Here is a 72,089-nt window from a genome sequence, read left to right on the forward strand (position 1 = left end):
TAGATTAAATCAATGATAGATCGAAAAAGTCGCGTCATTACCAAAGTGCATGTCGATCAAATCACCATGAGGGATTACATAACATAACATTACAAGGTTAAATCGGCTACCATTCGAGGAGTAACCGCAAGTAAACGCATTATCCTCTCCTCATCTCCCTAATCCATAATCTACTTGTACACGGTCATACCGATCTTCCAAAAATAATACTCTTTTGAATGATTTTCTTTATGCTTAACGACGAAAACTTATTGCCAGAACGAAGCGGCCGATACCCTCGGGAACGTTGGCCACTAAGATGGCTCGCACTACTTCCCGACTCACCCATCTCATCATAATAACGAACATGATCGAACAAACTCAAAGTCCAATGAATATTCTTCTATGATATAATGTGGAAAGTAATGAAAACTAAAATGGAATTACGAATTCATAGAGTTATCAAGGCTCATTGAACATTATGAATAATGAATGCTCGTAGTTTACTTAGCATGAATTTTATAAGACAGATACAAGAAAATGAAAGGAATCAACGCGAGAAAAGATAAGCTTTCTCAAATGATTGTTTGGATGTTAGGTGTTGTTGGTGAAAATTGGAGGTTGGCAAACAAATCAAAGAAAGTGAACGAAAGGCAGTTTGTATCTGACCATTTATGCAACATACGGATTGCACAAATGGAATGTTGAACTTTATAGAATTACTTGAGCACTAACATGGTAATGGAAGCGAACTTATCGAGCATTATAACAAGTTAACGCGAAGAATAAATAGAGAATTAGAAATAATGAGCCTCAAGTCCAATAAAATGTATGGACCACATTCATTTAAGCATCCACGACGATACGAGTTTCGCCTTCCAAGAGATTATCTACAATTCCGCCATACAAAGCAATTGCCAGACCACCGTTTTTCCTGCACGTATTTCTGTTTCTCATTGTGTATCTCTCCTTTTCCCTTCTCTGTAGAAAGAGATAAAGAGAGAGAGAGATAAAATACATGTATAAGAGAGCTGTCAGCGTGGTTATATGTCTAAATATGTAGTCGACTCTATGAAATTCGTCGACTTCGAAAGCTATAACATGTGAAAAATAAGTGAATTACTCTTCTTAGGTATTTCCCTATAATAAATAACATTATTTTATAAATTTACAATTTATAACATCATTATTTTTCTTATAAAATAAAGTTCTTATAATGTTTAAATACAAAATATTAACTCAGAATATATGTATTATTAAAAATAAATGCAACTGTCTATCCGTCCAGAAAGTATAACTAAAAATTTTTTAGATTTGTCAGATGTATTAACAGATTCCATAAAATCAAAATGAAACGTATTATAATATTAATAATACATAAATTAATGGAGTAATGATGATATATCGTACAAAGTTTATCACAAATCCTACTAAATAATAATACCAATAATAAATTAAATTTTTATAAATTGATAAAATTTAACTAATAATAAGTTAATATTTTTAAATTATAATTATCCTTAATAGCGGAATAAATATATATATAAAAGACTTTTGAAATTCATTCTGTTTATTTCATTTTTTTTTACATTTTTTAATTAATATCGCGTTGTTATGCACGATTTACTTATATTATATTGGCAACGTATTTTGAAAAGTATGCATAATTGTGTTATACAATTTTCATGGAGATTCGTAGAAATAAATATTGTTTTATAATTAATCGATTTCCTAAAATTCAGAAATTTTGAAGAAAGTTTCCAGAATCTTTTTGAGCATATTTAATACGTTTTTGTTTTTTAATTCTGTGTTATCTCGCGTATCGCATAACTGATGCTGTCATGAATTTGAAATGTAATTTTAGCTTATGCGTATAGTTAGGAAGGATTAGCTTATATGATAAATTACTCCAGAAAATAAAAAAAAAAAAAAAAAATTAAAGAATGTAACGGAATAAGATTGTTGGACTTTATCCAATATAAGTATTCCACTGATAAAGCCAATGGATTTATTGAATTAGATAATTGGGGAAAAAGTATCTATTAGTGTATTATGCGTATATCCATTATTATTAATTATTTATTATAAACTATAAATTATATAATTATGAATTATAAAATATAAATTATAAATTAATTATAATTATGAACCCTACATTAATTAATTATAAATAAGTGATAATTAAATATTTCGATATATTTAAATGTAACTATAATATAATTACATTCTAATTAGATGAATATTTATGAAGGTTTAATAGAAGGAAATGTAATTAAAAAGATTTCAACTATTCTTCAATGCTCAACAATAATTACTTATGACTAATAAAAACTTGATCAAAGATATTTTAAAGTCTTTGAAAATTTAAAACCACTTTTTATTTATAAGGTTGGTCGAGTGAAGGAACAAAATTGAAACGATTCTTAATACAAAGCGAAACGAGATGCGCATTATAATTATCATAATTGCTGAAAGGTATCAACAAAATCAAAGTCCGCATTTCAATATAAATACGAAGCTTTAACTATTTTAATTTCTTTTGTGCCAAAGCAGTTACTGAATTAACATAACCGACCGTTGAGCGATTTTTATTATTTCTCCTCCTCTAGCCTTCTACTTACTTTCTTTACATTATTCCTTCTCATTCCATTACCACTTTCTCTTAAATATATTCTGCATCATCTGTAATTTACTGTTAATTTTCTTCATTTTCTTTTCATATCATTTTATACTTCCGTAAATATTTATGACGTTTCATAATGTTGAGAAAGTTCGACGATAATCTTATATTATTCCAATATATGTTTTTTTGTTTATTTATCTTTATTTTTATTTTAAACGTTTAACGTTACTTGGTAATAATTATTACATTATAACATAAATTTTACGCTTATTCGAGTCCTAGGGATTTTAGATTATATATACCGTACGAATCAAACATATATATATATATATATATATATATATATATAACGATTTATTTTATTATAAATAATGGACAAAGATCTTATTTATGATTCAGTCGCTGACATAAAAACTTTTAATTAAATGCTTCGTTGATCAACAAAGTCTATTGAATTATAATTATATATTTTACTATAATAAAACGCTCGATTATAAAGTAGGATATACTCGAGAAAGTAATGTATAATTTTATATGAAACTAGAGGGAAACCATCAAACAGTCTTTTCTTTTTTTATTTTATAAAAATAATGGTATGGTACATATTAAACCAGCCGCCTCCCCCCCCCCCAATTTCTTTCTCGAATAACCTTTTTATTTCTCTCTATTTCGGCCTCATCTTTCTCTATATCATACCTTGTTATATCCATCTACTACTCACTTTACCTACAATTCCTTTTTATTTTATTTACTTTTTTTTTTTTTTTTTTTTTATTTTTCTTAACATCACACCACTTAAATATATCATAAATATAACTGCCCTTACGATCTTTTCTTAACGCTAACCAACGGTCTACTACTTTTTTTTTTACACCTGTTCCTTCTTCTTCTACTTCTCTTATTATTCTTCTTCATCTCGTTCTGTTTTTTTTTTTTTGTTTTTCCGTATTCCGCTCTCGTAGTAGGACAATCGGCCTTTTCTTTACTGGTCTTGGGCTTGGAGGTGGGTTTATGCATGTCCCATTTTAATCTAATCTGCCGGCTCATGTAAGAATATATTAAAGAAAAACTTCGCGCGTCGCCAGCGCCGTTGCCACTTTGACGTGCTCGTGAAATTATATGCTACCTTTTTCTTTTCCACTTGGAGTTTACAGTGCAAAAGCGAGGAGATAGAAGATACAAGGGAGTTTTTATCCGTTGGTTATACTCAACAGCACGTATAATATATATAAGCAAACGTACACTAAAGTAGATATGTGCATACAATTGTGTATGATTAGAATATTCAAGAAGAAAAAAAGAGAGAAAAAAAACACCAAAAAGCAATTGATTATGATAAATATTTTTTAGATCGTAGATATATAAATTTAAAATAGATAAATTTCTCAAATTATAACAGCCGAAAATTGTGGAATTATTTTCATGAATTTTTAATGAAATATTGTCATTTTTAATGAGATATATTTTCATACGGATCGGGAAAATGATCATTATTTATATATTTGGTTCTCCAATATTTTCTTACTATTATGTGGGAATGCTAATAAAAGTATGTATTTGAGAATTTCAAAAGTTTTGTGTAAATTTTATGCTTGGTTTGTCGGATAAAATTGAAGTAGCCTTGAATAAACATAATTTTTATAATTCATATAATTTTTCTTCTACTCGAGTTTGTTGCTTATTTCGATAAAGAGAAATGTGTCGGAAAAGAAAGCATGAAAATCTTTAAAAAGTCTTTTGGGAATAAATTATCGTATATATCATTTTTACAATTAACTATAAGCGCCACGACGATTGCATTAACGAGTAAGAAATAATAAATTTATACCTACAATGTTTTCTAAAAATTCAATAGCAATGGCGCTCGCTTTTACATAAGATTGTAAAATATCGCATTATTCGTACGAAAATTGTACTATATAATTAGAAATTTGTTATTTGTGTTGAAATGTTGCCAGTCGACAGTCGGCAGTCGCCAGTTAAGTAAATATCCTTTCAAAAGTTATACATTCTTGAATTCGAGTCTCGAATTCGGTCTTTGAATATGCGTACAATTACATTAAAATGTTGAAGCTCGCTGCGGACGCCATATAGTTTGTGTACTATTTGTGGCTGGAAAGGTCCCTTCGAACTCGGTAAATGCGTCAACCATTATTACGAAGGCCATTGCATTCGCTCCAACCCTCGATAACTATTCAGACTCGGACATTTATTTACATGATATTACAAGTGCCAGTTTACCGCGGAATTATCCGACTATTAAAACATTAGTAACCGAAAGACGTTAGATGATGATAAACTTTACTCACGTCGGTTTTCATTTTTTTTTTTTTTTTTTTTTTTTTTTTTATTAAGCCATTGATTTATTCATTGCATAATTTTTGGATGGTTTGTTGAAACTATCGGTGAAACTGTATTATGAACGTTCACTCAAAGGCTTTTACTAACCGACGACTGTCATTTGATTAATGATTCTTGCCAAAATTACGTCGAGATCTATCAAGTGCCACGGCACTTTATTTCTCCTTATACGAGAACGTAACTAATGATCGGTACGTTGAATCGTGAAACGTTTATTTACAGTAAACAAATTAAATATTGCAACGGCCTGTTTAAAATTACTAGTTGAAAAAGAATAACGACGATCGATTTACTATAAAGCAGTCGCGTGCCTCGTGTCGTCGCGCAATTTCATGCACAGATACGTATATTGATATAAATAATAAATAATTTAGTAGAAATAAATATGTTTCTCTATAAGATTAATAAATAAATAAGCAAAATAAATTGTGAACCAAGTGCCCACGATTGCTGGTAAAAATAAAGGGAAGTAAGGGACGAAAAAGTGCATCATCGCTTTTCAAAGTATATCCTTAACCTCTCGAACCGTTAGCAATGGATGTACGTGCTCTCTCTCTCTCTCTCTCTCTCTCTCTCTCTCACTCTGCCTCCAGACTAGCAGCGAGGGCTGAATATTCTCCAGCAGGCAGGAAGACGACGTTGCCGTCGAAGAAGAAAGTGTAGCCCGAGATGAGAAGTAAGAAAACAGTGGTAGGGGTTGCCGCGGCAGAACGGCGTGACGCCTTATCTCCGCGTGGCGAGATTGACTTCCTTTCTATCCATTCAACCGCTCAAATGAGTTCCTTTGATAACTGTTGTGTGATCGAGTGTGCTGAAAGCCGAAGGGTTTAGTGCAGCGCGCACCGAACATCCAGAGAGACATTTCGATTCCTACAGAGCTCTCACTCTACTATATGCACATCTACGACTACGTATTTCTGTATTTTATTTTTATTTTTTTACGCACACACACACACACACACACACACACACATACACACGCGCGCGCATATATATATATATATATATATATATATATACGTATAGAAATATTTAAAGATATCTTTGATATCATTGAGACCGATGGATGTAAGACGCTTTGTCAATGGAAATTTAATATAATCGGAAAATTTAATTTATTCTTCAATGTCCATTTATATACATACATAATATATTTACATACGTAATATGTATAATTTGTAATTTGTAATCGGTAAGATAAAAGGCTATTGCATCTTTTCAGGCAGGAAGATTTCATTTTTTATTTTTGCGCATCATCGAAAAAAAATTGTAAACCTCTAAAATTTATCAATTTTTTACTAAATATAATACATTATATTTCCATATACTGTCTACGTATATATTACGTTAAAACATTATCATTATCAATATATGCAATATTTTTTAGATTCTACGTTTACTACATCCGTTCGATCTATATGTATGATCTATATTGTCATGTATTATCTCTTATATTGCATTAGAATATTCTCTATCCCCATCCACCTTATTATAAATTAATAAGACTATACGTTTATTTTATATTTGATAATATGTTCACGTTATTGTTTATTATCTTAACTAAAAATTTCCCATCATCAATATACTAGACATTTTATTCAAACTATAAATGAAAATATATGAATTTAGAAATTTAAAATAATGTTGAAGTTGTATACGACTTCACTTACGCATCTACCTATTAGCAATACCAATTAATTCAATAAAAGTACGATAAATTTATAAATATTTTATCTTACAGGTGAGTCTAGTCAATTTCAAAAATATGATGCTCCAATACATTTTAAAATATTCATAATTGCTTTTCATATTAAAAAAAAATCAATTCATTTCATGGTTGCTTCCATAAAAAATATTTCAATTAAATAACAATAAATCTTGTCATTCGTACTCGCGTGCTTTTTTTGTCAATAATGCATCCGAGCGTCGGGGTTTAGACTAGTGCCGTAAAAAAAAAAAACAGTACGAATAGACGATGCACTAGTATGCGTCAATACGCCGGTAGTTGGAAGATTGCAGCTATTCCTTGTACCCTTAGAATCTTGTAATTAATGACATCGAGATGGCGCTAGGGGAGTGTAGCATACATATCGTAAGAGAGAGTGTTTATCAGAGATAGAGAGAGAGAGAGAGAGAGAGAGAGAGTGAAAGAATGAGAAAGTAAAGAGAAAAAGGAAGAGAAAGAGGTAGAGTGAGAAGCTAAGGTGGGTTTATGCTAGCCCCAGACTTGTAATCCTACAATGCCGTAAGTTATTCTAAATGCACTGGCGGCCGCGATGTCACGCTCATTTGCGTGATATCCCCACCAGGCCGACCGTACTTGGCCTTACTCTACTGCCTTCCGTTACTACTTCAACCATGTTTTACCTTACTTATTTGTGCCGCTTTGTGGCTGCATAAATTATCCACTTCCTTGAGTACTTAAAAAATAAGGCAATTTTTATCTCTCTATGCTTCGGTATATAGCGAATAGCGAATAGCGTGTATAGCGAAATCATCTCTAAGAAAACTAATCATCTTTAATATAATAATAGTAAGTTTATCGGTTAGTGCGATACACGTTTTCTAGTCAAATAACTCATTGCATCAAGTCGATTATATAAATATCAATTACATATAGGCATTTAAAAAGAACACAATTTAACATTGTACATTTTATGTGATTCGGAACGTAACAAATTCTAACACTCTAACAATATAATGTATAATGTATACCTATCACGTATCTTGCATATATTTTACTAGTTTTATATATGTAGCTTCTTTCTCAAGGTGATTTCTTAATAATTTTTACGTTTAAATACCGATAAGTCCTATTTCATAAAAAAAAAAAAACCAATGACTTCTAGTAGTATAAAAGAAAAAATTTAATAATATATAAAAATGAAATGTGAGATGTATTTAATAATATTTGTTTAAATATTTCTAAATTATTGATATGCAATTGTACTAAATGGATTTTGTGATTCTTAAAGTAATTGTTTATTTGGAAACATGAATCTTAAAAAAACAATTTATATAAAAGAAAAAAATGCATTTTGACAATATAGAATATCATTATATTATAATTATTTTTATAATTTAATATTCAACATTAATTAATGATTACTCCTCGTTTCCATGCTGAAGAATACGAATACATTACTTAAAAAATAACTGCCAATACTATTATACTAATAATTTAAACTTATAATTTAATGATCTGTAATAGATTGTAGAGAAAAATTTTCAAGAACAATTATTAAATAAATAGGTTAAGGGTATAACTTAATAGACAAGTGAAACAATGTTTCCTATTTTTGATAAATTTAAATATATATATATATATATATATATACACACACAAATCATCTTAACTTTTTCATATCTCGGAGTAAAATCACAGAATAAATCAGAATAAAAGGAAAAAAATTATATTTCAATTTCAATCGGTAAAATATTCATAATACAGAGTAAATAAAAAAATCATTTGAATTACTTATTGATGCTCTCAATTGAATACAATTTGAGACGAATATACGTGTGTGCATGGAGTATAATCACACATGTGAAACATTTATAAATTAAAAATTTTCAAACTACTGGTACATTGGCATATATAGTACATCGAATCGTCGTCTTTTCCGAGTTATTATACAACTCTAGTATATACATAATCAACATATATATCATACATCTACATAATCATAAAGTATATACGGCATAAAATGTATATAAAGTTATACTGCACTTTCGTAAACTAATTATGGATAAAAACTCAAAAAGGACAATGTGCCAGAGATCAATATATATTTATAAAGATGAAGGTGATGGTAAATTATACATTTAATGTTAGTCAATGGATTACGTTATTTATATTTCTTTCCCCTCAATTTCTCGCTTTATTCGTAAAAATAATTTTTCACATTGTATTTTATAATAAATATTGTTACATAATACTATAGCCACTACTAATTAACTCAGTATTGTGTAGTCGCAATGAATGTGCGCCCAAGAATTCTCTATTGTCGTTGGAAATAGCGAACACTGCCTACGGGTGCAATTGTTGCTCTAGCCATCTATTGGCTTCGTTTATTTACAACAAAGGACCTGCCACTGATTTTTAACTTAAAAAAATAAATAGACGCTCAATAGTCTCCAGATTATAATTGATTATAACTTGGTAGACTGTCTTAAGTTTAATGTTAGATCCCCAAAACTTGCCCTAGTTTATCATATATAATTGACAGTGCAATATTTCATTAAAGCAGAATAACATTTTTATACGCTAAATAATATGTTCAATTCCAGTAATGTGACACTCGCATTAAGAATATCAATAAAATCAACAATCAATAATCAAGGCTTTCAGTTCATTTTTAAAAGGCGATCGAGGAGGACATCGATTTAACTTCAATTATTATCAACAATCATTATTTAACAGTTTTCTACATATTTCAATGAGAGTTTAATAATATTGTTTATCGAAAAAACGCAGAAGAATTTCAAGTTTCCAATGTTTCAAATTACATACAGATGGACAAGAATTCCACCCGAACGGAAATTATCTTAGCTCGTGGCATTAATATTTTTACCGAGAGACAGTTTATGCATTACTTGGCATCTCGACTAAATAAAATCCCCACCTCTCGTGTAATAGAAGTTCCTCACATTTAGGAAGTACCTTCTTCGCTGTCCCATGAATCACTCCCGGGGGTGCGCGCGCTTGGATTCCACCGAGAGAAGACAATAACCGTTGGTAAGTGAGAAAGCGGAAGGGGTGATAATTGTGGCGGATTATAACCTCCGTGCGGATCTACCCTTAACCCTGAAGCCCGTAGATTAGAAACTTAGTGGTCTCGCTTATATAGGCAAGTATATCTCCAAGCCTATATACGTTTTCCTTTTACCCCTGATCTCCTTGTCGAGAATTCTATGTTTCTACGTAACAAACAACAAGACTTATTAACTATACTGGAGATGTTTATTTTTGATTTACGTTAACGAGGTGTGAAGATATTTATGTCAGTCACTCACATTTTTTTTTTTTTTTTTGTTTTTTTTTTGCTAATTTTTTTCCTTTCCATTCGTTATGTAAGCTTGGAAAAATTCTTCCACTAACAACATTGATGAATGATAATTATCTATTCAATACTCGATAGAAACTTTTTATGAAATGCTTATTATGAAATCTTAATATTTTGTTTTTAATTAATCTCATTATTTTATCAAAGCTGAAAATATTTCTTATTACTATACTATACAATACTTATTATATAATTATCTCTATATTCCTCTCTATAATTATCTATGACATTCTATATCTATATGAGGTACTCTGTATTCTTTCAAGTTACAATGTATTATATTAATTAATGCAATTTCAAATACTTTATATTGATATTAAGTAAATGCAATATCATCGGACTATCATTGAAATTATAAACTGATTATAAAATATTTTACAGCATGCGTAAGTGAATATTATACGCAAATAACATAAAAACACATGCAAAGATTATAAGGACTGAACGGACTATCTGACCAACGTCTATTTCGTTATTAATATAGATAGATCAATTTTTTAAGCGTTTGATATTTTTCCACTTATGTTTGGATTGATTAAAATTTCGTACGACAGAATGCAAAATTCTAGATAGTTTGAACATTATGAAGATATTTGTTAATTATTGTTTACTTATTTCAAATATATCTAAACCTTATCTGGGAAATTCATTCGCAATTAAGTTCAATATACATAATGCAATATATAGATAAATTTACGTGAAATTAAACTATTCAAATGTGTATTCTCCTTTTTTTTTACAATAAATTTAATATATAATGAATAAATACTTCATTTTGCTAATTCTTTGAACATGAAATCTGTTTGACTGATAATTATGAATTTACCATTGAAAACTCTTTATTTTTCGCTAAATACATTCATATTTATGAAAAGGCACTATTATCTACTCTCTCTCTCTCTCTCTCTCTCTCTCTCTCTCTCTCTCTCTCTCTCTCTCTCTCTTTCTTTATAGCAAATTTTATTGCAAAATTTGATTCAAAGTTTTGGTTTCTTCGTATGAAAATGGAAAAGTGGTGGTAAAAGCTACAGCGTCAAGCGATTGCTTCAACATAAATGAATTTTTCCGAGCCTGTCAATGGAAATCATTTAACTTTAGTATCGTGCACTCGCACTCAGATTCGGAGGAAATTTCCGCTCTCTTGTCGGCATCGTTGCCATCGTTATGTCGAATCGTCTAGCAAAATTATTTCCTCGACAACGACGACACAGCGGCATTAATGCCAATAGCAGAACCGGAAATCAAACTTGTCACTCAAAAAGCGGAGCGTCGGTTGGTACTTGTGCAAGTACTTTATACAGGAATTTCTTATCGCAATATTGCCACAAAAGGACTTCCTCAAAATCTTTTTATTTTCATACATTCTTTACCTTAGACGAGTGCCCCGCGATAATTCTCTTATAAAGTTTTAACTTATTTACATTCGCGTTAAAACATGATGTAAGGAAAAATTGGTATTTATAGAACATTTTTTATTTAAGTTATCTCTATTAATATGATGTAAAAAAAAAACTGAAATTCAAATAATTAATGAGTTCTCTATACTACTTAATTGTATCGAAAAATAACTAATAGACTATATAATAAGCATAATAAAAAACATAATATAAAAACATCTAATAATAGCTTTACTTTAATAATATATGGCTCAACTTAAATTATCTTAAATTTAAAGAAAATTTATATATCAAATTATTTTGCAATGTGAAATATTAATGAATTTTTAGAAATATGAAATGATAATGTTCTCCAAATAGAAATACAAATTTTTTAAGTTTGATAACCCAACTCTGATTAAACATTATCAATTCAACTGTATAATTACAAAACTATTAAAAAAATATTAATTAAATCCTTTACAGATAAAGTTCCTATCATACATATTTTTTTATAATTTCTCGATGTTTGTCTTAATTTTTATCAGTCACATGGGATTTTAATAAAAGAAAAAAAAAAGATAAAAGAAAAAAGAGAAAGAAAAAAAGATTAATGTGTTTCTTCTTCTAATGAATTAATGTAAATATTATCATAATAATATAAAATTTGTTGTGACTTCTTGTTAATAAATCGAGCGAAACACTGCTTAATCAATTTCATTATCTTCTTATTACTGATATTAAAAATAGACTCGTGCAAACATTTACGTGCAATAAAATTAGTCAAATAATAGCCCATTCGGATAGTTTCAGTCTAAAGTATTCTGTTATAAATTTTTATTCCTTATATAAAAGATGTTCTCTCGGCATAATTTTCCCGATAAAATTGTTCAATTTTAATAGCCATAAGCGGCCCAACAAGTGTCGAAAATCAGCTGCAATTATAATCTCTCACGGATGTGCATTCCAATCAGCGAATCTTCCAATCCCTCATCCTTCAAATCTCGAGACAAGTAGAGGAGTTGCGTCCCCTTTGGTTTTCACTAGTATCAACCCGAAAATTGTGTGTACAATACACAAGATATGGTGCAAAATCTGTCGCTATTGTCAAGCTCCTAACTAGCCCTTGTTATAAATCGCTGACGATTCGCCTACTCGAGTTGCTTCTCATTCTACAGACAGAGGAGACAATCTCCCGAATATATCAGAACTCGAAATATACGAACTTTCACGCTTCGGTTGATTTCTAGCAATATATCGTCTGTATGTATATATATATATATATATATATATATATATATATATATATATATATATACATACAGACGATATATTGCTAGAAATCTTAGTCGTTTATTTCCGAGTTCACTTGAGACAGATGCATACGATGTGAAATTCAGAATAACGTGGAAGTGTAGCACGCTCGCGTAAGCTTTTGGAAATTAATTACTCGCGAAATTCGAGGATTTGTCCAAATTTCAAACATAGCTCCGTCCATAGAATAGATCGTTGCTCGCGCGCGAGTATGTAATGGAATTGGTAATACTTTCTTCAAAGCCATGTAAATTTAGACAAATTAAAAAGATAATGAGAGAAAAAGAATGCGATTCTCTTATGAAACCATAGGCTATACCTCTTTTAATAGATATTAACTCTATAAATTATATTAGCTTTAAAAAAAAAAAATAGTCATTAAAAAAAGTAAATAATGCAATGTCGTATATAAGAACTTGTGGTGTCACTATGTAGTGCCACGTTTGTAAAAATCTAAGGATTACAAATAATCGTCATTTGATATTTGAAAATAATTACGATGCACGAATATTGATTAAGTAGCGAGGAAATTTATCTCGATGAAATGAATAAAATTCTTTAAAATCAGCGAAATATATACATGACCATAAGAGAGAAGACAATTCCGTGTTATATGTACAAAAATAAGAGAACGGTAAAAAGCTTGCGTGGTGACATCTGCGAAAACACAGGAAATGACAGGTTTCTGTGCCATTTAAAATGAAATTTAATACCGGCTCCTTGCAATTCCTTTCTTTTGATTTTACTCTTTCAACCATCTCTTTTACAGTTTTTAATATTTGTGTGCTTATATAATATACATTTGTCTCTATATCGCGATAGCTTAGCAATATTTTACAGTAAAGTCCTTTACAATGGCTTCTATATTCAAAAAAACATTATTAACTTTTAACAATTTCTATCTTATTATTATATCATATCCCAAATACCTATTTATCAACATTCTCAATATTCATTATTCATTAATCGATATATAAATATTTATATAAAATGAGTACTCTCAAATAAAACAAATAATTGTTTAATAGAGTTGCCCTAGATTTAAAAAAGACAAGTAATAAGATAATGTAATTAATTGTTATTATTATATTAAAATTACCGTACGAATTACATTTTCCATTTCCAAAAATAAATATTATAAGGAGGTCATTAAAAATACACCATTATGTTAATATTTTTTTATTATTATTATTATATATATATATAGATATTTTTTTTTTTCTTTTTTTTTTTTTAATTTGACTGCATACTAAGCGTCTAAAAGCTTTTCTATTATAGGTAATAAAAATGAATTTGTTGTACAGTGAATTTTCACCTTAACTGACACGAAATCGTTGCATTAAAAACTTTCGGTATTAGTATTCATTCAAAAAAAAAAAAAAAAAAAAAAAAAAATCATGAATATTTCATACATTGCAGTTTTCAAGCCATTAGGAATTTGTTACTTAATAATATGAAGCCACGGTCGAATGGCATTCAAAAAAAAAAAAAAAAAATATATATATATATATATATATATACATTATAAATAATAAGAAAAATATAAATAAAATGACTATTCATATGTACAGGGATGGGAATAGGATACTGTGGACTGTATAATTCATATCAGTTGTAAAGAAGACGTTTATGAGTCGGTGACGCGAATGGCTGTTATAACACCTTAATAGTACTTAGGTACCTGGCAAATACGCTTGAAGCACATGAGAGTACTTTTACAATGTTCTCCAAAGTTGCGTTTCCAAAGTTGCTAAGCCATCTGGCTTGTGTAACAACAATTTTTCCTTTAATATCTAATACTTTTTCTAAACATCTAATAATGGTCAAGGCTTTTAATCGCCATGGGAGAGCGTAAATTTATATATATATATATACGAATGAAAAAAATATATTTTTATAATAAATTAAATATTCGTTCATGCAAAATTCTGTAAAATTAAACATTTTCAATAATCGATTATTTCTACATAATATTGTTACTCCAAAAATAAATATATTTCGCGATATGTGATGTATATAGTTAGATTCGAGAAAACCAAAAGAGCGAATATGTACGATAAGTTGCTGTTTAACCAAGTATTATCCGAGTATTTGCGCATAAATGTTATTTGTTACTATCCACGTATTTTTACAATAATTAACGATTAAAAATAGTTACTTGGTGTAAATTGAAAAATATTGGACAATTTTTCTGCATTTTATGTATTGGAAATTCTAATTTCCAAAGAAATTTGATAAAATAATTCTTCATGATTTACGAAATAGAATGGTAATCTTATTATTAAATAAATGAAGCCTTTCTCTTTCTTCGCATTGAAATAATTATTGAAGCCCATCTTCAAATAGTAAGAAATATATAACTTGTGTGAATTGTAAATTACTGATGATTAGAATAAAGATAATCAAACTCTATAATTTAAGAAACCTGTAAAAATAATGAAAATTTCTCTGTCACCGACAATCCCTTCGCCGATATTCTCTACAAATAAAATTGTCACACTCGTTTCAACAATCAATTTTCTCTGTCTTCGAACGTCTTGCATGCATATGAACTAGTAAGGCGATCATAGATTATAAAACTATATAAAAATGCACTACTTCACTGTGAAAATGTAGCTTTATCTAACTAGATCCGAGTTTTCAAATATTTCTCTCCCAGTATTAAACGAAATAAAGAAACGGTACGAATGATTTATGTGCACAAATTGTTCTGACACTCCCCCCACCCCCTTCTACTCCATACACGCTCACCCTCTCTCTCTCTCTCTCTCTCTCTCTCTCTATTTTATTCGTTATTCCAGGTACATGGCAATATGATCGTCTCCCACGGGGCTCTTTCTATTTTCATTCTCTCTCACTTCTTTTTCTCTTTATCTAACGCCTATGCTATAACGCTCCCTATTATTGCCTCAGTTCTTTCTTTCTCTCTTATGTCCCAAATGTCTGTACATTAAATTTCACTTTATCGCGATGTGCCTTGTAATAACTTACATTTCAGCTCCTTCTGTCCTCGATCATTTTTTTCTCTCTTGATTCTTATTATCATTTTATCTTCTCATTTTTCTAACTTGAAATAAACAGATTTAATGTCACGCACTGGCTATCTTCATAATTAAAAGGCTTTAAAGTAAATGATTCGGTTTAATAAAAAATTATATTATATTAAGTAATGGCAAATAACAAAGCCGTTTATGCTTTTTACTATAATGTATAATGTATGAAATTGACTTAATTTAATGTATGCGTAAGGATACGTGAAATAGTCACGAAAATCCTCTACTCGAAGCATTAAAAATTATTCATTGTCATTCTTTAAAGGTAAAATAATCAAATGATTTCATACGCAATTAATTACTTTTAATTAATTTACCTTAGCATTTTTCACTCATTATTCTCACTCTAATAAATAATATTTATTCTTTCATTAGTGCATCATAACTTTTTGCATCCACAAATAGCCTTGCAATATGACAATATATATATATATATATATATATATACATCAATTATTAACATTAATCAACAATATTGCAGAAGATATTTCTTTCTTTCTTTTTTTTTATTGCACGCATTATATATTACACATAACGCGTTACAAGCTAATACTGTTATTATTATTGTAGTAGTTGTTTTCTTAATGCTAACTAAAGCTTACATAGGTTATCATTACCTTATTTACCGAGCAGGTTAAGTACTAACGATAACACTCGCTGCCGGATGTGCAAATCACATGCAACATTGTGTAAATATGCCATACGTTGCCGACACAATCCTTTATACAGGCACATATAATTATATATTAATATTATTTTAATTATTTTTGACATATGAGGCATAAAAAGTAACTTTCTTCATAGAAATTTTTTGAAGGACTTTGGCAAACGAAGGGTCGTAGAGTTACATTGATACGAAGCAACTAAAGAACAAATAGATCTGAAAAAAAATAATTATTGTTCAATAGATAAGAGAAACATGTTATTTAAACATTTAGAATATTTCTTATTACCTATATACTTTTTGTTACATGCTTAACCAAAAATCATGAATAAACGAATAAGTAAAGAAATTAATTTATAATTCCGTGATTATCGTATATTTAATGTTCGACGACTTGTAAAATATCTTTTCCATAATTTCGTGAAAATAAACAACTAGATCCCGTAAAATTTAAATAATTAAAATAATCGAGAAATTGAATGAATTTATTATATTTCCACCAATAATGATAGTTTCACTAATCAATGCATAAATTAAACAAAAAGATTGTTATGAAATATTATCATTTCGTATTGTAATTAATTATTTTTTATCATCCATCGAAAATCAAATATTTTTTGTGTTATTAAACTTTTATCATCATATAACCAATACCGGTTTCGAAATTTTAATTAAAATTTTTTTTCTTGCGCATATTTATAATATGAAAGTTCATTGAATCATTTTTTGATAACTATTAGCGTCATAAAGTTGTAAATTATCTCTTAACGTCTGAACGAATTTAGTGAACCGAATGATGTCACTCTTTTTATAAACTCAGATATATAGTTATCTTTAATATAGCTTCAATTAAATTTCGATTGATATCAATATTGCATAATTGATGGAAGAAATACAGTCTGATTTGCCATTATGATTGTAGCGATATTATTATTGATAATCCAATGAAAAATATTTCAAGCGTATTTACAATTCACAATTATCCATAATTGTTTTTCAACTTTAATACAATATTTACCGACTAAATATATATATATATATATATATATTTATATATATATATACATATATATATATAGTAAATTTAATAATGCTGTAAAACATCCTTTATCTATTTAGCTTTATCACATGTTTCCGTAATTACAATTACGATGAATTATTCTCCAACGTTCCTCGCCCATTTCGCCGTTTCCAATTTCTCTTCTTACCTTGTTCTTTATACGTGTATATCTCTCACTCCATATTTCCTTCTCCCTCTATTTCCAGATGAATTACTCAAAATGATACAGCAAGGTATAACTGAATTGTTATTAAGGTATAGCTATATTGTTTGTCTCCTTTAGCCTGTTTTCTTAGCTTGGCAAATAATAGTTTCAAATTCGTCGCCTAATTCAACGCTAATTAAACGGAAAATTAATAAGATCGCGCAGTGTTCACGTGAAATCCTATAATCCAGACTTTACTGTCTTAGAATGTACTGAATTCGAGATTCGCTTTAAACTGGAGCTTTACTTCCTGGATCCTGTGGCATAATTCTTTCTTATTCCCTCCCCTCCGCCCTTTCCACTCCTATTATCATCCCATACTTCAATTATCTTATTTTAAAATTCTCTAAGCTGCTTAAACATTTTTACCAATGCCCTCGATAATTTTAATTGGGCCAACTAAGCATTTAATCAATTGTACATCAACTAGTTCAATTATTAAATTCTTACCTTAAATGATGATACGACTGAGGGATTCTTACTGGCATATTCAGAAGTGGAATATTCTGTATATCGAAATATTTTTAATTACGTATAATTGCCTTTTCTTATCGCGATATACGCCTATTGTTTACAATAAATAAATATATTTATAAAAATAATAGTTTATCTCTTAACATATGATAAGACGTTAATAAAAATAATAATAATAGTGGTCATTATTAAGTTATTGACGATAAATGTTTAACGATAATATTTCCCCATATTATTGGGGTTATTGCTCCTAAAGTATCATTGACACAACCGGATTAACCATTCACATACGTGTCTACCTTCCTATTATATATTCTCATTATTATTTAATTAATTATTTCATCTTCTGTGTAAAATTAAATAGATAATGTTAATATATCAATTTTGGAAGGAAACTAATACCACAAAATGTATGATAACAAATTTTGTAGATTTTAGATAATTTAGTTGTTAATCGAGCCATTTATTAATGTTATTTAAAGCTATTTATTAATATTTCTTATATTTTATTTCAATTTCATCTATCATTTACTTCAGCTATTTTAATCTGATATCAATAAATTATTAATTAATTAATCGTGAAACCACTAACATTTTAAGTAGTATGAAAATTAAAATAGAAGGTGTGCGCAATCAGTATTAATCTGTGCACTCTACGTTCGGCATAGCAATATTACAATTAACAGAAGACTAAAGTATGGTTTATCCTAATTATCTATGAGAATTATAGGTAAAAGTATTTCATCACTCTTAGAGCATTAGAAAGGCTTTAAATATTCAATAACTTATTAAAATAACTTCATTCCTAATTAGAAAATTAGAAAAATACATGTGATCATCATTTGCACAAAAAATACACATTATTGCTGCAAATTTAATTACATACATGCAACGTTCCTACAATGTTCGTTGGTGTGTGTATGTAGATTTGTCTGTAATTAAAAGTTTAGTCAATAATTTATTTCTCGTTCAAAACATTGATTAACGTAGCTGCTTATACTACTACTACAAGTTCCCTTATTTCCAGCAAACGGATTTATCGTTAGATCGTTAGATGCTATGCAAACTAGATAAAAATAAAGTATTGAATCTTACGATAAAACTCGAATCTGCTTTTTTTTTTTTAATCGATCCTGCGCTTCCATTGCATAATTAATTTCATTAAAATTTGAAGGTAAATTACTTGAATAAATAAATATATAATATCATGTTTTTCTTTTTATGAATATCAAACTTATTGTAATAAAATGAAAGGAAAGAACTTTGTACAATTATTATTTTAATACTTAATGCATTCAAAAATAAAGTAAATAAATATATGACTTGTAATAAATTAAACAATTATTTTGTTAAAGCTGTTATAAAAAAAAAAAAATAAATAAATTACATATACTGTTCGATAAACGATAAAAGGATAATAAATAAACAATATTTATTAAGATTCATTGATTTTTACAACAAAACTCATATAATATTTATTTTTAATTTAATCGTATATTATTTATTATATCTAGTTTGTTAGATTATACATAAACATTTACTCTCACGAATACAAAAACTAGATCTTCTCGCAATTATAGATAAAACTCGTCTATTTACGTGTTCACTAAAATATTTAGTATAAATAAATAAAAAATAAAAGCTCTCGTGAAAATGGACTATTGAAAGAAATTTCGATAATTACACTAAATTAAAACTAAATTTAAAGTTTGAAAGTAAGTAAATATTTAAAATGAAAATTGAATGATACGTAAGATAATAGAATAGAAGAAATACCTTTATTTTTGTTAATAATTCAAATATATATTTAAACATTTGTTTATGATTTGCTGTAAGATTAATTGGATTACAATATTGATTAATAAAAATTAATACATCATTAATTACATTAATACATTAATACATAATAATAATAAATGAAAAAAATATTATCCTTCTTTTCTTCATTTGAGCTTTGCAATCAAAATGAAATAAGAAAATTACAATGAAATTCTAATAATTTCATAATTTATATAGATTCGATATTCTTAATTTAGATATTCGAGGATAAATGTAAATAATGTCTCCTATTAGTAAAATATCTATTGAAAATAAACAGAAACAGAAACAAAAAATATCAATAAAATTCAATTTAATTAAAAAACAATGCCCTTTATTATGATATTTTAGTAAAAAAGTATCTATATAATTTTGATTGACAAAATAGACAAAGCAATTAATTTGCTTATAAATAAAGTAAATAAATGTCATCATAAAGTAGAAAATAAATTTTGTTAAAATTTGAAGTTTTATAATTCGGTTAGAATTGAATAATGAATGTCCTATGCAGCAAAAGTCGGCAATAAAAGTGTTCCTTTTTTTTTTAACAAATATTATTTATTTAATTAACTAATATTGCGGTATACGTAATAAAATTCAAAACTAATTTTCTTATAATTTTTCTATATTCTATGATGATATATATAATAGTATATACGGTAATTTTATATAGCATATAAATATTTATATAGATGTATAAATATACTCAAAATAATATTTTGTATATATAATGTTATCATTTATTTTTTTAAATAGAAAAGTAGTTACATACTTTTGACAATATGCTAATGACGTTAATTCTGGAGATTTCAATGTAGAAAAGCAAGCACTATCTGACCCCACGCTTTGTAAATATTTTACGCCACTTTTATATGTTGTTAAGTGATTAACCATATTAGATAAATTATATATCTATTTATGAAGTATTAACAAATCAGGATCCGTCTTTACATATATATAATTGGAATATTTAAATTAGGGTTCTTATCTCTGAAGAAAAATTTTTTATATTAAATCAATCGATTCGCAATGGCAGACTACGAAAATTGAGATATTGAATGAGATAACTTTCGACAAAGTTATCGTAAACCGTATAACAATAATAACATGTAATTTAAGTCTAAGACTATTGAGCAATGAAAAAATAAATGATTGAATAAAAACTTAAAAACCTATATATTATTCAAAGATTCTTCGAATATAATAAACTTTTTAAACTAATTCAAAATGCTTAATGAAAAATATTACTCGTGAATTATTTACATTCGTCATAAGTTCAAAGGTAATTTGATGAAGATTATTCTTCTACATTTCACAGTAGGTAGAGGATTGGTAGATAGGTAGATTTAAACAATACAATTGAATGAAAATCTACGCTTTTAATGTTAAAATGTCTTTTATATGAATATATTCCTTCGAATAGAGTCCATTTACTTCGCGCATAAATTATTTCAAAACTCAATAAATAACATTCGCTAGCATCAAAATAACTCAAGCATATTTGCTTTTGTTAAGTAAAACGCATCTCTGCCTATTGGATTTGGATGTGCTCGAGCAGATACAATAGGCGTGAGACTTTAACGAACTTTCATTCAATTAAATATGGCTTATAACCGCATTAAATATTATCAAGTCGAAAGGTCGTCGAGCGTATTCGATAATGATATGAGTTTGGTATAAAAAGCGAACTTTATCGGAGCACGTAAGCACATCATAATGCAGTTCAGCATCGTGTTTCTCGCTCTACTCGCTCTCGCAGTGGCAATCCCAAGCTCGCCATCGCTTCATGCCGGTAAGTTTAATTAATATTGCCATTTGTTTCCTTATTCATTAATATTGTGACGTTCGATCAATCGTCTTTACCAGCAAGTCTTTACGAATATTTCTAATTTCATTCTATTAATGTATTAATTGCCTTTTATTATTTCAACGAGACGTTGAAATACTTTCATTAACTGTATTAGAATAAATTTGATAAACCTTTAATAATTATGATATCAAGCTGTATGTATAATTTCTGGCTTATTATACCAGATGTATGAATTTTCCGCTATTACAATCGATTGATTATCTATAAATACATACATAATCATATATATGTATTAGGAATATTGATTTAAGAATAAATGAATAATTTCTCTTTATTTTGTGGAAATATTTAAGGAAAATTTGTCGTTTCAAAAATTTCAGCCAATCAAGATCTTTTAAGGAAGCAACAGAATATAATAGACTTATTGGAGAATATCTATGGCGAATTACCAAATACTGTTCTAAAAGATGTTGGAACCTCTTACGAATTCGAATCACAATTACAAAACTATGAAAATCCATCGCTAGTGAAATATTACGCGAGCCTTATTAAAAATGGCCAAACCCAGCCAAAAGGGACACCATTCGCCGCGTCAGTCAGTCAACTGCGTAAAGAAGTTGCTATACTGACGCAAATATTTTTAGGTGCTAAGGACTATCGAACTTTCTTAAACACTGCTGCATGGGCCCGTATCAACGTAAACGAAGACCAATTTGTTACGGTACGTCGTCTCCCTATAAGTACATCAATTTTTTTTTTATGTTAACAATGGTATTGTACTATCACTCGCGGGCATTCGTATATTCAATAAAGTAACTCCAGGCATTTTTAGGCTTTCTCCAGTGCCGTCCTTCAGCTTCCATATATGAACGGTGTTATTCTACCGCCGGTATATGAAGTCTATCCACAATATTTCTTTGATGCGAGAATTATTCAAAACGTATACAATCACGTGAGCAATTATAATTCCGAAGCTTCGGAGGCGAAGGACCAATCAGGTGTGTACGATATTAACGTCAATTACACGTCGAATACCCCATACGGAGAAAATCAAATCGCTTACTTTACCGATGACATTGGCTTAAGTGCTTACTATTACTATGTCCAATTAGCCAGTTACATGTTGCCACAAGTAAGTTATTTTTTCACTTTATTTATTTATTTTTGTTGTTGTTGTTGTTGTTTTGCTGATAATATATATATATATATATACATAATATATTTGCCACATCTTCTTTACAAAGGATTATAGTGCATCGAATAATAAACAAGGCATTTTCCAAGGAGAAGGCCGCAATACAGTTGGACACGGTGCTCATTATTATTACATCCACCAACAATTACTCGCTCGTTATAATCTTGAACGCCTTGGGCAAGGACTCAGCCCCATTGGCGAACTCGACTCTTACTACGAACACATTGAAACGCCGTACAAACCAAACCTTCGCTATAGCAATGGTGTTAATTTACCCGAACGCAACGAACACATCGTCATTACGCCGAAACATAAGAACTACAATCTCGTACGATTAGTTTCCTCTTTAGAGCAAAGAATACTCGATGCCATTAATCTTGGACAAGTTGTTACCTCCCAAGGAAATTATATATCCCTGTACCAGCCTCAAGGCTTGAACATTCTTGGAGAGCTCATCGAGGGAACAGGTCGAAGTATCAATCCAAGATATTACGGAAGTTTCCAAACCATTTCCAGACAACTATTTGGCAACGCGCCCCAATTTAACAATATTTACGAATACAGTCCGTCGGCCCTTGAATTGGGACAAACTGCTGTCCGAGATCCAGTCTTTTACCAGCTGTACAATAAGATTGTTCAACTATTCCACTATTACCAAGAGGCCTTGCCCGCCTATCAATACAACGATGTTGTCGTCCCAGGCGTTAATATTCAAAAGATCGACATGAGTGATCTCGTTACGTACTTCAGCAATTATGATGTTAGCCTTGATAATGCTGTGCCACAAACATTGCCACATAAGAGTACAGAGAGTCAATCCCCATCCAAATACACTGCTCACCTTAAGAGACTCGACCATAAGCAATACCAATACTCCATCTACGTTAATTCCCAGAATGTCATACCAGGCGCAGTCGTTCGCGTTTACATGGGACCCAAGTATAATTATGCTGGACAACCGATTGACGTTTCCGCAGACCGTCACTACTTTTACGAACTCGACCAATTCTTCTACGATCGTAAGTAGCGTTTATAATGACTCCCCCTAACGACGGTCACACATGCAAACATTAATAGACATGTGCATCTTGCTTTAAATTACAATCGTCTTTAAAACAAAAAAAACAAAAAAAAAAAAAACAAAAAAAAATGCTCCGTAAACACTTTGCCATGAATTCTAATATTAAAGGAGAAATTTTTGACAAATAATTGCATTGTATGCGATGTGCTTGTAGTTGCCGAAGGACAGAACGTCATTGTGAGAAATTCTCAGGAAGCCACTGGACAGAGCTTCGATTTCCCTTCCTTCCAACAAATTAAAAACCAAATTTACAGTGCCGTGCGCTCGGAAAGTCCATACTACGTCAACTATGTATATATTTATTTCCCTTTTATAAACATTAACTTTATACAGAACATTCCATAATATACTTCTCTCATGAAAATTTAGGCAGAACAACTTTATGGATTCCCAGCGAGATTAAGCTTACCCAAAGGTTCAAAATCCGGATTCCCCCTGCAATTATTGGTCATTATAAGTTCCGGAAATCAAGTTAAACAGCAAGCGGAATTTTATGGCCCAGTTGTCGAAGAGGAATTTATGACTTATCAGCCACAACATTATCAAATTGTTGAACGTGGAGAGTACCAAGGAAACGTAAGAAACCAAGACAGAAATAGTAATGTTTACCAGACTACTGAAGTGATACCAGAATTTGAAGGACCGATTCTCTCAAAAGGTAAATTAATTCACGTTCACTTTATTTTAATCAATAAGTAGAGGACTATGCAACATTAAGTACACTAAAGCAAGCTCTATTACAATAAGTTATAAAATTATCATAAATAGCTCTGCATATTTTTAAAAGGAAAAACATTAATTATAGGAAACTCGTACAGTGATTACTTATACAAGAAATATCCTGGCAGCTACAATTACCAACACGGTCAACAAACGTATACCAACGTAGCGGCACCAAATCAACAACAAGGTTACAATGGTTATCGTAGTGGCGACAAAGGCATAAACTACGAACGCGCTGTTAATAGCTACGAACAACATTCTCAGGATGATACTGACGACTATTACTCAAACCAAGGTGCTTCCTACAATCAGGGACAAAGTTCCTCTTATGGTATTGGCCAAGGACAAGCCGAATACCCAACTGGTAAAGTTCAGCGCTTCCAGCCATTTAGGTCTACAGAGTCTAGCCAAAATCAAGGTGGTTATCAAAGCCGAGGAACGGTAGATAACAGCAGGAGCGGACGCACAACCACGTACTCACCCAACACTTATCAGAACAACAAGGGCCACGAACAATATTATCGCAATTATTACCAAAATAATTACATAGGCAACATTATTGGTGGCGCTGTATCTCTGGATGGAAGACCCCTTGGCTACCCATTGGACAAACAACTGGCTTACAGTGCATTTGACGCTCAAAATATATACATACAAGATGTTGTTGTCTACCACAACGATGAATACTTACCTCAGAACTAAAAAAGCCTACAGATTAACTCAATTACATTGTAAAGTATTTATGTTCGCGTAATGCTTAAGAGATAAGCCCTTTGACGTTCAAATGCTTCGAAAATTCTAATCGAATGAGCATTCTTGAAACATTGCTCACTTCATTCAGCCATGTAAGAATAAAGAATTGAAGAATATACATGCAAGAACAAAGAACATTAATGTATGCTTCATTTACCTATAATACATTCAACATTAATTTACGAATAATTTTATTAAGAATATTATGAGTTGCATTATTACTATTACTATTGATTATTTTTTAGAGAGAAAAATTATTTCAAATAATTCTTTAATAATTTACCAATAATTAGCAATCCTTCCATCCAAACTAATCGAAATATTCTATATCATATATATATATATATATATATATATATATATATATATATATATATATATGTATTATTAGAAATCTGCTCATTATTTTCTTTGCAATTTATAACGTATTTCTAGTTTCTATTTTCTATTATAATTACTTATATACTTTATTCTGATTTGATCAGTTTTATTATGGAATTTAGTAATCGGCTAAAAAAGGGATCGCAATGTTTGATTATAAATTAATCATTTATTTTAATTGAAATAAGTATATTTACTCTTAGATAATTTATTGAATTATTGAATTACTTCCTTTACCTTTAGCAATATCATTAATTTTTTTAAACAATTCCTATTAATATTATTTTTATCTGGTAGTTATGAAATTATTACGATCAATTTCTCATTATTATTATTATTATTATTATTGTTGTTGTTGTTGTTGTTGTTGTTGTTGTTGTTGTTGTTGTCGTTGTTGTTGTTGTTGTTATTGTTGTTGTTGTTATTGTTATTGTGAAAAAAAAATATATATATATATATATAATAAATTGTTTGTGATTTACAGTATAAATAAGGTTTTAAATAAAATTCTTATATATGTTGAAGAATTTATTTCATCTTTTATCACTTTCTTGTTAGATGTTTTTAAATTAAAGTTTTGGAAAAATTATCACGCCTTCTAGAATGGAAAGAAATATATTTTCGACGTTTAATTTAAATTCTTGGACATTGAAAGAATTATGTATTCATAAAAGCGAACGAAGTTATAATTAAACTGTTCAGATTGTAGGAAATCAAATTTTTTTTTTTTTAAATCATTTACAAGGAGCACGTATTACGATAGACCGATTCTATTTTATGTGATGACTCGTTCTTCGCATTTTTTTCTTCTTTCTTTGCTTCTTCAATGGCCAAAGATATATAAAATATTTCTCTAATAAAATTAACATTATTTAACACATCGTTAAATTACTGCGCGGGAGCTCAAAAAATATTGATAAAATAGTAAAAAAAATATTGAAATATTAAAAACTTTTTGTATACTATCTTGCTAAGAGAAATGTATCTAAAATATCGACAAATCTGCATTCAGATCATAGAAATGATCAATTAAGTACATATTGCATTTAATAAAAATATTTATTTATTAATGTAATATTTAAAAATAAGAATGTTATTTACTGATTAATAATGAGCTTTAAATGAAAGTACGAGCGAAGAAGGGATGTTGAAAAGTTAACAAGAGGGAAAAATGAGAGTGATAGAATGATGATAATATTGATAGCAACCGAGCTCTTAAGTCGAGTAAATGCGTAAACAAATAGTCCACAAATAGTTGGATGAAAATCGAGCTCGCGTGGTTAAAAAAGGATATGGAAGCAAATTTCAAGGGGGAAAAAGTTTATATATATTTACATTAAATGCTTAAATAGAATTGATTTTCTTTTATTGCCTATATATTCATATATCGTAACGTAAGTTACCGAGGCAAAATATTCCAGTATATTTCGAATGGTAATCGAAAGAGGCAATTTGAATGGTGAATAACTGCTATAACAAGCCAATAACATTTCACCATTCAGAATTATCCAATAGTAGTCAACCATAAAGCTTTGAAATTCTAATTTAGTGGTAAGTTTAGAGGCGCCTATTCTATATTGACAATTGAAAAGAATTAAGAAATCAAAAAGAAATAAGAAATCCCTGATAATTTCCGATGTACTCTAAAATACTCTCACACTACAAATCCTCTTGTGTAATGAATTACTTAGTCAATCTATCAACCGTTAGTCACTTGCTCATCGGACAACGAATTCGAGTTGATCGATGCAAGTGAAAATGGAGTGAAATAGGTGGATCAATTAAAAATCTCCGGAAGCTTGAACCCAATGAATGCGACAATGATATGAAATGGATAATATTACATTAGATTCGATATTACAGAGTCAGATTACAATGAGGATGCATAACATTACAATTACAAATATGATCGCAATAATGCTGTTATGAAATGAAAATGTAATGAATAGGAGCTACCTCGTTTTTCATCCATCTATTAAGAAATCGAAAATTAATCATTTAAATAATTCAAATAAGTCAAATCTACCGAACCAATTGATTCCTTAACACTTATCTCTTATATACATAATGATAAATTAATACGTAAGACTAGTAATATTTTAATATTTAATATTTACTCAAAACTGCTATAAAATTAATCTACTCAATAATAATTAATTTTATCGTAATTATGCTTATGTTAATTTTTCTTTCATTTTTTTTTTTTTTTTTTTTTTTTTTTTTTTTATACTTTTGGGCATTTTATATATTTAATACGGATATAATTTATTTAAATTGACATATTATGTCTTATTAGTATATGGACTAAGAACTATAAAAACAATGCAAATGTAGATTGAAAAGATGAAAATAAATGCACGAGTGCTATCCTTAACAAAGAAATGAAATCAAATTGATATAAAAGAAAAAACCGGAATTGCAAGTAAATGTATTACTTACGTACGAAATAATAAAAAAAAAAAAAAAAAAAAAAAAAACCAGTAGATTTCTGATAGCCACAGTATAATGCTAAATTAATAATAATTATAAAATAAATGACATTTTCAACTACACAAGATTCTATTTTATAGCTCGTAGTTTTCCATTGTAAAAGATGGAAAATAATGAGTCATAATACTATGTGTCAAATTATATGAAGAAAAGTTCATATTATCTTTTGTTTGACAGTCAGTAAAAAAAAAAAAAAAAGTCAAATTATGCTTATTGCAAAGATATGTCATATAATAGGAGCAAGCAATTGTTGAGAATATACATATATTAAAGTTATTATTAATCTTTTCAAAATTGAGAAATATAATACATTAGAACTTGGAGTATAAAAACAATTTAAGTATATAACCAATTTCATTGATAATAAATTTTTATTTGACAATTAAGTAAAAGTAAAAGACTTTGAAATGATTTGTCCCTATAAAATATGAAAAAATATAATTAATGTAGTAAATATATCTTAATTGAAGATACTTATATCGAATGACGATTATGGAGATAAAATGATGATTAAAACAGTTAATGGATAATTACGAAAATATCGTTACTAAAATTAACGTTTCATCTCCGATAAATTTTTACTTTACAAAATTAATTACGAACTTGCGCGGATTATTACTCTTCTGCATATAAAACATTTCTATAATAAAAAATAATGCTTTTAAATTTTTAAATTCCAGATTTATGAGCAATAAGAATGTCCACCAATTCTAGTGCAGAGAGTATTTATTCAAAATTAAGAAGTACTATAGATTATACTATAAACACGGTTAAATTAATTTTTTTCTAATGTCCGTAATAAAGCCAATATACGATTAATTAATTAATTTATATATCTTATGAATAGTCTTATAGTAATTGAGATTAACGAGTATGTGCAAATTATCACTTGTTCTCATTAAATTGCATGTCAATTGTCAACTCGTTCAAGGACTACAAATTATTAAAGAGAAAATATAAAATTATCGTTAATTATAATCGCGCATTTATAAATTTCTATTAAAATCAGTCAAATTAAACTAGGATTTTCCATGAATTTGATTAATCGCAATTCTTTCTTATTTATCAGGAACTGACTAGATTATCATAAAAAATACTTTTTTTCTATGGATTTTAATTATACGAGCCATAGGGAAATAAATGATGGTAGAACGTGAATAAGAGTTAATTAAAAAATATACGTTTATTTTATTAGGAAAAAATTTTTAATTCAAAATGTTTTTATTTAATTTTTCGATCGTTTAACGATATTACGATAAAAGAGAATGTTTACAATATTCTTAACAATAAACTTATAAAAGCTATCGTTGCATATTTCAATTTTATTTAAAGTCCTGTTTAGTCCCCTTGGTTCACATATTTTTCAATTATCATAAATTATAATATTCTCTTATGATTTAAAGACTTGGTCCGGCTTAATATTATCCTGCATCTGCAATCTTTAATTACAATGCAATATAACAATTTATTGAAATCGAATTATAACTGCGTATAAAAATTGATATTCATTTAACAATATTAAATAAGGCAACGAAATAATAATTGCTCCACACAAAATTGTAAATAATATATACTAGTCGATAAATTCGATGATTATCCAATTGAGTCGATTTAGATTATCCGGAATAATATATTATGATGTACAGATATACTAGTAAAGATTCATCATTTTACATAGATCATCGGAATTTGCGAGATTTAGTTAGAACTTGGAGTGTTGCGTAATATATTTTTGTGTTTTTAACAAGTGAACATGTATCACTGCTTATTAAATACGGAAAGACATATAAATTATAATAGCAAAATATAAATTTATAAATGTTTTATAATTAGAATATATATGGTAATAATACAAAAAATTAATCGAAATTTTTATAATTACATAATAATTGACAAAATCTACTTGACGTCCGCTTAAAAAAAATAAACACAATTAATTTGCGTTTTAGATTTCACGAAAACATTATTATCCGAGTTGTGTATAATGTAACATGAAACATTGAATTGATCAGAGTTTTAAATCTACAATATATGGATATAGATATTTTTCTGTGAAAAATAAATAGTGTTGACCTCTATTCCTGTAAGCCGACCTCATATATCATAATAAAAGCTAATATTTGAATTGATAAATTTACATTATCAATAAATTTACATTATTCATTATGTACATTTTGTATAGAAAGTTCACACTCTATACCCTCACATTGTTTCTTTCTTGCTTTCAATATGAGTATAAAAAGTATTTAAATCGTGATCTATTATTATACATATTCTTATCTAACTACGTAAAAAAATTTCTTTGTATAACCTTATTTTGTCAAATTGTCATTAAATATCATTGCGATTGAATTTGGAAGAACGATATTCTGTGTTAACACTTTATCATTATTACCATATGAAATATACTGCTGACATATTCGCTGACATTAATAAATTTTCAACAAATAAATTGTATTTTAATTGGATTGGAATAATTTTAACTTACACACATAAAATAACCATTTTCTAAAATAAATTTTATAAATTTATTGGAATATCTTACGAGTGCTAAAATGCTATTCATTTTATAATAATTAAAGAATATGCACGAAACAACTCGAATATTATCTCAAAGCAGTTTTTCCATGATATCGCAGAAGCCTATCTCATTCTAAAAATTCACTGAAACTTTCATTTTCTGACTTAATAAATTCATCCTAAAAATCAATATTAATTATAGAATTGCTTAATGGCAGCTTGCAGTAAACAATAAATGCCGAGTATTCGGTTTCTTAAACTCGGTAATAATCAATATTTCTAAGCGCAATAATTGGACATGAAGAAAAACTTGATAAAGGCAATTAACATTAATTGGTAAATAATCCATTGAATTATATATGTGTTTGTGTGTTTGTGTGTTTGTGTGTGTGTGTGTGTGTGTGTTTGTGTTTGTGTGTGTGTGTGTGTGCGTGCGCGCGTGTGTGTGTGTGTGTGTGGATATGAAGATCGCAGATCTCACACTAAAGTAGTTAAATACATCTTATTTGTATTGACATGGAAATTAATCCTCTTCTCTACTATAAAACATGGAAAAATTATGAAGAGTGTGTAATAATAAAAAAAGCTGCAATTAATACGAATGATATATAATTTATTATTTTCAATATAAAATTTAGTTGATATGAAATTGAAAAGTGATGAATCGCTATCAATATATTTTTTTTTTTTTAGTAAACTAGTAACGCTATAAATACACTATTAACTTTTTAATAAGATATTATAAAATTAATAGAGTAAGCAGAGGAAAGTAAAAGCTTATAAACGGACTTTTAAAAAGACTATCGGAACTTTCGATATGAATCTACCTATAAACAGTATGAACACTCCATCAAATTTCATAAGCTGCAAATTAATTCTTTTTAATAATAAGAAAAAAACAATAAATTAGTTATTACATTATTAAATGTTCTCTCTCTCTCTCTCTCTCTATCTATCTATCTATCTATCTATCTATCTATCCATCTATCTATCTAACATACCAAAATTTCTACTATCTTCTTACCCTTCTGCTCTTCAACACGCGAGATTTAACTCGCCTATTCTCTCGCTCTCGCACTTGCTTCTAGTCCCTTTCCACTCGTCCTTAAGATGTCGTAAACTACGACAATCCTAGAAACTTTGTACATGTTTGTTTGTATGGCAGGAATCCAAGCCTCGATCAATCTGTTCGGCAATAAATAATTTTCACTCCTTATTATATATACAATTTATTTTATGCTTCTAAGATATTTAATACAATGATATAAATAATGCAAAGTGTAAATTTAAAAAAAAGTATTTATTAATGTTTGAATATAAAGTTCAAATTTCTTATCAAAATGATGTTGCAGTATGATTTTATTAAAATTTATAATGAATTTTGCTATCTCATGAGAAAATAATATCTTTTCATCATACTTTTAGTTGATTTTTTTTTATAAATTATGTTAAAAATATACGCCCAACTGCACTAGAAATTTAATTCTTTTTAATTCAAAATATTAAAATAACAAATTTTTTAGAATAAAATAATAAACTGAATAGAAATTGAATGTGAAACCACATACAAAGTAAGCTAGTTTAGTCAGGTCAATTTCAATTCTTCGTGTTATTCAAAGATTTATCACTGACATTTTTAATTAATAATGAGTAAAATAAAAATTATGATGTAATAAAACTGTAGCCATGCTGAGTGTACAAAGCCTTTTATCAATGAAATTGTTAATTTAGAATTAACACATTAAATATCAGAAAATAATATTTTTTGTTAATTTTCAATATCTCAACTGTATTACTGAAATATGCCTATATTTAAAAAAAAAAAAAAAAAAATTATTACACATATTAAATATAAAGTCAGATAGACTGTAAATAAAGATAATAACTTGAATATTATTTTGTGTCCTTTGTAATATTGTCAATTATAAATTAAGAGCATAAAGTTTTTATTCAAGTAATATTTATAGACACAATGAAGAATTTTGTTAATTATTGTAAGTATTCGTTTTAATTTATTTGTACCAAAGAAACTGACAATTTTTTATATTTTGCAATAAAATAAAATTTTATTTATTACATATAAAACGTGATAGTTTCATATTTATTTCTATAATACCATTGTATTTGAAATTTTAAAATATTCCAAAATGGAACTTTTTACTTGTACTCGATACGACAATTTCAACTTTTATGAAAAACTATGAAATACAATTAAAAATATCATATTATATTGTTATTTTGATAATCTTTTCTAGGCTTTTTACGTGAGCAACTAAAGAAAACGTTTCGCTTAACACAAAGAATTAATATCTCGATTTAATATCACATCTGAAATTATAAATTTTAGATTGTTTAAATAATAAAATCATTTTTAATAATTGCATGTCAAGTTATAATCACTTTATTTATTTAATGTGGTATATTGAATACAAGAATAGCGATTCGTATATTGTTTTTTTTTTTTGCAGACTTTAAGCTTTCAATAATTGATTATATATTGTGAAATATGTTAATTATATAATTTTATGTCGTTTATAATTTTATTCAATAGCAATGCTTCATTATCTACTAATAATTTTTTATTTAAAGTATTCTCATTTATTTACTATCTCTCGTATATATATATATATATATATATATATATATATATATATATATATATATATATATATATACGAGAGATAGTAAATAAATGAGAATACTTTAAATAAAAAATTATTAGTAGATAATGAAGCATTGCTATTGAAGGATGAATAATAAAATTGGTGGTAAGTCTATAATAGGCAGTGCAATAATATGCAAAATGAAAAACAATGATAAACAATGTAAATATTTAAAAATTATTTACATACGCTGTTTATATTTATGTATGATAAAATTAAAAATATATATATATATATATTATTTATTTGGCTGGAATCATCGGTGTGATGTCATAGACAAATGATGATATAAAAGAAGGTAAATTGTACGGTGAAAAGAAATTTGTACAGAAGCTATAATGAAATTTCTATTTAAAGGAGAAGCATAATTCATTAAAGCTAATATATACTTACGCGAAATCTAGAAAACTATTTCGAATTCGGACCAAATCGTCCAACTTTAAACTACGGCCAACGAGAAGGCGCATGCATTAGCATAGTTACTAGTAATTTCTACCGAGATCCTTTCGTCAGTATATATTTTCAGTCTCCCGCACTCAAGTTTTCGCTTCAGCTCATTCCTTCTCTTCGAACTCCTTTACCACTGCTTTCCATTCGTCTACTTCGACTCTCTCGGCACATACCACTAGTGCAGTCGGTAAACAAAGCTCTAATGAAACTTCTAATGAGTCAAATTATATTATCATTCACTGCGTGTACGTGTACATTCACGCGTATATGCGCTCGCAAGTGTCACTGTGTACGTGCGAGTGCCCTTCCGTGTGTAGGCTTGTGTATGTTTATGAGTGCGCGGGCGCTGCCGTATGGTCGCGTGTGTAGAATCGTTAGTGCGCTTCTGTGTGTGTGAATGTCGAGATTCCGCTATTGGGCTAAGTAAGTTCAGTTACTTTGCGTGCACAAATACACACCATTACTTAAAATAACAGCACAACATCTTAAGTAGCATAAGGAAATGCCGAGCTACGTATTTTGAATTCTTGTGGTGGGCGGGAGGGGCGGGAAAAGAGGTTGGGGGGGGGGAGAGAGGCTCCATCGGCTTTTCGTTGTTGTCGATGTGTACTTATCTTAACGAATAAATTTTATATTTATCGCATATGAAAATTTTGCTTAGATATTTTCAAAATAATCCATTCGTGGGCTTGTTAATGTTATTGAACATGAGTAAAATGATAAATATAATAATTAAATAGCTATAAATATATTTTATAATTGCTAATTCTATTGCTAATTGAATTATACTGTTATTAATAAAAAATAAAACAAATATATAGTACAATATTGATTTTAATGAATTATCACATTTTTTATATTATTAAAAATAGTATCAATCGCATATATATATATATTAATTGACAGTAAATCAGTAAACAGTAAATAATGTAAATGATTTTGATAAAATACAATATGGCTTCTTATTTATTTCTTAATTTAATTAACTTTTTACGACAAATATTTTTTATTAAAAATGATTAATAACGATTAAGAAAAAAAAGAAATATATATCTCTTTATTGTAAATAACCATAAATTATAAATTAAGTGAGTACATTATAATAAAGAAATTATAATTGATAATGAGTATCGATTATGAAATATATTAAGCATAGAATATAGAAAATTCTTTATTTTCGATATGATTTTTTATGATTCTTTAAAAATCTTGATATTTGGCCACGCGAGAGAAGCTCAAGCAAGAAAGAAAATCCTTGTCTCGAAAATTTCACACTGGATTCGATTCCAGAATTTATGGTTTTACTCCTCGTGTCAACGTAAGATTTTTCAGCAACGAAAAAGAAAATTCTAGATTGACAAATCCAAGGAACTAATATACAATAAATCGTCAACACAGCCAGTCGACGATGCTTCTTGCGAACTTTTTCTTTTATCTTTTTTCTTATCATTATATTTATGACCAGGGCTGCGATGCACAGGCCGAGTAAAGTAGCAAAGATGCGCAGAAGATAGAAGAGAGAAAAAAATTACACGAACCGTTCTATATTTAACACCCATCTGCGATAGACTGTGAATTATTATTTAATTATTATCCAATGTTGTTTGTATTAAAAAAATATCACGTAATTTTTAATCGACTATCCTATGCTCAATGAAAATATTTACATCTAAAATGTATTATTGTTTGCAAATAGTAATAAATGTATTTAGAAAAATTTCCTAGCCAATATTCATTATTGATCCCTTCCGCATAATAATAATAAGTCTGAGCGTTTTACTACTTCACAATAAAAACTAACATAAATACCAGATATTATTTATTTAAAAATCAATGTATAATTAATTTTATATTAATTATATATATATATATATATATATATATATATATATACACTAATAGGCAATTATTCTTGACAGGCCATAATTGATCTTGACGTACACATATTAACCAGAAATGTCATAATTTCATTTTTTTCTCTGAATGTTCCATGACATATACTTTTATCTGACCGTACAATTCTAAAGTTTCGTATTACTCACGTGACGTGGGATATTCTTGCTTTATCGACCAATTTACGAGCTTCCATGCGCTACTAAATTACTTAATAATTTAATTGTGAGCTCTTGATGGCAACTAACGACAACTTGTATTTACATATGAAAGTAACGATTAATGAAGAAACAGCAATATGATTGTTTCGAGAATTTATTGCGAATAATATTGTATATATAATAATGAGCACTAATTTTACCAAATAAATATTACGAATCAACAATGTTGATCATACATTTTTCTCATATATTTTGTGTCCTATCAATCCTGTACTAATAAACTTAAAATACTCTCTCAATTACAAAGTAAATATATGAATGCAATTTTTCAATCTCTAGTCTCGTGGCTCAAACGTATTATTCATTTTGACGTATTTCCAATGAATTATTTTATAATCATTTTATCATTTTGTCTCAAGCGTTTAAAATTGCCCTTTCAATTCAAAAAGTTTTATTACATTCGACTTGTATTCGACACACGCTTCAGACATAAGTAGTAATTGATAAAATATTTGTCTTTACAATTTTTAGAAGACAATAATGCGTTGGTTAAAAAGAAAAAATATCATATTTTTATAAATCTATCTGGCCTATTATCATTATCATTTTTTTTTTTTTTTTTTTTTCTATACTACATGTAGTAGTAATTAAAATCATTATATTGTCTCTAGTATAAGAGTAATTGAATTAATTACTTTATTTAAGATTAATATTCTACTCTTAAATGATAAAGAATTTTTTTAATTTTTTCATAATCGTTCGTTTTTTCTTTTTTTTTCATAATTTTCGTTTCGATTTTCATAATTCGAAATTTTCATAATTTCATAATATACATGATAATAATTCTCCTAATTTGAGATATTAATTGTATTTCGCCTAAAATTTAATTTAGAAACAGAATTGTCAAATAACGTTCAAAACTTGGTGATGCGTAGACTCATAATTATCATAAATTAAAATAGAAATTTAAATACATATATATATATATATATATATATTATATATCAATTGTTGTAAAATTGAAAAATCATAGCATTATAATGCCATAGGCAATGAAATTTTATTATCTGTAAAAACAGAGTAAGATGGGAAATAAGAGAAAAGTCCATTTAAAAATTGTATGCTTAGCCTAATAATGTAGTGACTATAGATAGTAAATTAAAAATTTACAATTTTTAAACGCAAATATTTACACGAATAACTTGATTATATAACGGATAGCATTTTCCAAATAAATTTATTCCTTTGGCGTTTTCGATTTTTTTTTCCCAACGTTGTATAATTGTCATTGCGTTCGGTAGGAAGGAACAATAAAAAGAAGGGCGGTACCGGCCGCGGATGCTGAACATGAAGATACACTGCAAACGTTGTATAATTGGCAGAGGATTCCGTGTGCCAGCGAAACCGCAAAGGCACCGGACCGTAAGCTCTGCCGTACTCTCGCGTTTCCGGTTCACCTAACCCACTCTCTTTACGCTAGGCTGCGTTATAGCATTTTCAATTTCGACAGCACCAGCTCCACAACTAGCTGACCTCTATTTTTCATAATTTTAATAAAATGTTATTACTTTGGAAAATAATTGCGCGACCTTAGCTTGATCATTTAAAAAGAAGGACAATTGCCGTTGAAGCTTTTGTCACGCGGATAATTATTAATGCCTCGTAGCTACTACTGTTATAATTATACTTTTAATAAATCAAATTATTTGCAAGCAAATTTTTTCTCAAAATGAATTATCTCCCGTGTTAACTAATTAGATAATTTATTAGTTGGAAATGTTGTCGAGTGAAACAACGATAATAATTATTCATTATGGATTAATGATTGGTTGTTAATATAAAGATGGTAACATTTCACTTTTATAATTATTCCTTTAATATTAAATTGTAAATTGTAACTAATAGAGATTGTTTATGTTAAAAAAAAATAACATGTAATTCGTGCACTGCATTCGTATTATTTCATAACAATTTATAATTTCTCAAAAATGCCAGAATTTAAATTTTAATTGTAATTTTCATAATGTGCTTGTATTATACTTATTCCTCGAATAAACGGCAAATATGAATAAGAATTTTCTTTTCGCACTTTTTATTGTTTAACACTTATGATCCGATTCTAACTTGTATGAGTTTATGGCCATTAATTTTAATAAATTCTATCCATATCCGAATTCACTTAAGCATTTAACTAAGTTAAACATCAATTACATAGAATATTTGGCTGAACGATTACCTTTAGTTTGGATGCGTTAAGAGCATTTATTGTCATCTTCTTTGTTAAAATCAATAAAACTTTACGCAAAAGCTTTTTCTGAAAATATATTCTACTACAGTCCTTATATATTATTTTTATTAAACGAGCTACGAAAATCTTCTTTATCGCAAAAATGAAACTGTCGTTATCATTTGCAATTTAAAATTAATGCTCACAGTCCTAGCAACCTCAATAATTAATAAATATCTGTAGTTTAAACAAAAAAAAAAAACAAAAAAAGAAAAAACAAAAATCTAACATTATTACAAAATACTATAATACAAAGCAAATAGAAGAGGTAACGAAATGTGTTCGATTTCGAAATCACATAATTATCCGAGCTTCGCAATACTCACAATATCCGTGAGAAAATAAATATTTTATTAGATGTAAAATCGGGTAAATAATATTTATTTAAAATAACAAACAAAATCCTTTTAATTCAATCGCTAGAAGAAAAAAAAAACCTTGAACTATTTAACATTCATTTATTTACATGTCTATGAGACAATTAGATATTAACAAAACATTACGCATAACAAATGTCATTTGAATAGCATACGGTTTCTGATGCTCTAAAATAAAAAAGTTCGTATATTAATAAGTTAGTCGAGTAAAAACATGAAATATGATGTATTAGACCATGAGATAAAACATATTTACTTGATATAATAACTCATCACTATTTTGATGCTCAGATTTAATAATTTATCGATATTGAATTAATATTATAAAATTCATCTATTCTTATTGTTAATATTATTTTCATCATTCTTCATCATCATCATCATCATTATTATTACTAATAATTATAAAAAGAAAAATATCCAGAAATAAATAAAAGCGCGTGTATTTTTTAATTTATATATTATATTTTATATTTGAATAATCTTATGACTAAATTCATTTCAATTTTAATAAAATAAACATTTTTAATAATTTACGTAATAAAATACGTTTTATTTATTTGTGGAATCGTGAAACATCGTTAGATTAATACACTGATTAAACATTTAGATAATATAATGTTTCTTGCCATTGGTAGTACTTGCGATAAATAGTAGATAATATGCATTTCATATAAGTTCGTTTCTAATTTCATATAATAAATATATAAAATATAATTTTAGTTGCTAATATCTACTTTAAAATACACATTTTTATCATTTAAAAAGATATTAGTTTTACGTTGAATATGATTTCTGTTACATTAAATATGATATTTATGTGGACTTTTATAATAGATTGTAAGAGATTTATAATATAATTAACGAAATAATAATTTAGAATAAAATTATAGTGATTTTATGTATCTGAGAGGCTTCGATATCCCTTTGCAGCTGCACAGTGCTAATGGGAATAATAATAAGAAGAAAAAAGAAAAAAAATAATAAAAAAAAAAAAAGCACAAAATCGTGCATTTTACATACGGTAAATACCACACTACAATGATAAATCGTTTTATCATTAAATAAAATGAATATGAATTGATTTTTATGTAAATTATTGACAAAGTCTTTAGATATTTTATAGACAAATTCGTCGTTAAAATGATAATATACAATTGTGATGTACTAGTGTGAGCTTTTAAAATTACAATATTTACTTCTAAGCTTCAATAGCCATAACGCCAATTATATAGTCTTTGAAAGAAAAAACTCGGGTATATATATCGGATATACCTGTGGCGCATGGGAGACCGAACGAAGCAATGCCTATGAGTTTACCATTACTGACCAATGGACCGCCGCTGTCACCCTGCATAAGAAAAAGAAAAAAAAAAGAAAAAAAAAAGAAAAAAGAAAAAAGAAACAAATTATGTCTTAATCCAAAATAATAGTACGGATTATTTAAGTTGATTGTAATTTAAAATAAATGCCAAAAAATTTTTGAACGTATAAGCCTAATTTATGATCTGAGATAGTTTATATTAAGAAATACAAATTAACAAAAGCTATTCTCAATATATAAATCATAGAGGTTCTAATGAAATAATAAAAAAAAAATCTTTCCTTATGTTGTATTTATGTTATCGTTGTATTATTTTGAATTTACTTACTGTACAGAGGCCAACGTTTACTTTTTGATATGCACAAAGTTGTTCATCCGCTATATGAAACGGATGAGTCATTGCACATTCCTTATTATCAAGTACCGTCATCCAAGCTTTATTCAATTCTTCCGAATCTTTAGTTACATTCTTATTTACTTGTCCCCAACCAACAACAATTGCGTTGCTACCAGCATCGACATTACTCGATGGGAGATCTATTTTATTTTGATATTTATTAAACACAATGTTGCCTTTCACCTAATAACAATTATTAACGTTTGTCAATATATATGTATCTCTATATGTAATAAATTATTATGTAAACTATCATGATAATCTAAATATAAAATGTATTTATATAAATAATTTAACATTATCCACATAGTTAAGAAATTTATTATAAAGCATATTCAATTCTTATTTTAAACACTGAAATCGACATAATATTAAAAGAAAAATTTTAATTTTACTTTTATTGCATGCTAATGAGTAAATTATTGGTGTTTATTAGCGGAGAAAAAACTTAATATAAATAAAATAAATTATATATTATTAAATAAGCATAGGAAAAACTACTTGCTAACTAATTTTTACCGCTAAGAATATTGCCGTTATAGAAATAGATTTGCATTTATTTTACATTTGTTAATTCATAATACATTTAAATCACAATGGCAATCCAATAATTAACTTACACTCCCAATAAATTGCACATTATTATCATTTAATTAATTAAAAATCTTTCAAAATAATTAAAACTTCGTAAAGCTCTTTATAAGAGTAGTTATTAATTTTTCTTATGATGATTGACATGATGATTGACCAAAAACTAAAAATAAAAATAATTTTTAACTATGATAAATCAAAGATTCCGCAGCTTTAAGAAACGCGAAGATATTTCCACAAAAATTCCATGCTAGAAATGATTTTCCATATTTCTATTTCACTACCTTCAGCTACCTTCAATTTCTACCTGTCACATGTGTTATTGATAAATAACCTATTGGATCGACTGATTATTAAATATTTGTTAACTCACGCTAATCACGGCGATGTCATACAGATGAATATTATTATTTGTCCTGCCAGCTCGGTACAAAGGATAAATAAATACAGTATTTATTCTGTATACCGATTTATGGGAACCTGATAAAGTCGTTGTTCCCGTGACTATTTTTAATTTCGAACGGACGCTCGAGTCTTCGACACAATGAGCTGCTGTCAAAATATGTTTATTACTGATGATCGCACCGCCACATCTAACTCGATTATCCGGATTTCTTATTATAATTGCGAATGGAAATTCAGTGATATCCGTAATTACACCTCCAATGATCTTTGCCTTCCTAGGGAATGGATCTGAAAGAATTTTTTAAAATACGAAAATTAAAGAAAATAATAATCTATAAAATATATTCAACGTATTATTCATGAGTTTTCTTTTTTTCTTTCTTTTTCTTCTTTTTTTTACAAATAAGTCATTATTGTTTATAAATAGAAAATCACGACTGCAATATTTTAAGTCTTAATCGCACTGTATAACTTTATTAAACAGGCACATTCCTTTTTTTTTTTTTTCTTTTTTTTTTTCTTTAAATTAAACGAAAGGACTCCATATACGAATAACTCTTACTTACTACAACTTAATATCAGATTTACAAGAATTATAATTTTAAAATACATATTGATCTTTCTAAGCCAGTGGATAAAAGTTACTTATTTAAAAGCACTTATATAGATGGAGTATTTACTACTGTAAGATGGATTATTTACTATTATAATGCCTTACTTTTCTCAATGTCTTATTAAACCCACATTGAAATTAATTATATTGAAGAATAAAAAAAAAATATTCACTTAAGTAATAAAAGCGTCTTGTGTACTTACTCGACATATTGATTCAACAACGTTTACAAATTACGTACCGTTCCGCGCGTGCATAAATTCTAGATTACTATCCACAATATTTAATAGCCAGTTATACATGATTAATTTTAATATTTCATTGGAATATACAGAAACAATAATAATAATAATAAATACAACATATTAGCAGATTATTATTTATATTACATATATTGTCACGTAAAAAAAGGTTGCAAATTATATTATTTTGCATTATTATACATAATTGTGTTACTTAAATAATACGTATATTTATTATACACGTAATGTTAAAATGATAAATAGTAGGTATCTTTTAAATAACCTCCTTCCTTTTATTAATTGAATTCTCTCTCTCTCTCTCTCTCTCTCTCTCACTCACTCCGTGTCTCTCTCTCTCTCTCTCTCTCTCTCTCACTCTCACTCTCTCCCTCCCTCTATCCCTCTCTTTCACTCCTTGTCTTATCGCCAAATATATCAATCTTCCAAAGACATAACGATTACTGATCTGCTTATTAATCTATGTATAAGCTAAATCAATAATCGTGATCAATAATAAATTCATATATACTAGTGAGATAACGAGCGATTATTATTATTAAACAAAAAATACAGTGCTGCAAATTTTTTTTTTCTTCGTATCAATTATAAATCAACTTAAATAGTCAAAATTATAAAAATATTAAGGGAGAAAAAGTAAGAATTGTTATTTGCGAGAAACTTTGTTGTAGCATACGACATCTCCTTTCTTCTCATAATAATATTTAATCGGATCCATTGCATGGTACAGCGCTTCGCTTTTAACCCAACCTCCAAAATCCTATAAGGGCATCTCTTAGCTCGAATAGCTTCGGAGGAAAAGAGAAAGACAGAGTACAATGAATAGAGTGAGAACCATAGTTCGATCTTCAATTTTATAATGGACCTCTTTCGAGATTCAATCCTGTCTCAGTTACTGTTTTAATCTATAAATAATGATATTTAATGTTTCATTTATCCTATCAATTGCTTTAATCTCAAATTCACACTATTAATCTCAATATATAAGTAATTACATTGTTAACATATTTATTATGAGAACATTTGTTAATGAACGGCTTATGTTTATGGTTAACGTATATTCATTTATAAATTCATAAAACTTATAAGAGTACTAAACAGACGTAAAATATTATTAGACATTATTTTAAATGAAAATATTAATAAATTTATTTCTCCTGAAATCAATTAATTCGTCTACAGAGTTAAAATCTCATTCAATAATCTGCTTAATAAAATATGAACAAGTTTTTCCACCGTAAACTAAAGATTTTCTCTGTGTTATAAATCATACGTTATTTTCCATTGTTGAAAGTATTTCTTTCACTTGTAACTTTTATTTAAGAAAGTTTGAAATTATGTGTATATTATTTATAAAATATAAAATTTGTTAATGTAATATTTATGTCTATGTGTGTGTGTGGGTGTGTGTGGAAATATGTGAATCAGTAATATATCGATCGCAACATCTAACATTACTACACCCCCCCTTCTCACTCTCTCTCTCTCTCTCTCTCTCTCCTTCCTCTCCTCCTCCTCTCTCTCTACCTCTATCTCTATCTCTATCTCCCTCTCGTCATCTATTTCTTCGTTTTCGTCTTATCTTATACTTTTTCTCTTTTTCATCGATATATTTTTATTACTTGCTCTATTTACTTCTCTATACACACATTATTATTTTTTCATTATCTCTTTTTCTTTGTTCCTCCTTCTAAATCTCATTATTTCTCTATAGTTAGGCCTTTTTTTTTTTTATCTAACACTACTATATTACAATATTCTTATTTTTAGTTGTTGTGAGAAAACTAATTAAAAAAGTTGTATGGCAGATGAGCCGGCACTTTGTTAAATATAGTAACATTAGGCTTTAAAGTTATTTCTTATTGTGGACTTAGAGTGTGCGAGTAAAAGTTTTTAATTAGATTTATTTGGAACTATGATAAGAATATAGAATTATACAATTGAAATAATTTTCTGAAACAAAAAAAATGATTTCGAAAGACGATATTTAAAATTATGTTGTCACTATTGTCATATAAATATATAAATTTTTATTCATTATTTTGAACTAAATTAAAACAGAATCTGAACGTCAACCACAAATTAAAACATAAATATTCATTATTAAGATTAACTCCAGTAATGAAATATTTGAGAATAATTAAAATAATTTAACATTAACTCTGCAAAAATACACTTATATAATGTATTGCTAACATTATTATTAGAAATTCAGTATTCGTAACATTTATTGAAACAAAATTACTTCATACTTTAATAGATTTCTCAAATTAAAAATTATTCGTAAAAAATTCAGTTACTAAAGAATAAAATAATTATTTATAAATAATATTTTATTGTAAATAAAGGATGCACAATAAGATGGATAAATAATTTTAAAGAGCATTTTAATTAATAACAAAAATCCTTACGTATAAATAAATGTTTCTTTATACGTAATAAACTGTAAATTATGAGAAATTAAATAATATTATTAATAATTGATTCACTATTGTTCGAATATATTTATAAACGATAAAATTAATTAAAAAATATAATTTCAATTTATTAACATTCCAAAATAAAATGTACTTTTATATAAATAATTTAGATGTAAATAATTTTGATTTATTAAATGTTACGCGTTGTTCTAAATTGTAATGCTTAAGACTTACAATCGTAATAAAATTTTATAATTAGTATCGTGGAAAATTTATTGTCGAATTACTGATAGAGATTTTTAATGAAACTTAAAATTATCTGAATATAATTTTAATATACATATTCATAAATAAATAAATAAAGTAATTTAAAATTCAAGGAAATTTCTTGCATTGTTATCTTGAAGATCGCATCAAAGAAAATTTGAAATTAAACAAACATTAGGTGTACTATTTATAATAGTATAAATATTTGGCAAACATTAATCATAAATTAACTATTTGTTAAACAAACTAAAATTAATAATGAAATATTGGGATTTTCGTGATAAAGCTTATCACAGTAATAATAAAAAGAATGCGGAGAAGACAAAATTTATTTGTACGCATATTAAATTGTTATCTTTTCCTTTAATTTTTACTTACATAATAAATCGACGTAAATTAAACATAAATTGTGTATGAATTTCGAGAACGAGGCCCTATCATTTACCAAATTAGCGTAACTCAGTTCAAATAATTGTATGGATTTGATGGTTAGCAAATATTTATAACTATTGATATGTAAAAAGCCCTAGATATATAATAAATGTTTATTCTTATTGAAGAATTGAATTTACATAAATTAAAGGCAATTTGGATATTACATTTATTTACTTTTTCAAAACTTTGAAGGAATTAGTGAAATAAGGCAAACAAGAGGAGAATATAATTTCAGTAAGAACGGTAAATAGCAAAGTAAGATACTTCTGCTATGGAAACGCAGGTGTTTTCAAGATCTATGAAAGTAATGACAATCGTGTTTGTAGTATTAACAGGAAAAGTATTAGAAATTATAATTAAGCAAATTGCAGTTCTAATTAACAAAAAAGACACTTAAAAATTTAAAAAGAAAAAAAAAAGGGTCGTTCAATTCACATAACAGACTATCTTGTAGATAGATATCTTTGTCTAAATTTATTAAATTACAACTAAAATCCCATATACTTAGAAATTTATTTGCCAGCCAATTTTTTTAATTGTTGTTTTTTTTTTTAATTTCATATATGAAAGATAATAAGATCCTTATCAAATGAGGCTCACTATAGTAATTAAGTAGCCAGAGACACCTATTGATTAAATCAAACACTAATTAGAATTCGAAAGAATCAAGAATTTCGTAAAGCACTATAAGCAATACATTAATTTAAAAAAGAAATCATTATTGATAAATTAAGTCAATTTCAAATAAAAAATTCTTGCTTCTGAAAGAACTTTTAAATTATAAAAAATATCATTATAAACTGTATATTTTTCGAGCAAAAGTATCCTTATTCTTTTTTCTTCGTTTTTTTTTTTTTTTTTTTTTTCTTTTTTTTTTCTTTTTTTTTCTGCTAAATATTTCTCATAAAACGGAACCTGAATATTTACGGTAATTGACGTATGGGATACGATACGTTTCGATGTTACTTCCGCTGCTTTCTTACATTTTCTTTATCCCAACAAGCAGAATGTCTCTACTTTCGGTATATTAGTCTCTGCGTGGACAATCCGATTTGAATAATTTGACTTTACATTCTTGCCATTCAGTGTCTGACGTGATGTCACGTGCACATAGCAAAGACAGATTGAATCGAATCGTCGCCTGATATGCGGAAGAAAAGAAAGAGAAAAAGTACAGTCCTCATATTTCATCTTACCTGTAGTGCATCGAGCAGATTTATTTATTCCTTATTTTGTCGATAACACTTACTCTCGGCAGCTGTTTGCCAGTTTTTAAAAGGAAATGCATTGCATTATTATCCATTGCTATTATGGGAAACAAATAAAATGACACGCCATATTAGTAGGTTATTATGTTTCTGGAAAGAGAATGTATTGTTGTGTATATTTATGTCTGTTGACTTTCATAATGGCAAATAATATACATATCTTATTATATAAATTTATTATTATACTTATTGGAAAAAAAAAAAAAAAAAAAAAAAAACATTCTGGAAAAAAATTTTAGATATTGAAGGTTTTAAGGTTATTCGTATTGTTCATATAAAGTTAATAGCAGAAGTGTTAATTTAACGAAGTCACCTCTCATTCTTTCTTGATTTAACTATTTTTCATGAATCATTAGGTAATAAAGTAGACCCGTAGTAGCCTTGTTTTTCCACATTTTTTTTTTTTTTTTTATACATGAATATTTTTGTATATCAAAAAATGCCTCTAATTTTACTAATCTAATTATTTCTCGATACTTTTTTTATTATTAAGGGTGGAAGAATAGGCCGCGTGTCTAATGAAGTGTTCAATTTAGTTTTCCATCATGAAAAGAATAGTAAAAATGGTGAATAGATGAACGTGCCATATGAATAGATGGATAGAGCCGTACTTTTATAAATGTCGATAGACAAATATGCGGTAGATGATCCGGGAATTGTGGAAGTGGTGCACAAACCAATTTCGTACCTCGTTGCCTCTGATAACCCCCGGGGTTGGGTAAAATATCCAATTACTTTCACCATCCCTATTACTACCTTTCTTTCGGTAATTTATCACTATAAAGTAAATGAATATTAAAAATCAGAGAACAAGAGGATATAAAAACAAGCGAAATAAAAACAATATTCATTCAGTTGATAATTACTTTTTAATTTAATGACAACAAAATAAATTTTAACCATTTATTTCGTCTATTATCTCATTGTAACTATAAATGGTAAAACGCACGAACTATTAATAACTCAATGATTTTCTTCTTTTTTTCCCGACAAAATCATAGAATAATTTAATCTGCTAGAATAATACGAATTCCGAATTTTTAACGAGCAATTAAGGATATAATTTATAAAATTTATAAAATTATGAACTATCTATACTGAACAGAGTGCCCCTGATTGATTACTTATTTTGTACAACAATTAAAAAAAAATTTTCTTCCGTTAATTTATGAATTTATGTCTTGATAATACAGTTTATGAGGCAAAACTTATTTGTTATGAATTTTTAAAATACTATTACCTATTCTTTTCATTTCGATGCACTTATCTTTCTCTTTTGTTTTTTGCCTCGTTTTTTATTTTTTTTATTTAATTTTTTGATTGCCACTTTCATTGCAGGTTCGGCCGAGGTTACCATGTATAATACGCACGATCGGGCACATTTAATATTTGATTAGTCTTGGCATCGGCGACCGCGCTCTAGGAATCGACCAATGACAAAACCGCGCTCGTTCGCATCAATTCGCGCGTTTTCGCTCGTCGTTACATGCATTCCGCTCTTTTGGCCTTTAAAAATTCGAAAACGCGCGGAAATCGTTGTGCTCCGTGTGCGCGTCAAGTTTATCGAGACAACGATACGCGCGTTGATTAATAATCGGAGCGACGCTTAATGGAAAATTTATTACACGATATCGACAGCCATACGGCAAAATATTGAAATAATTTGATGGGCAAGCGGCTTTTACATTAATTTATGGCACTTTTGCAAGTAGTTAATCATACGTGAAATTATTGCAGAGAGAATGCAACGCCGTGCGCTTATTATTTATTCACGCTCAGTCGTCAATTGATGAGTAATTTGGCATTCGACTGTAAATCAAATTTCATTTTTGCGTACATTGGGGGCGGGGGGAGGGAGGAGGGGATGAGGGAGGGAGAAAAAAATATTCGCGAACTTATTACAATTCTGCGATCGATTTCATTTTTCAATACTAAAATCTAGATTCTCATCTTTAATTATGACATCTATTGCTGTACACGTAAATTTTAAGTGAAGCCTATGTAAATATTCATAAAACAGTGATAAATTTTAGATAAGACGAATTTGTATTGGAATTTACTTTGACTTTTCAAATTATAAAAATAGATATATGCTGTCGTTATCTAAACGTATTTATTTGATAATATAATAAACTTTCTTATATTGTTACATTATTTATAATAATATTACGTTACGCAAAATTACGCAGAATTAACTCGACTTTATGCGTCACACTGTAATTGGTATTTTGTTTTAAATCGTTTCAAAAGCACTCGCTTTTATTTGAAATAATTAAGAGGGGAAAAAAAATTATATCTTACTATGTAAATTTGGCTTGTAATGTTAGAAAGATTTATGTTAAAATTCCATTTCTGAAATATTATAAGACATTGAGTATAATAGTTTAAATAATACGTAATTATTTTATAGTTACTTTATAGAGTATTTTGAATGATAATGTAAAGGATTATTTCTTATCTTATTTGTTTTTCAGTATAATTCGTATTATTTAAAAATTATTGTAAATTTATATTGTATAATCCTATATTTTTTACTAATAATCTTCAAAATTTTAAATAATCTAAATATGTTGTTATATATTTTGCTTTATAATTGGATTAAAATCAAGACACTATAGGGAATAATAATTATTTCTATAAACATTAATTGATAATTTGTTTAATTAACTTCCCAGACAAAAAATGGAGGATTCTTTCATAAAATCCTAATGATCAGAGATAATCGATTATATGGTAAGAATTATAATTATATCGTTATAGTGTTGTAAAAAAAAAAAAATGTTGTAAGTTTATAATCACTTGAGGAAATAAGTAATATTACATGAGTATCGGAACAATCGAAACGATATTCTCGATTATATTATTTTAAATCTCAAATTCAAATATTAGACGTTTAAGCACATGTAAATGCACATCCAATAGTTATTCCCATAATAATATTTTTATTGTTATCATTAAATCCCAATGGCTTATCAATTTGCGAACGGCAATAGAAAATGGCTCGATTGTGGGTGAAATGAAAGGCTCTTAAAAAAAAAGGAAGCGATTTCCTCGTAACTTTAGAACAAGTTTGTCTTCACACCACTCGACCCTCAAGCGAACCACTCAACTTCCCTTGACGTAAAAATTTTCTTACGAAAAAATCAGGGACCTCTTGGGTGGCTTTTATCGACGTCTCGTACCCCGAACAAGAAGACAAGCGCACCAGGATCTCTTGCAAGGAGCGAAGTGCTCTCTTAGCGGCTTAGAACTTCGAGTGAATCGACGCGAATCCTGTTGAACCGGGTTGGCAGCGTCTAGTAGTGCTTGCGAATGCCAAGCCGCGCATTCCCACGAAGTACCCAACTCGAAACTTATTTTAGCGCTTTCCGTACATGCCTGCGTACGTGCGTGAGTGCGTGAGTGCGTGAGTGCGTGAGTGCGTGAGTGCGTGAGTGCGTGCGTGTGTGCGTCGCGACGAGTGTGTACATGATTCTGGCTATGTCTTCGAAGATATCTATCTTGCTTTCTACGTGTAGGAATAACAAGAGAAAGAGAAGGGTGAAACAAAGAAAAATATTGAAATTTTACGGAGAGGGGGAGGGAGTAAGGGTATAGACAATAATCTGTGCCTTTCTACTAAAGTCTTTGCATTATTAATTGACTATGAAGGACGCACCGAAACCAGTTTATTGGGATAGAATAAACATCAAGTCGAAGAACCCGAGGGTCTCGATACGCATGTTTCCCGATAGGAAGAAAAAATCATGAATATAATATGAGATTAGAGAATTGTTGTATATGTAAATTGATGGCATTGTTACAAAGAAATTTAAGGTGGGGTTGCAGATAATGTAACTCTATGAAATTATTTAACAGATAGGAAGGTGGATCATTTTCGAAAAATATATGAAACGTACACGCCTATCAAAATTATTTGTAATTTGAAAGCTGACGGCCATGACTAATCAAATATGATTATTATTATTATTATTATAAAGATCGTTTGGACATAGATGCTTGAAAATGCATCAGTATTAGAAGAAAATCTTAAATTCTCAAAAGATTAATGAATCTTTTTTTTTTTTTACATCAAATTGTTCATACAATTATTCTTATAATGCACAGTTCGAATAAGTAATATTAATTAATATTTATCAAAGTTGATTATAATTCAAATCTTCAAAAATATAGTTTACGCTGTTTCTTCGAGTAAATAATAGATTACATAGTCAATTAATATTATCCTATATAAAAACATTTATATTAAGTAATTTTCTATTCATATAAAACTAAATATCTTTGAATTTATGACTATTTCGAGCACAGCGTCGATAGTATTGAAACGCTCAATAACTTTAATGACAACTTTTTGTTTTATAAGGAATTTGTTTTATAAGGAACATTCTAAGAAAATTTTATTAAACGTATAGTGTATTGCGACCAAAGCATTGATCAAATGCTCCAATTTCAAGTTTTCCAAAGAGGCTTTTCAATATAAAGCCCGAAATAAACTATTCTTAAATATTTAAAGAAACAAATTTTTTTAAACATATTTTATGAAACTTGTTATGATACTTATTACTTATTATAATGTAATTTATATGTAATAATAGCCTTTGTTAGCTAATTATGATATATATATATATATATATGGGTATGTGTGGGGTTGTAAATGCTTGGGGGCGCGCATGTGCGTAAACTTTAAGAGTATTTCATAGATTTTAGTTCGACGATAGGTTAACGACAATTTTGAAATATCGAGATAATAATGGGTACTCTACACTAAAAACTTAAACACACGGATATCCGTATAAACAAAACAATCTTCCCATTCGGAAAGCCGATCCTAATGCACGAACACCCAAGTATGCTAATGTATCTCTCCGCGATGACAACACAATCCTCCTTTGCCTATGCTCCTGGCAACGTTTCGCTTCTTGTTTGCCATATATCCTGCACCTTATATACACATTTAATGGCGTTCACCGCTCTACGAAATCAGCTCCTCTCTCATTCGCCCGCGTTCCCACATTTCGATCTGTCGATCGCTGCTCTAATATCTTTCACAGCCATTTAAATCTACTTAGGAGCTAAGGAGTAGGAGCCAACCGGGTGAGCCTCCCCCTATCCTCGTTGCAAATTTATAAACTACGTTACGTGTGAACCGCCCTGCGGGTCTCCGAGAATTAAGAAGATGATAGCTCACAAGCGCTGAATTCAGCTGAAACGCAGAGCCGTGCTTGTGCATCAATTCCCGTCTCCTGGGATTCAAATAAATTGCTTCAAGCAAATACATTCAAGGATTAAAGTCGATTATTAGTGATTCTTTCAATAGTTGACAAGAATCAATCTCACCGATATCCTATCGGATGTTCTCTTTTTATAATGAGGGTAATGTTATATATCGAAACTGAATCGAGCACAAAATGTCGATTTATTTGCTTAAATTCTATAGTGCACACTATGCTTATCGAAAGTGGACTAATTGCAATGGCAATTGTTATTTATCCTTTCCAAACGAACTTCCAAGCACTAGTAACTAACATTTATGAGAAATTTTCTTCGCTACATCTAATACAAAATTAATACATTATGGTATTATGCAATACCAATAGGCGTTCAATGAGTCGCTCAATGTTTAATTAATTTATTATGATAATATATCAATGTTATTGGATAAAAGTACAAATATGACGGAATATTACGACTTGTGTCAGGAGCCTATCCAACCGAAAATTTATGGCTTCGTGATGGAAAATGTGAATATAAATAGACGGAGAGATGCAAGAAATACGTGAAACATGAGTGTTATACTACAATGAGCGTGTGTCGTGACTGCGCAGTTTATTTTGGCAATTGTCGTAAGCAAAAAACTCCAACCTCAATTTCATGGTGCCACATACGTGGTAGAAAGGCGCGAGATGCATTCTTAAATGGCAACAAATTCTTTCCCTTTTTACTTTTTCCTCAATGTAATCTTGTACGTGCTTGGCAAAAACTGCACGAGAAAATTAAAAAAAGGCAGTTTTGAAAACTGAAGTGGAGAAATATATATCGAATGATAAAAATAATGGAAATAACATGTAAATATTTTACGAAATCTATTTAAATTTGCAAGTAAACGTCCAATTTATATTGCCACCGTCGACTTTGATTGTTACGTAGTGAGGTTTACACACAATTAGGAATTAAATTAATGTCCAAGTCTTAAGAAGCTCGTCGGAGAAAAGAACAAACTCAATCAATAATTATTAACAAATTACTAAACTACCTTCAATCGAGTCATCTATCTAAATTATTTATACAAATAATAACAAATCATGTATAATTGTAAGCAATGTAAATGTGTATCTAATGAAAATAAGCGTTACATCGATGTCTATCCGCGCGTGAATTCATCAGATAATAAAGATTTTTTACTTATATAAAAAGCATTAATGTCCATTATACAAATCGAATATTTTGACTACTGTAATTTATATTCAAATTTCAAGTCAAGTTATAATAATTTTATTAGAAATATTATTTCTCGTGTTCGCCATCAATGATATACCACCACATAAAAATTTACTAAATTGTAATACATATACATATATATATATATATATATATATATATATATATATATATATATATAATTAATGATAGCATACTTAACGTTGAAACGCATTATGACCAACACATGAGATTCTACTAAAACACTCGAGTAATTCTTTAGTAATTCTTTAAATACAATTACTAGTGTGTTTAAAATTTTCCGAAAAATCTTAGGCGAATGCGAAAGAAAAACCAAAGAAACGAAATCAAATAAAAAGACGGCCGATTCAACGTCTTGATAAAGTAAATAGAAACGTATAACACGTAGGACGTACGTGTGATGCAATATCGTCCGATATTCTTATTCCTCGTGCAAGTTTCTTTACGTCTAGGCGTAGCTACTTGCAACTATAGATGTCAACCAGTATCTTAGCTATATATTTCATCTCTCTTGCTCCTCTTGTTATTTGATTTCTACTTCCATACGTCGCTTGAGTCCGTTCGGGAAAGCCTCTCGCGGAACTTATTTCCTCCCTATCTCCATATTTTTCGAACCTTTTTATTTCTGCTTTCGCCATTTCGTTCGTGATTGGGCGCTTGAGAATACAAGTAACTCCGACGCCACTCAAAAATGAACTTTCTATATCTTACTGAATAAATTTGGATTTAAGAAAATAAAAAAAAAGTTACAAACTGGAATGACTTTTTAAAAGTACAAAATGCCATTAGCTATATTCTTCTTCTACATTCTTAGTATAAAGACATTTTAAAAACATAAACTTCAATGGAATCGATGATCATATAACGAACTAATTGCTTAATCTACTATTTATTCATTCTCAAATTATCGTCTATCAGATGTTACGCGCATAAACCTGTCTGACAATCATCCAAATTTCAGTGCAACTATAATAGCGATTAATGAATGTAAGTAAAATTGAACCTAATAAAGCATCCACCCTAATTGATCGCGCTGCAATTACGTAACATTGTGGACTAATTATTTCTGACAAGCAGGATCACTTATGTTTCAGACTCCGTAATTAATTATGCTTCTCTCCCTCCTTTGTTATCATTAAAAACTTAAATACGTATAGTCGCAAATATGTCAACACATACTTGAATTTTTTTAAGTACGTGTTTTACGAATGTGATAATTGATCGACGTAAAATTGCATAGAAATTACTAATTTTGAATAGGACTTAAAAAAAAAGATCGCTCACACGAAAATGAGTATTTCTCATATTTTCGATAAATTAAAGAATGTTATTAATAACCTTTATTAATCAAATAAATTGATTAATTATAAAATTATTACATTAAAGCACAAAATAATAGAAGCATTATATATATATATATATATATATATATATATATATATATATATATATATATATATATATATATATATATATATATATATATATATATATATATATATATATATATATATATATATATATATATATATATATATATATATATATATATATATATATATATATATATATATATATATATATATATATATATATATATATATATATATATATATATATATATATATATATATATATATATATATATATATATATATATATATATATATATATATATATATATATATATATATATATATATATATATATATATATATATATATATATATATATATATATATATATATATATATATATATATATATATATATATATATATATATATATATATATATATATATATATATATATATGAATAAAAACAAATTATAATTCTTTAGCTTAGGATTGAATAACAATAAACCTTAGTTCGTTAAAATTATGAAATTTTACAAATTTTGTATTGTCAATCAATTGTTACTTGTAAGATTAATTATAAATTTGATAAACCATTATTGCATAGATTTTCTTAACAAATTAAAAACCGTTTTTATACATAATTAAATTTTTTATTTACTTCAACATTATATACAAATATTTCTTTCCATAAAAATTGAATTTAATAGTTAATATAGTTATAATCTATTATTATATTTCTCAACGGTGTTGTATATCCAGTTTTTTTTTTTTTTTTAATTATTCAATAATTTATTCGGATTACATGTAAATTATATATTCAAATCAATAACTACGTTTTCATTTTTATTTTTATTTATCTTACATTATATAAAAGTCTATAAAATCGAGAAAAATAAATTAATTTTACGTCTGTAGCCTATTTTTGTCTAATTTTTAACAATACGAATATGATTAATTAAATTTGTTTTTATTGTATATAAGAGTTAGAGAAATTTCTTATTACTGAAAAGATGTTTTTATTATATCGTGCATAGAATTTAATAAATTGATAGAATAAAAATGTATCATCGCTGTCTTTAATATAATAAAATTTAACATTCCCTTAGACAAGAAGATACATTAATACTTATTAAATTTTCTGACTAGTTTCGTATGAATGTTAATAAAAATTACAATGAAAATTCTTAGTCCAACAGAATAGCAAAATTTTCTAAATTTATAAAATACCGCAAATCCAATCGAATCAATCAGATAATAATTTTTTTCTTCAGAGTTTTTTATCTTGAAATATTGCGGATAGCTGGTGAACGTTCATTAGCTAAACTTAAATTAGTAAAATAAAAGCTATAAAAATGTTCGTAGCAATAAACTAAAACAATTAATAACTAAGCTCAACTAATATCGGAGCTTCTTTTCTCATAGCATACGAACGTTATTATTATTTATGTCATTTTTTTTACAGATGCAATACATACAAATAGATTTTTTTAACGAATTTCAACAATTTTTAATTAAATAATTCTTGAGTTGTTACTCTACTTTACTATAGCTATGATTGCATTCAACGCTTAGAACTTTAAATTAATGTAATTAACTTAAAAATAAACTCTGAGGAAAATAATAATACTTAAGGAATTATTTATATTCTCTTATTTCTCTCTCTCTCTCTTATTTCTCTCTCTCTCTCTCTCTCTCTCTCTCTCGATAAGCTCATTTTCTTAGCATGATTATCAAATTCTCAAATACGGTTCGATTGCAAGAAGTAGACTTGTAATTAGCATAAGCGAAGGATTTGAACCTTACAACCCTGGAGAAAGAAGATAGAGCTTTAGAAAAGTGGTAAATTTGATAGAATTTTAATGAGCTATTCTCTTCTTCTATACCTACTTGGTAAACTGTCTTCCATTCCATAAGTTTTAAACCAAAATCTTCTTAGGAAAAGAGATTTTCGTATTCTAGTTGTTTTTTTTTTTTTTTTTTTTTTTGCTATTATTTGTTATTCCCTCAATTCAGTACGGGTTAAGATAAATATCACTAAACTATATCTGTTGTTTTTATTTTATTGTATTTGTTTCTTGGATATCTGCATATAAAGTATAAAGTTGCGTTGAAAACAGAATTTAATATTTTCCTTGGACGAAATATTTATGTTAAACCTTTTTATAAAATTAAAAATTGAGGTTTTCCAATTTCTTTGTATTAAAAGAAAAACATATTTGTTCTGTTACGTAACCAACTAAAAAAACTATATTTATTCATTCAATTAATGTTTTATATGTTTTTACATACAATAAAATTTATCCTTTTGATATATTTATAAATAAAAGTAATTTTTAAATAATAATGTTGTTGCAACACTTTTTTTAAGATTATATTTTAATAGTATCAAATATTCATATTATTGTTTTTTTTCTTTTTATATTTGTAATTTATTCATTTTCATCCTTCAAAATGAGATATAACAGATTAATTATGATTTGCTTTTATTACATAATGAGACGGTATAGTAATTTAACGAAAAAAGAATTTCTAAATTCAATTATAAAAAAAAAGTTATGGAAGTATGAATACAAATTTTATTTAGAAATCTTACATTTGTGGTGAAATTTAAGGAAATATGAAGAAGTTCATTTTTGAAGAATAAAACCTTGAAACTCAGAAACTAAAAATTTTTGTTAATTATATGCAATTTCGAAGATGTTACTCTAAAAATTCGAAATTTATAAGACTCATAAAAACATTTATTTTACTTTTTATTAATTTCTTAATACAATCTAAGACGTCATTAGAAAGTTAAGTTGCGAAAGCGAAGAAGAAAAAAATTTCGAGAAAAAGACGTTTGAAGTTTTTATTCACGATATTAAGAATATATGAGCCGATTTATTTCTTCTGCTGCTAAATTAACAATTTTCAAAATGTTGATATAAACTTGCAATAAGATTATTCTAAAAGAGTTTTACTTTCGAAAAATTTAATTAAGTATATTGGATTATATAACAGATATATAGTTCTGTGAAATACAAGTATATTAGTAAATTTCATTTTCTTTCATATACTTGCAATCATTTATTAAAATATTTTTTTTATTATATAAATATAATACCTTAAAATTTAATTTGAATAAGGATTTATTGAAAATAAAAGAAAAGCTACGAGAAAGTTGATGACAATATTTTTTAAAAAGTTTTTATTATCAATAATTGAACTATGAACTGGATAGAATCAAATATTACTAAAAAAAAAAAAAAACAAAGGGAGGGGGGTGGGCAAATTCCATTAAATTTAAAAGAAAAAAATTTCCTTTAATTTATGAAACAAAAATTTTTAGCCAATGAACAAAAAATGATGGAGTTCAGAATATATCATTTAACCTTTAATAAAATAAACGCTAAAAATGTATGGAAATAAACATTTTTCAATGTATATCGTTGTCAGTGATCATCTTATTTATTGATAAATTACCGCATAATGAACAAAATGATTCGATAAAAATTCCATCAAGTCGCACACACTTAAGAGAAATTCACGTCAATGATTAATCAAACAACCTCTTCTCCCTTAACTCACACAGATTACCATCGATAAATGTTCACGACACTTGTTTTTACTCGATATTATTCCTAATCATTGAAGTGAATAGAAAGTATGAATATGTGGAGAACTAGAGTTGGATTGGAATTACCTTCACTGATCTACGGACTGCTCTCTCACTCTCTCTCTCTCTCTCTCTCGCTCACTCACTCACTCACTCACTGCACACCGTCCATTCAAATCCATGTTCGCGTAATTTCATTCTCTTATTAAAAATGGCTTATTTGTATGTTTCGTGATAATCAAATTTCAAATAAGACCGTCTTCAATTTCTTAATTCGCAACTTCAAAACTATTATTCGCAGATAATATGAATATAAAAAAAAAATTAACTTTAATTGATACTTAAATGATTAATTCAATCAATTTATTTATTGACAAATATTACACAAATAGACAAATAGACTAATATCTATTATAGCACTTTCTATATTGAGATTCAAATTCTTTACTTAGAAATTTTTCATTCAATTAAAGTTAAATAATTTTTTTCAATAATTACCTTTTAATTGTAATTTACGCCACAATATATTCGTTATTATGTAATTATAAAGGAAATTGGGATGTTATAAAATCGGTAAATTATCTGAAATTAATGACTTTTCTCTAAATTGCCTCGGATATTTGGAATAAAAATAAAAAAAATATATCATAATCAATCATATTTACCGCTGAATTTTCATATCTCCCATTTTCTTACTCTGTAAGTGAATCTTTTACTTTCTCGGTGATATTCAGCAACTAAAATGCCATGGTTGCTGCGTAACCGACTCGTAGTCCTCAATTATTCATGAGCGTAGTAAAGCAGCAGAAATTTACTCAATAAACTTGTCGCGCATTTCGATGCTGAAATTCCAAAGAGGACTTTTGTATATCTAAATGTCTTCATAGTTCAGATTATCAATTACTTCCTGTTCTATTACTGACCGATTCGTCGGACTGATCTCTTATATTTCTCTCTCTCTCTCTCTCTCTCTCTCTCTCTCTCTCTCTCTCTCTCTCTGTCAATCAGTCTTCCTATATTTATTCCTTTATATATGTGTATACAAATAATTTTATCTGTGTCTCCTCATCATTTCTATATATTTGAGAGAAATTCGAGTCGAGCGATTTCACTTTTTTACTTTATATTTTATCTGATTGATGTGAAATATACGAATAATTAATTATATATCATTATGCTGCAAAAAAACTAAACTTTTCACCCATGTTCTTTTTTGGTAATAATGATTATTTTACTACTACTTAAATATTTGTTATTAAATGAAGTATTTCTACAGATATCTTATGTTATTTTTGTGTTATTTTTAAGACAAAATCACCTTTACAACTGGCTTTTCCACATTTTATTTTAATTCTAATCATATTATACACATTTATGCTTAAAAGTATTAAAAATCATTCAGTATTATATTAACTATTGACAGTATTATAATAAAAATTAAACTAAAAAAACAAATAAAACTATCTTATCAAAATTTTTTTTATAATAAATAATTTAACATTTAATATATATTGTATTTATGATACAATTGTAATTTTCCATTATTACGTAGGAGAAAGTTTATTCTAGCACTTTTGTTTCGTTTCATTAGCATTATTAAACATTAATTATTGACATATAAATTAATCATTCCATACTAACGAATTCGATGTAGTTAAGAAAATTACATTACACTAGTATTTCTAATAATCTACTAAAACAATTCCAGTCTATCATAAAAATAATTTACTTACAATTATTATGCCAATTTCAAATAGAATAAATAAATTTAATTATACATATAAATATTATAACGCTCGTGTTCTATGCTTTGTCGACAGTTCTCAATAGAAAATTGCCTTAATAGCAAATTAATTATAAATATATACGGCTAAAAATAAATAAATCGTAAATCATTTTTACACGTATTATGAATGAAATATAAGTAATAAAAATCTTATGTTCACGAATTTTTCATTAATCTACCAAATCATGCCATTTGTAGTCGATTTTATTTAAGTCGATTGTATTTAAATATTATGTAGCAAGTAATAGTGACGTAGTCTTAAAAAATATGTCTTTTGCATAATCGGTGGAAAAGAAATATCTTTATATGAAATTATGTAAAATTAATTTTGAATCTAAATGTACTCTTAGAATATTAATTATATAATATCTATTTTTTTTTTTATAAGAAAATTTTAAATATAAAGTTGCAAAATTATAGAATATAAAAATTTAGATGAATTTTAATTTTGAAAGCAGGTTTTTTTTCATCTCAAAATAATAAAAACCATAATTAAACAAAACTGTTATTTCGTTGAAAGCAAAATATTATGAAAATTCATTCTGAATTGCGACTAAACCTTAATTGCCACAAATCAAGATTTAACTATAATTTAAATTTAAATTTAATAAATGAAATCGCTTTAAACAATTAACGTATACAAAAATTATTGATACAAGTGTTATCCAATTAATATTTAATTATATAAATGAATTACTATAATGTTTTTCATATTAGTAAGAGCACAGTTTGTCTTTTATTATATTATTATTATGATTATTATTATTATTATTATTATTATTATTTTTTTTTTTTTCTAATTGACAAATATATGAGGCAAAAGATTTTAATGACATTATTAAGTTTGCAAAGAAGAGGAAATAATAATGTATTGACTTAGAAGATTCATAACTTGAATTATGTACACGCCATTAATTTTATAATAATCAAATAAAAATGGAATACAATTGTTATTGCAATATTAATTATAGGAACGTAATAATTTATCTATTTGATAGAGTATCCTATGTAATTTTACTTATACCCGTAAGAAGTATCTAGGATATGTTAATTATTTTGTAAGTGTAGTCGAATAAATTTAGCATACTTCAATGAGAAATAAAAGAATTTAATTGCAGATGACAAATTGCTTACTAAATCAGTAATAATGAAAAAATTAAGAGAGCGAGACCGGGAGTGAGAGAGAAGAATAGTCCAATGAAAGTGAAAGTCCTTATAATTCATCTTGATAAACGTAATCTCCGACATTGAGAGTTGATCTATCGGTAATGCAACGAATGATCATTCGGCCTACCTTAAGAAAACTCAAGGAATTGCCAACAACGAGATAGCGAAATAAGATAGGCAAAGTAATTTGACTGAATTTTAATTCATCAACTCCTTTCCCTTCCATCGAGGCGAAACTCAATCGTTACCTCGGTCCCGTACACACATGCTGACACGCCAAAATAGTCGTCGCTCGTCCACCGGGCAACGAGTCGCGCGCGTATATTATCGCTCCATTTTTCAATTCTTGACAGTTTTTCACAGCGATCAGTTTCTCCTTATGCCTCCGGCCATTCGCTATTTAACATTAAAGCCATTCGACTCTATCGCGCCTGTCAATTCATCGACAGTCCCAAGTTAAGTGCGGCTCAGCCCGCGTACGCCCTCGTTGAAAAAGCCAGTGTTTAATGCAGTGTCTGTGAAAATATGTGAATGCATTGTGTGATAAATAAGACTGTCGAATAATATAAGGATACCCGAATCGCGGGACTTGCAATTTCATGGGAATGCCATTTGTATGGGAATATGCACGGCTAGCTCGAACTGGATAATAATACGGTCAATTGGGCATTGCTGGTTAAATTGTATAGAATTTTAATTGCCAAGGGGATTGTTGCCAGAAGCCGTTGGCAGGACACGTGCCGATCGAACGTCGTTAATACAATAGCCATATATTTTATGGAATTTCGATAAATCGTAATAATATTGAGCGCAAAGTCGACGAATGAATCGATAATGAATCGGGCGTACGTCGCGATGCTCCTCGGAGTCCACCTCGGAGTCCTCCTCGTCGTCCAGACGATGGCCGAGAAGAAAATCGTCCTCGCGGAGCTGCCAGAGCTCGAACTAGGTACCGGTGACTCCGGGGAGGCCCTACCAATCGCATACGAAACCGACTACGACGGCTACACTTTGCCCTTCATAGCGCGCGACCTCGACTTCCTGCTTGGGCTCATCGAGCGCATCGGCAACCCGGCCTGTCGCCAGCAATGCCAGCACCTCATCTCGGGTCTGCACAACCTTACTACGTGGGCTGTCGAATTTTACGATGCCTCGGGTAAGCTGCCCGAAGGCATTCTCAGGTACGGGCGAATGGATCGATGGTGAAAAGGAGAGCGATATTCGAGGCGTGGCCAGTCGATATTATGACATACACGACGAAAGCATACGCGAACGCCTGATATGTGAGAAAATGTCCAAGCGATGCATTGTGACAAAATTGCGGGCGCAACACTTTTTCACTTTTTGTCCCTCCTCGGCACGCTATTCTGCTCTAATCCATACGGCTCGACTTTAAATAAGCATTATTCTTACGACGATTATTCAATTTGCTTTTATTGTTTTAGTGTTTCCTCGTTTCACGGATCAACGCAGCCTTTTATCCACACGAGGGTATTTCATATTTCTTGTACTACAAGCAAATTATTACCCGGTCGATTACATTTTATCTAATCCTTTCACAATGCCAGTCAACGTGTCGCATAAATTTGCGTTTTTAATGAGACTTGGAGAAATTTCGGGCAGGAAATTTTTGAATGTTGAATAACGATCGATACCGGTCTTTACCAAAGAACTTTTTCTTTTTTTTTTTTTTTTTTTTTTTTTTTTTTTTTTTCGTATTAGATTCAAAATTATGACATCGCTGATAATTTTAATGACCTACTTTTCTAATGTTAACTTCCTTCTACAAGCTAATACACAAGGACTTTGGGTATTTTTAAGGGTTTGCCAGTCATTGCATGGATTTCTTAATTATTATGCGCAAACAATTGTTTATAAGTGCACTACATATTAAGGGATAAATTCTTCATAAATTGTCTAGTGTGAAAAATATGTTTAATGTAAAAACTGATTCAAAATTTTTATTGTACAAAAAATGCAAATGAGCTTCGTTAGGAGAAAAGCGTTTGTATTTTTACAAACGCTTTTTACTTTTATCGTAAAAGAACATTATGAAATAAACGACGTTAACAATCTTCTCTTTAACGTGCTAATTAGTAAAAATATACTGTTTAAAGGAACGGGGGGGGGGAGAGGATAAAAATGAAATTTTGTTGAAAAGAAAATAATATTTTATATAACTTTAATGTACTAATGTACGTTCTAAAGACGTACTTTACTAATTTTTTACGAACTTTGAAATTTTAATGATTAGTGTATTACTAAAAAAATGTTTAAATACTTGTAATTTATATATATATATATACATATATATATATATATATATATATAGTACTAGTTAACTTATATAATTTTTATATAGACTTTCCTTTCTGGTACTGAATAATCTTTGTGAAAATTAATACAGATTGGAATTCACGATTTTAATCTCATTTGAAAGTTAATCAGAATAAAATCAAAATAAAAATATTTTTTTTAATTAAGTCTACTCTTAAAATACTTACATTTCACTTGAATTTCATTCTCCAATAATGATAATTATAATAATTTTACAAGATACAATAACAATTTCAACTACCCTATCCAATCGAAGAAAGAAAGTATTTCAATGATTCATTATTATTCATCGCAAATTAAATAATGACTAAATTTTATTTCCCATTCAGTGGCTCGACCTATCATCTTGGCAATTTCGATGAATGTCTGGGAATCGGCACGAATATTGACGACGAGACGCCTTTAGGCATCAGAGGCCAATACTGCCTTAGTAATATAAAAATCGGCGTGCCCGAAGATCACAATGTCAATAGTATTTTATCACCGATGTGGAAGAAGTTTATGAAATTGGAGCAGCGATACGATGATAAGATTGACGAGCTTCATTGGGGCATTTGCGTGCCAAATTCCTGCACGAATAAGGACGTCGAAGAAGTTATTGAGATGATTTTCGCCAATACCCTGGCCAGGACAAATTTCAAAGTTACAGTCAAAATTCCCGATATAGCTTGCTATAAGGATAAACCCTTATCTATTAATGCATATGAAATTGCTTATTTGTAAGTTGCACCGTAAATAACAATTCATCATAGAAAAAAATCGTAAAACCGTAAAAATTATATATTAAAATTTTTTAATATAATACATATATATATATATATATATATATATAATAATTTATTAAATAATAAATAAATATTACTGGATTAAATATTAAATATATTGTTTGATCGACCATTTGAATTAATCATTCTTCGGATTAATGCTTTAAATAGTAAATATGTGTATTTATGTTGACGCAAAAAAAAATAAAATAATAATAATAATAATAATAATAATAATAATAATAATAATAATAATAAATAATGCACGTACTTACATTTTGAAGATAAGTGAATTTATCGAATACATTCGGAGCATAATTTTTTCTAACTTCCATTGCTTTTAACTACTTTAATTTGCAGAGCTGTAATATCATTGGTAATCGTAATCATAATTTTGGGCACAATTTTTGACATTTGTTACCTGAAGAGCTCCGATCAAGCTAGAAGAAGTATTTTAGCCCAAATTCTACTGGCATTCTCGATGCCATCAAATTTAAGGAAATTGTGTAGTCCAGCTCACGATGAATTTAAATTTGATTGCATCTCGGGTATGAAGTTTCTTGCTATGGTTTTCATAATAGCTGGACACACTCTTATTTTCGTCGTCAGTGGACCAATACTCAACAAAAAATTCTGGCACGAGGTATATTTATTCGTCGTAGATAAGTATTTAACCGTATGATAAAAATTCTTCTTTATTCTCACAAAAACTATTATCATCTCAAGAAGAATCCAATACAATAGAACTTTTCATTAAATAGTATATTAATTACTGAATAAAGTATGTTAATTTTTTTAATTTTTTTAATTAAAAATTGTTTAAAAAAAAAACTGTAATTGAAAATTACAAACACCTTTTGACTCTATAGGAAAAGATCCCATTATCATATGTTCTGTATGAATATTTTTATTATTTTTACTTTTTTTTTTTATTTTTTTTTTTTTTTGTTTTTTGGTTACGCTACAAAATCATTATGTCGTCACTGCATTACCATATCCAGTTTCTGCAAGCCATAGCTTTTTTTTATAAATAAAATAATAAAAATTGAATTGAAAGTAATATTTTTAAAACATCATAGAGTAAAATTTATTCTTTCACTTACTAAATCACTTTATTACTTTATAAAATATTAACTGAATTTCCAATAATTATTACGGACTATAATTTTATAAATACTAAATATACACCACATTTCATTTAGATTTTCAAAAACGCGTTAAAAAATCATAATACCGATTCATAACTAATTGTTGCCTTGTTAACTATAAATTGTCTTTATCAAATAAATATCTCATAAGTTATATAAGTTATAATATATATATATATATATATATATATATATATATGTATATTAAAAATTCTTATAAATAAATGACTAACAATAATCAAAATTTAAATGTAATCCAATTGCGTAGTTTTATATTCTATATTCACATTAATAAGCAATGAAACATAATTATTATTTATATATATTTCAATCTTTTAATGTGGCAGAGATAATAATCAATATTATATACACTAAAGCATAATTGTTTACTAGCTTTGAATAAATAATGCCGAATGTTAAGATCGTTTGTAAATTCAATTGTTTTATATCCTGTTTATCTCGTTTTGATTAATATATTGTCATTTATATTTATTTCATATTTATTCGTTATAAAAAGAAAATATCTTAGTAGGATATTAGTATTAGTCGAAATAGTCTTTTATTTCTGAATATATTTTTATGATATAAGTTTATGATGCATGAAATTTTTCCTATTATAGGCAATTGGGAAAGTGGAAAACTCGGTTTTCTTGAACAATCCACTACTTGTCGACACATTTCTTCTATTCAGTGGCTTTCTTTTTTCACGAATTCTCCTGCAAGAACTTGACAAACAAAAATCTGTAAACTTCATATTGCTGTACTTCTACCGCTATCTTAGGTACTACATTATGAAATTAGTTCCTTTCATGAAATCATTCATCGTAGTTGTCTAATATGTTTTTTACGCATAACCTAGGTACACATTACAAACTCATGATTCGTAATGTTTTTTTTTTTTTTTTTGCTTGTAATAACTTTTTATGTAATAATATATTTTATTAAAATATCATTGAATACACCAACATAGGAAACTAGATTAAAGCAAATCTTTGATCTTTCACTTTCAATAATTTGCCTTTTAGTTTACGAGGTCAAATATTCTTTCCCCTTACGACGAGCTGTATTTTATAAATGAAATTTCATTATAAATTGTATAATATTTCTTTTCGATGTGATTCGGTCCGATATGTAGAATAAACTTAGTTATTTAAACGATAATAATAGTATTAATACATTGTCAAGGCACGTAATTCCAGACGTGTGAGAAAACTAACGTATAGTTAATATAAAATTTGTTTTGCATTAATATTATGAAAGAAATAGCTCAAACATGAAACGTAATGCAACTCGAAGCAGATATAAAATATTTGACGTTATATGTACAATATTGACAGGACAATTGAAATAATATTTTAAACGCACTGGCAAAATAGTACATTACGTACGTTATTCTTTATCCACAAATAATAATTATCATTAAATATTGGTAATGAGTAGCTTAAAGAATAGTTTAAAAATGTCTTCTAATTCAATAAATCAAGATAATTAAAACGTATAAAGATTTACTCAAAAGTACAGAAATTTCAAAAATTATATCAAATATGCGTAATCTGATTTTTTCAAGAGCAATATTGACAATATATGCATTTAATATATTATTTTCACATATCATTTCGTCACTCATCGCTTCAGAAATAATTATAAAATAATCGAGATGCTAAGCAAGAGTCTCTACTCCTTTAAACAAATCACGCGGCAAATTATCGTATAATAGTATATAACACCGTTTTAAACACATGATTAAACAACTAATCCCATTTAATTTTCTTTTTTCTTTTGTTTTCAAATTAAGACAGTACCGGCGTTAAAATACTTAGTCATTTAGGCTCCGATCGATTGAAATATTACACAATTCACAATGCCAAAGCAGTTAGTTATAAAAGCAATATAAAGCTCACGTGCAACTTCCGCTGTTTTCACCTTTGTGCTTGTGTTAATCTCTAATTTTAAAACGTATGGTGAATTCGTGATTTTGCAGACTGACGCCAGCGTATATGGTGATGGTCGGCCTTTACGTGACTTGGCTGCCGAAGCTGGACTCAGGACCGCTATGGTCTCGAATGAAATTGGAGAATGAGCGATGCCTCGCCTCCTGGTGGGCTAACATACTCTACATCAACAACTATGTCAACACCGATCACATTGTAAAATATTCTTTTTTATTTATGTTGATCTTGTTACAATCAATGTAATTTCTCTTTCTTTACGGATATTCCTTGCGAAATTTATCATTTTATAACCTCTGGCACGTACACGCTACTACACGCTCTTATCATATATATAATAGACGAGATTTGTTTGTTTATTTATTTTAGATCTCCCTCTCTCTCTCTCTCTCTCTCTCTCTCTCTCTCTCTCTCAAATTTATGTTAATGGTAAATGTAATGATTAAAATCACTTTGAAATAATGCGCTCTGAATACTTCGTTCGTTATTAGATTTTCGCCAATAGTAAAATTAAAAATTAAAATTATACAACGAGTGTTCTCCATTCAAATATCTGAAGCTTCACTTTTTTTTACCTTTTAATAAATTGTTCATTTGCTTTTTTATTTTAGTGCATGTTCCAATCGTGGTACTTATCAGTCGACACTCAATTGTTTGTATTAGCGCCGGCAATTATATATCCTCTGTGGAGATGGCGTAAACTGGGTCACGTTATACTTGCTACAGTTACCATAATTTCGACGATTTTACCATTTATTATGACTTTGGTTCAAGACTTGGATCCTACTTTATTAATATATACTGCGTAAGTGCGTTTCTCAAATTCATCACTACTACTGTTATTACCCTAATAATATATCGAATATTCCGTCAATATGTTTTTTACAATATGAACTCTGTGCTTGTGATAATTAATATAGTCATTAAAAGGAATATTAAAATAAAAGAAAGATGAAAAAAAAAAATTGAAAGATGAAAAATATTCCCTTATTGAATTACAGAGAAGTTAAGGATATTTCTACGAATGAATACTTCAAAAGCAGTTATATCAAAACACACATGAGAGCCAGTGCATATTGCTTCGGTATTTTGTACGGTTACATCGTCTACCGTATACAAAATTCAGATAAAAAAATTTCTAAGGTAAATATGTCACGTTCGTTTTCTTATATAATAATATATCTTTCGAAAGAATTAGATAAAATCGGCTGCTTCATTTAAATGAAAGCAAGTGAAAAACTTTTATTCATTTATACATTTCAATATATAAATAAACTTCCTTAAGCGTATTTATAAAGTTATTTATAAAGCATAAATAATAGTAAATTAATATATATATATATATATATATGAGTAATTGCATAGATATAATTCAAATTCATCATTCAACGTTAAATTAGTTGATCCATTGAAAAAGCATTTTCTTTTTTTAACTTTATGAGATAAAATAGAAGAAAAAGTTGTGTGATGTAAATATGTGTATGTACTGTATGTATTAAATTTATATTCAATGCGTCAGAATCATAATGCACGTATTTGGAAGAAGTAATGTAATAAATCTGAGTAATGCTGCAAGAAAATTCATGCCTTTCCACATCAAAATATTTACAATCGTATTAATGGAAGTACTCGGATTTGAATTTTGAGAATATATAATTATAAATAATGCGGTATTTTGAAGCTTTTGCATTAGCAAACAATTATGAGATACTTGAAATAAAAGCATCCAAGTTCAAATGTCGCTGAGAAATTACAGAATTTTAAAAGTCGAAAACGATTTAAAACATTATCCTTCATACGGCTCGTTGACATGGATTGATTCGACACTTATTACTTCTTTCAAATCCTAACAAAAGCCTAAATTGGCGCCCCGATAGTCCTAAATCCTGTTACTGTATATTATAATATCTCTGTTTAAATGTAGAATACAGTTGCATGTGGATGGCTGGTGAGTAGCTTTGCTCTACTGGTGTCCATGTGCTCGATTAGCGTTTTTTATGGTCCGAGGAAAAATTTCACCACCGTCGAAGCCGCCTTTTATTCGTCGATGCATCGAGCCTTATGGAGCGTCGGCACTGGCTGGGTTCTGCTCGCCTGCATAACCGATAATTCAGGTGACACGTCTCAAAATCTTATTATCGATACGGCAAGACGGGTTAAATAAATTAAATCGCGTTAAATAAATTTCCACGACAAAAAAATAAGTTATTGCTCCAAGTAAGGGAGAAGTTACTTAACGGAGTTGAGTATTTCGACGTTCGTGTTGAATCGAGCAAGAATTTCGTATTGAATTGATAATTTTTCTCATATTATATAGCCTCGGAGTTCGATGCTATGCGTAAACTAATAATAAGGTAATTAATTGATTAAGGTGATTAATCGCAAAATTAATTAGTAAAAACATTGGCCATAATAACATTGTCATAATAATTTTGGCCGCAATTTTAAATATACTTTTACAGCATTCCCAATGGAAAAAATATATTTTGTTTATTATGCTTGTAGAATATGTATTTGCGAATGAAATAGCAAAAGCAATAGCTACAATTAATTGATCGTAGACAATATGTAAAGCACGAGCGACTAAACTAGCCCAAACTTTTCAAATTTAATTGCTAATATTTACATGATAACATAATGTTTTCATCCATTTCAATTTTCATAATCCTTGTAGGTCCACTTAGGAAGGTTCTCAAGTGGAGACCTTTTATACCATTAAGTCGTTTAACTTACTCGGCGTATCTTGTCAATGGCCTCGTTGAGCTGCATAGTGCTTCGACTATTCGAACGCCACAATATCTCAACAATTTCAGTTTGGTAAGAACATTCGTCGCTACTCATAATTTATCTGTCTAAATATTTAGTTTTATCTTAGTCGCTAGTCGATATTTTAAGCATTGGATGATTGATTAGAGGATTGATATTCGTGTTGATGAAACGTGTGTAGCAACGTAGAATTATCGTCGAGGCATAGATATTATGAAAAATTTATGCAAATAGACGGCCAATATATAACTATATAAATATATTGTCAACAAAAGTTTATTTATTTGGTAGTTTGGCAAAATATTATCTCATCTGATGTTAACACTTGGCGGTGCGGTATTGCTGTCAATTATGTTCGAGTCACCGATTCTTGGACTCGAAAGAATATTTTTGCATCGTGGTGAGTACGAACGTTCACATTTATTAACGCTGAGCGACTTAAATCCTTAAAGCGATCGTAAATCCATTATTATTATTTATAAATATAAGCCATATGTGATAAATGTATACCACTTTTATTTTTACTTTTTCTTTTCTTTTTTTCTTTTTTTTTTTCTTTTTTTTTTTTCGTTTCTAGGGAAGAAATTATCGGTTACGCTGACAAAGAAGACCGACAGCGAGGAAACAACCACAACAGAGGCTTGAATCTAATTACGAATAACTTTGTTTAAAATACTTTTTTTGTTCAAAAAAAAAAGTTGAATGATCATTGCGTGGGTATCTACGCTGATTATTTGATCATTTTTACACAATTTTCCATTGATATTTCTCAATGTATAGTTTTTTTTTTTTTTTTTACTCCAATTTATACTCGACGAGGTTCTTGTAATTTATACTTTTTTCTTGTTTTACTATTAAAATAACTTATTGGTTATACAAAAATTATCTGCTATTTAATCGTCTTCTTCAATAGTGATATTCTCTTTCATAAGTAACTAAGTATCATCTTCTTTTTTTCAAATAGCATTAATACATTAAATAGGGAAGCCATTGGCTGCTTAAATATTCTATATTAGACTTTCATTCGATTCATTTTTCAATTCGTGTTGGTTTATAAATAATTTCATGCTCGCTAACGCTTTAAACGTGGATCATTAAAATTCAAGTGCACTCATCTAAACGAAGATGTTTTAAGACATGTTAAACCATATATTTATATTTTCGAGAATATGATTAAAATATTTGCTTCGAGCTAAATTAACAAAATAATTAGTTTCGATCAAATTAACCTTTATTCTAAAAAGATTATTATTATTCCTCGAGTTATGTCGCTTTTAATAAATAAGAGTACGCTGCAACTGTAAAATATAAAAAATAAAGAAATTATGTTCTAAGCTATAAATGTGAATTAATACATATTGAATATTTACAAACTGCATAAATACATAAGATTTTGTATTCTTTAATAACAAAAATACTTGACAAAAAAAAAAAAGAAAAAAAAGAATTGTATTCACCATATAATGTTTAATTATCTTAGGTGACTAAAAATAAATAGTAATAGCAAATTAAAAAATATTCAAGAATCAGTTTTTACCTTTACGCTAATGTCGAAAGATTACTAATAGCATCGCATTACATAAATAAAATTGTAAGTTTTAATTTCAAATTACGATGACATTTTTATGATGCCTCATGCTCTCCTAACCAATCTTTCATCCATTCCCAATTATTCGTAAATAAATTAAAGTGGATTAGCATTGTAAATACTCGTAACATCGTAATTCCTAATAAAACGTAAAACATTCACAAACGTAAAAAAACAAAAAACAAAACATAACTTTCTTCTTTCTTTTTCACGAAACCGCATATGTAAAATAATCCATAACATTGTATAGTCTCTTATTAAATTATAATAATTCGCTTTATCAAGTGTCCCTTTCCGAATTTTCATCTGACTCGTGCGCATTTGGGTGACCGTTAAGTTCCTTTCCATTCGCCTCTTTCGACATTGACGCTACTAATAATATTTCAGATTCACAATTTCTTTTGTTAGCATCAA

At 28.1% G+C, this 72,089-nt stretch overlaps 4 protein-coding genes across 4 annotated transcripts in view; 2 read left to right on the top strand and 2 right to left on the bottom strand.

Annotated features, from left to right (window-relative positions):
- Positions 1-21,984: 21,984 nt before the first annotated feature.
- LOC105360396 (Larval serum protein 2) lies at positions 21,985-25,663 on the top strand. The gene is made up of 7 exons (XM_011497291.1): positions 21,985-21,997; positions 22,184-22,524; positions 22,636-22,935; positions 23,048-24,017; positions 24,234-24,370; positions 24,449-24,737; positions 24,885-25,663. The coding sequence occupies exons 1-7, from the start codon at positions 21,985-21,987 to the stop codon at positions 25,502-25,504; spliced, it is 2,670 nt and encodes an 889-aa protein (XP_011495593.1). The 3' UTR covers positions 25,505-25,663.
- Positions 25,664-39,955: 14,292 nt separating this feature from the next.
- On the bottom strand, positions 39,956-42,317 carry LOC105360397 (chymotrypsin-1-like). Its single transcript, XM_011497292.1, has 4 exons — positions 42,311-42,317; positions 41,556-41,782; positions 40,430-40,681; positions 39,956-40,128 (listed from the first exon to the last, which is right to left on the bottom strand). Exons 1-4 carry the CDS (start codon positions 42,315-42,317, stop codon positions 39,979-39,981), a joined length of 636 nt encoding a protein of 211 aa, XP_011495594.1. The 3' UTR covers positions 39,956-39,978.
- Positions 42,318-61,418: 19,101 nt separating this feature from the next.
- On the top strand, positions 61,419-70,787 carry LOC105360145 (nose resistant to fluoxetine protein 6-like). The gene is made up of 11 exons (XM_011496950.1): positions 61,419-62,304; positions 63,790-64,179; positions 64,585-64,867; positions 65,993-66,153; positions 67,354-67,519; positions 67,933-68,126; positions 68,323-68,464; positions 69,246-69,435; positions 69,996-70,138; positions 70,379-70,487; positions 70,665-70,787. Exons 1-11 carry the CDS (start codon positions 61,958-61,960, stop codon positions 70,730-70,732), a joined length of 2,193 nt encoding a protein of 730 aa, XP_011495252.1. The 5' UTR covers positions 61,419-61,957; the 3' UTR covers positions 70,733-70,787.
- Positions 70,788-71,898: 1,111 nt separating this feature from the next.
- The window catches only part of LOC105360398 (uncharacterized), an 11,153-nt gene continuing 10,962 nt past the window's right edge, over positions 71,899-72,089 (bottom strand). Inside the window, exon 15 of the mRNA XM_011497293.1 lies at positions 71,899-72,089. This exon is cut by the window's right edge and continues 307 nt beyond it. Within this exon, the coding sequence (XP_011495595.1) occupies positions 71,956-72,089 (134 nt within the window). The 3' untranslated portion in view covers positions 71,899-71,955.

This window comes from Ceratosolen solmsi, unplaced genomic scaffold (assembly GCF_000503995.2).
Source record: "Ceratosolen solmsi marchali unplaced genomic scaffold, CerSol_1.0 scaffold13, whole genome shotgun sequence".
In the NCBI taxonomy this organism is placed as follows: Eukaryota; Metazoa; Arthropoda; class Insecta; order Hymenoptera; family Agaonidae; genus Ceratosolen; species Ceratosolen solmsi.

Coding starts and splice junctions, on each gene's coding strand:
- LOC105360397 (XM_011497292.1), bottom strand. Junction 40,682..41,555: donor TATCAGGTTCCCATAAATCG/GTATACAGAATA, acceptor AATTGTTATTAG/GTGAAAGGCAACATTGTGTT. Junction 40,129..40,429: donor TAAACGTTGGCCTCTGTACA/GTAAGTAAATTC, acceptor TTTCTTATGCAG/GGTGACAGCGGCGGTCCATT.
- LOC105360145 (XM_011496950.1), top strand. CDS start 61,958: ATGAATCGGGCGTACGTCGCGATGCTCCTCGGAGTCCACCTCGGAGTC. Junction 66,154..67,353: donor TACTTCTACCGCTATCTTAG/GTACTACATTAT, acceptor GTGATTTTGCAG/ACTGACGCCAGCGTATATGG. Junction 68,465..69,245: donor CAGATAAAAAAATTTCTAAG/GTAAATATGTCA, acceptor GTTTAAATGTAG/AATACAGTTGCATGTGGATG.
- LOC105360396 (XM_011497291.1), top strand. Junction 22,525..22,635: donor ACGAAGACCAATTTGTTACG/GTACGTCGTCTC, acceptor AGGCATTTTTAG/GCTTTCTCCAGTGCCGTCCT. Junction 24,738..24,884: donor AGGACCGATTCTCTCAAAAG/GTAAATTAATTC, acceptor CATTAATTATAG/GAAACTCGTACAGTGATTAC.